General features: G+C 36.4%; 13 protein-coding genes and 2 non-coding genes across 23 annotated transcripts in view; 7 read left to right on the forward strand and 8 right to left on the reverse strand.

Moving 5' to 3' along the window:
* LOC108903343 (putative fatty acyl-CoA reductase CG5065) overlaps positions 1 to 4948 on the forward strand; it is a 55872-nt gene extending 50924 nt beyond the window's left edge. For all 4 annotated transcript variants that reach the window (XM_018705488.2, XM_018705489.2, XM_018705487.2 and 1 more), the window contains exons 5-8: positions 527 to 694; positions 752 to 956; positions 1015 to 1215; positions 4280 to 4948. In XM_018705488.2, coding sequence (XP_018561004.1) covers positions 527 to 694; positions 752 to 956; positions 1015 to 1215; positions 4280 to 4484 — 779 coding nt within the window. In that variant the 3' untranslated portion in view covers positions 4485 to 4948. The remainder of the gene's footprint in view (positions 1 to 526; positions 695 to 751; positions 957 to 1014; positions 1216 to 4279) is intronic.
* Positions 4949 to 13417: 8469 nt separating this feature from the next.
* Positions 13418 to 15862, forward strand: LOC108903342 (protein ABHD11). Of its 2 annotated transcripts, none has more exons than XM_018705484.1 (4): positions 13418 to 13931; positions 14071 to 14300; positions 14352 to 14483; positions 15631 to 15862. In XM_018705484.1, the coding sequence occupies exons 1-4, from the start codon at positions 13500 to 13502 to the stop codon at positions 15779 to 15781; spliced, it is 945 nt and encodes a 314-aa protein (XP_018561000.1). In that variant the 5' UTR covers positions 13418 to 13499; the 3' UTR covers positions 15782 to 15862. The 2 variants fall into 2 exon arrangements, with proteins under 2 accessions (XP_018561000.1, XP_018561001.1); XM_018705485.1 differs by lacking the exons at positions 14071 to 14300; positions 14352 to 14483 and adding exons at positions 15127 to 15356; positions 15412 to 15543.
* Positions 15816 to 22572, reverse strand: LOC108903341 (PHD finger protein 12). The gene is made up of 8 exons (XM_018705483.1): positions 22257 to 22572; positions 21778 to 21968; positions 21448 to 21722; positions 21060 to 21307; positions 20155 to 20758; positions 18236 to 18729; positions 17949 to 18181; positions 15816 to 16117 (listed from the first exon to the last, which is right to left on the reverse strand). The coding sequence occupies exons 1-8, from the start codon at positions 22302 to 22304 to the stop codon at positions 15979 to 15981; spliced, it is 2232 nt and encodes a 743-aa protein (XP_018560999.1). The 5' UTR covers positions 22305 to 22572; the 3' UTR covers positions 15816 to 15978.
* A 183-nt stretch (positions 22573 to 22755) lies between these two features.
* LOC108903303 (ras-related protein Rab-35) lies at positions 22756 to 24638 on the reverse strand. The gene is made up of 4 exons (XM_018705428.1): positions 24421 to 24638; positions 24172 to 24346; positions 23993 to 24117; positions 22756 to 23929 (listed from the first exon to the last, which is right to left on the reverse strand). Exons 1-4 carry the CDS (start codon positions 24470 to 24472, stop codon positions 23676 to 23678), a joined length of 606 nt encoding a protein of 201 aa, XP_018560944.1. The 5' UTR covers positions 24473 to 24638; the 3' UTR covers positions 22756 to 23675.
* Positions 24639 to 25290: 652 nt separating this feature from the next.
* LOC108903312 (transmembrane emp24 domain-containing protein 2) lies at positions 25291 to 26300 on the forward strand. Its single transcript, XM_018705440.1, has 3 exons — positions 25291 to 25484; positions 25565 to 25846; positions 25907 to 26300. The coding sequence occupies exons 1-3, from the start codon at positions 25352 to 25354 to the stop codon at positions 26095 to 26097; spliced, it is 606 nt and encodes a 201-aa protein (XP_018560956.1). The 5' UTR covers positions 25291 to 25351; the 3' UTR covers positions 26098 to 26300.
* A 396-nt stretch (positions 26301 to 26696) lies between these two features.
* Positions 26697 to 27711, reverse strand: LOC108903316 (NADH-ubiquinone oxidoreductase subunit 8). Its single transcript, XM_018705446.1, has 4 exons — positions 27598 to 27711; positions 27341 to 27463; positions 27076 to 27290; positions 26697 to 27025 (listed from the first exon to the last, which is right to left on the reverse strand). Exons 1-4 carry the CDS (start codon positions 27638 to 27640, stop codon positions 26765 to 26767), a joined length of 642 nt encoding a protein of 213 aa, XP_018560962.1. The 5' UTR covers positions 27641 to 27711; the 3' UTR covers positions 26697 to 26764.
* Positions 27712 to 27976: 265 nt separating this feature from the next.
* On the forward strand, positions 27977 to 29257 carry LOC108903308 (vacuolar protein sorting-associated protein 37B). Its single transcript, XM_018705435.1, has 3 exons — positions 27977 to 28162; positions 28212 to 28389; positions 28452 to 29257. The coding sequence occupies exons 1-3, from the start codon at positions 28031 to 28033 to the stop codon at positions 28859 to 28861; spliced, it is 720 nt and encodes a 239-aa protein (XP_018560951.1). The 5' UTR covers positions 27977 to 28030; the 3' UTR covers positions 28862 to 29257.
* Positions 29258 to 30674: 1417 nt separating this feature from the next.
* LOC108903315 (dnaJ homolog subfamily C member 30) lies at positions 30675 to 31865 on the reverse strand. 2 transcript variants are annotated; one of them, XM_018705445.1, is made up of 3 exons: positions 31420 to 31865; positions 30981 to 31367; positions 30675 to 30799 (listed from the first exon to the last, which is right to left on the reverse strand). In XM_018705445.1, exons 1-2 carry the CDS (start codon positions 31676 to 31678, stop codon positions 31006 to 31008), a joined length of 621 nt encoding a protein of 206 aa, XP_018560961.1. In that variant the 5' UTR covers positions 31679 to 31865; the 3' UTR covers positions 30675 to 30799; positions 30981 to 31005. The 2 variants fall into 2 exon arrangements, with proteins under 2 accessions (XP_018560961.1, XP_018560959.1); XM_018705443.1 differs by lacking the exon at positions 30675 to 30799 and having other exon boundaries at positions 30939 to 31367.
* Positions 31866 to 32258: 393 nt separating this feature from the next.
* On the reverse strand, positions 32259 to 34741 carry LOC108903321 (cell division control protein 45 homolog). The gene is made up of 9 exons (XM_018705451.1): positions 34565 to 34741; positions 34057 to 34416; positions 33831 to 34007; positions 33418 to 33773; positions 33165 to 33369; positions 32919 to 33113; positions 32660 to 32859; positions 32529 to 32605; positions 32259 to 32476 (listed from the first exon to the last, which is right to left on the reverse strand). The coding sequence occupies exons 1-9, from the start codon at positions 34613 to 34615 to the stop codon at positions 32412 to 32414; spliced, it is 1686 nt and encodes a 561-aa protein (XP_018560967.1). The 5' UTR covers positions 34616 to 34741; the 3' UTR covers positions 32259 to 32411.
* A 361-nt stretch (positions 34742 to 35102) lies between these two features.
* On the forward strand, positions 35103 to 36912 carry LOC108903318 (probable 18S rRNA (guanine-N(7))-methyltransferase). The gene is made up of 7 exons (XM_018705448.1): positions 35103 to 35230; positions 35284 to 35321; positions 35374 to 35552; positions 35603 to 35677; positions 35732 to 35850; positions 35902 to 36112; positions 36681 to 36912. The coding sequence occupies exons 1-7, from the start codon at positions 35195 to 35197 to the stop codon at positions 36845 to 36847; spliced, it is 825 nt and encodes a 274-aa protein (XP_018560964.1). The 5' UTR covers positions 35103 to 35194; the 3' UTR covers positions 36848 to 36912.
* Positions 36539 to 36622, forward strand: Trnal-uaa. Its single transcript has one exon. It is a non-coding gene; the product is annotated as a tRNA-Leu (tRNA).
* A 254-nt stretch (positions 36913 to 37166) lies between the features above and the next one.
* On the reverse strand, positions 37167 to 37238 carry Trnap-cgg. The gene has a single exon. It is a non-coding gene; the product is annotated as a tRNA-Pro (tRNA).
* Positions 37239 to 37252: 14 nt separating this feature from the next.
* Positions 37253 to 38716, forward strand: LOC108903323 (mitochondrial fission process protein 1). Of its 2 annotated transcripts, XM_018705453.1 has the most exons (3): positions 37253 to 37517; positions 37584 to 37711; positions 37869 to 38716. In XM_018705453.1, the coding sequence occupies exons 1-3, from the start codon at positions 37394 to 37396 to the stop codon at positions 38151 to 38153; spliced, it is 537 nt and encodes a 178-aa protein (XP_018560969.1). In that variant the 5' UTR covers positions 37253 to 37393; the 3' UTR covers positions 38154 to 38716. The 2 variants fall into 2 exon arrangements, with proteins under 2 accessions (XP_018560969.1, XP_018560968.1); XM_018705452.1 differs by having other exon boundaries at positions 37253 to 37711.
* A 2528-nt stretch (positions 38717 to 41244) lies between these two features.
* LOC108903340 (glycogen [starch] synthase) lies at positions 41245 to 49097 on the reverse strand. 3 transcript variants are annotated; one of them, XM_018705480.2, is made up of 13 exons: positions 48979 to 49097; positions 48392 to 48552; positions 47966 to 48339; positions 47716 to 47916; positions 47552 to 47660; positions 47342 to 47495; positions 47170 to 47290; positions 46954 to 47120; positions 46703 to 46895; positions 46476 to 46650; positions 41986 to 42197; positions 41726 to 41926; positions 41245 to 41671 (listed from the first exon to the last, which is right to left on the reverse strand). In XM_018705480.2, exons 2-13 carry the CDS (start codon positions 48528 to 48530, stop codon positions 41648 to 41650), a joined length of 2070 nt encoding a protein of 689 aa, XP_018560996.1. In that variant the 5' UTR covers positions 48531 to 48552; positions 48979 to 49097; the 3' UTR covers positions 41245 to 41647. The 3 variants fall into 3 exon arrangements, with proteins under 3 accessions (XP_018560996.1, XP_018560998.1, XP_023313070.1); XM_018705482.2 differs by having other exon boundaries at positions 48392 to 48567; XM_023457302.1 differs by lacking the exon at positions 48979 to 49097 and having other exon boundaries at positions 48392 to 48882.
* A 2433-nt stretch (positions 49098 to 51530) lies between these two features.
* Positions 51531 to 65109, reverse strand: LOC108903335. The gene is made up of 14 exons (XM_018705473.1): positions 64693 to 65109; positions 64540 to 64639; positions 64156 to 64461; positions 63920 to 64104; positions 63713 to 63866; positions 63199 to 63253; positions 62992 to 63142; positions 62753 to 62938; positions 62547 to 62692; positions 62120 to 62494; positions 56199 to 58633; positions 52380 to 52655; positions 52224 to 52316; positions 51531 to 52047 (listed from the first exon to the last, which is right to left on the reverse strand). The coding sequence occupies exons 1-14, from the start codon at positions 64722 to 64724 to the stop codon at positions 51943 to 51945; spliced, it is 4599 nt and encodes a 1532-aa protein (XP_018560989.1). The 5' UTR covers positions 64725 to 65109; the 3' UTR covers positions 51531 to 51942.
* Between the last annotated feature and the right edge of the window lie 1048 nt (positions 65110 to 66157).

A 66157-nucleotide genomic window follows, 5' to 3' on the forward strand; every position in this document is an offset into this window, starting at 1 on the left:
TTCATTTTATCATGAAAACATCGACTGACTCACGGCTAACTATGCCACTGGCGGCAGATAAAAATTGACTTTATACTAAAAATTCAGCTCTTTACCAACGTACAATAACTGCCAAATTTTAAGAACCTAACACTGACATTCAAATTTATTTCAAATATTAACAATTTTTTTTAATTTCAACCCTGTATCTCAGAATCTCTGCGTTTCCGGCCACATGTTTATAGGAACTTTTTTTTCTTTAAATATCATAAGAAATTGTGCCCTGAAGTTATGGACCGCATCTAGAAAACACCCTGTATAATTTTTACGGGTAGATATAGCGAAAAATTTTTTTTTGAAAAAATAACAGCCGTCATAGCGGTTAACTTACAAACATGAAATTTTCAGTCAAATTGTTATAACATCCCCCCTTAGGTTTCCTATTTGCTCATTTCGTTTGCCCGTAATGACAACCAACTGTCCGTTCCGGGTCACGCCGTACAATACTTGTAAAAACGTAGATTAATTTTCATGGTACTGCTTTCAGGAATCATAGCCGCCGCGGGGAAGGGCGTTTTCCGGAGCATGTTGGGCCACCCGGACAAAGTAGCGGACTTGGTGCCCGTCGATATGGTCATAAACCTAATGATCGCGGCGGCGTGGCGGGTGGGCACCACGAGATCCAGGGAGCTGCAAGTATACAACTGTTGTTCCGGTACGGTAACCCTTAACGCTTGGAAATAACCCAAACTTGAATGAATTTTTGTCGCAGGTCAAAGAAAACCCATCACGTGGAAAAGGTTCGTAGACTTGAGTTTCGTGTATTTCAGGAAATATCCCCTCTCAGAAATGACGTGGTACCCCGACGGTACGATTACCATCTGCAGGCCCTTGAACCTGGTGAATCAGTACCTGCTCCATTGGGTGCCGGCTTATATCTTAGACTCTTTGGTGTGGTTGATGGGAGGTAAACCGATGTAAGGGCAACGATTCGTTGATATCTTATTAAGATTAATACGTTAATTCCGTTTTTAGTCTGTTGAGAATACAGAACAAGCTGAGCAAAGCGGCGGGCTGTCTACAATATTTCACTACGCAAGAATGGAGTTTCGATGACGAGAACGTCAGGAACCTGGCGTTGACGTTAAGGGAGGCGGACAAGAAAGAATTCTGTTTCGATGTGGCCAAAATAGATTGGGAGAGGTACATAGAAAACTACGTCCTAGGTATTAGAAGGTGAGTCACTAAAATCGTAATAATAATTTAACCGTCAAGCTTGGGGATGGTAATACTAGATGGCGGCACTCGCAAAAAATCCCCGTGGCAAACAACGGGGGATTTTAGCGAAGAGTCGCCATTTAGTATTTCAATTCCTATGTTTGACTGGGTGTTTAATTATAAATATACAGGGTGTAATTTTGATTGGGGGTCATATTTATACCTTTAGAAACACTTATAAGTTTGTTGAGCTAGCCGCATAGCCAATTGGAAGCTACGACATGTATTGTTTTTTGTTAAAACTCATTTTCCTTGAATTTAACAATGAAGACACACAAACACCGTACTGAAATAAATAAATTTTAAGGTTATATACTTAGGCTACACACAGTCTCTTTAAATTTGACATAAAGTTAAACGTAATAAAACGCGTACGACTGCCCGCAAAAAAACTGACACTCATTTAAAGTTACATCCTGTACGCGGCATATGTAAACCAGCAAATTCACATGAACGGATATCGCGTAACGTAAAAAATTTACAGTTTGGAAATTGTACCGTTTTTGAAAAAAAATCCAATTGAATTTTCCATATTTCTTTGCGTATTACTAAATTCATTTAAAAAATTAAAAGTTGGCTTTGGAAGTCCAGGTTAAACATCTGAAAATCAATAATTATACCTCGCGGTCGAAATTATAGAGAGTGACTCATCGCTAGCTCTTGGACTAGTAAGGAGGATGAAGCGTGCGAGGATCGAAAATCCATCAGCATGTCTGCGTAAAAGGTAACAAGATATAGAAAATATGGAAAAAAGTCCGAGTCACTTTCTATAATTCCTATCGCAAAGTGTAGTGTATACAATTTGATGTTTTAATTGAAAGCGTTTTGAAGAAAAATTGTATAAACGGCGCCATATTCAAAGAGTTCTTAGCCGCCTTAGGAAGAGTTTTGGTATAAACTGATTTTGCTCAAATCGGCAAAAAATATCCACACGCGCCATTATTCCATGGCTAGAAATTGGCCTCAATGATTTGGGATCGAGGGGGATTATCCCTCTTTATCCTGCCTCATCTCGTGTAGGCCTGGACAGCCTTCGTAGGTGGGCCCCATCCGTCGTCTACCCCGACCGCAAATGCGGCCGGTGTAGGCGCTTTGTGGGACCTCCTTTTGTCCTGGCTGGGCCCCGCCGGCTAGGGCCCTTTCTTCTGGCGCTCTTCTTGCTTCGCCGGCTCATCTGTGAATATTCACAGAGATATTTGAGGTAATCGTTTGTCGGTTGTACATTTATATTTAAAAAAATATGTATACATGATTAAAAAAAAGTTTTACCGATATTGTATACATTGTAATAATGAGATGTTTTCTAACGATTCAGACAATCCATTGTGTAAAATTGTATATATACATAATATATAAAAATAATACAGGGTGCTCCAGTTAAAACTTCCCACGTGGAAAAAATCAGAATTAAAAAAATAAAAAAACTGAAACCACGTCGATTCTCTTTTCAAGGGGCACATGATGGACGCAGAGGTTCAATTGAGTGGCCTCCCAGATCGCCAGATCTAATCCCTTAGACTTTTTTCTGTGATGACACTTAAAGTCGAAAATTTATGCAACGCGACCGAAAGAGTGTCATCAGATAACATCCGAAAAGTTTTGAAAAAATTTTGTATGGAAGCGCAGGGAAACCATAAACGTTTAATAAAATAATATTATTTCATTCATTAATATATTGTCTTATTCTTTGTGATGATTTCATTGTCACATCCAAACCAAAATTTAAAAAGTCGTATGTCGTCGTGAGCAGAATCGAAAAAGCTTTAAAATGAGGTGTCACTCAACATAGGGTGCCACTTAAAGTTTAAAACACCTGCTTAAGGGGTAGCTTCCTAGACACCAAAACGCTATCACGTGTTTAACTGGAACACTGTATTTTCTGCACAAGAGGTTTCGAGTTCAAGGGATTATACAGAGTGATCCCGAGGTAATGGGTCAAAATTCGTGAGTAGATTCCCCAAGTAAAAATATTGCGATTTAGCCAAACTTACCTTAGTCCAAAAGTTGATTGATAGTTAAAGAGATACAGGGTGTTAAATGTAAAACATTATTTCAGTTTTTTTTAATTGATTCCTTATATCCTCACAAAATTTTGGGGCTTGGAGTTCTTTCAGTAGAGGAATTGAAATCTGGTCACATTTTGGTTGAAGTTCATAGAGGGCGCTAGCTGCAGTAGATTGAATGTGTTAAAAACGACATAACTTTTTTGTACTTTAAGGTATCTCATCTTTGGTAACGAATTCTTATTTTTCAACTTTTTTCACACAAAAAAGGTACACTTTATTAAAGTAGCTATCTCGCACCGTGTTCGAGATATTTGGCTTTGAAACTTCCAGTGCTGTTGCATTAAATTACAATTAAGTACCTACATTTTAATTATTTCAACTATTAGCATTGAAAGTTTCAAAGCCAAATATCTTGGAAACGGTGCGAGACAGCTACTTTCATAAAGTCTACCATTTTTGTGTAAAAAAAGTTGGAAAATAAGAATTTGATACGAATGATGAGATACCTTAAAGTACAAAAAAGTTATGTCGTTTCCAACACCTTCAATCTACGGCAGCTGTGAAAGATTGTACATTACAAATATAAAATTCAGTTACAAGTACGAGTGCCAATAAAATTTTAAGGAATGTGATACAAAAATAAATCTCGAGGATTTTGTTACATACATTTTAACATTTTGACGAAAAACGTAATTCCGAGTAGTTCCGAAACTCTATAATTTATGACATAACACTTTGCCACTAACAAATAGCCAATAAACTACCTAAGGCGATTAGAAAAAGATGGCGAAATAATAATAAAACTATTCTTAAATGAATAATTTCAGTATTTTTAAATTATATCCCGATCACGATTATTTGCTTTTACGCTTTCAAGTGCGTGTAAAAAAGACGGCTAAATATGATCGTAGTGCCGACAACGGAGTAAGACTGCTGGTTTACATAGCTGGTATAAACGGAGCTTTCACTTTTAAACCCGTAGCAGCGGAAAAAATTTCTATTACTCTTTCCCCCAGGTTTATCTTCAAAGAAGACCTCTCCTCCATCCCGAAGGCTAGAAAACAAATCTCCCGCCTGTACTGGACGTACAGGGTGATGCAGGTGATATCCGTGATGTGCCTGTGGCACTTCCTCACGCTGCGATACGCCCCCCTGCGGCAGTTGTGGGTCAACGCCCTACGACTCCTAGTACATTTAGCAAAGATGCTGCCATTTTTATAATTGAACTCAAAACTGGCTGGAAGGGGGAGTGTTGCGCTTCTCCTCTCGCGGAGTACGCCACGTTCGAATACGGAATGACGCGTTCAAGCCGTCGTTTGCGGGAGACTCGTGTCTGTACCTCGATTTTCTTTCCCGAATGTGACGTGGTGTTTCGGTATGGTGGTCACGCTAGTGCTTCCAAACGTTTAGCTTCCGTTGTTTGACCTTACGCACAATTTTTTAACGTCCGGTGTGTTCTTTTTAGCTCGCCTTCGGTCGTACAACCGCTTAGACTTAACTTAATCTTAAATTATTATTATTATTGCGGTGAAGCTTCGATATGGATGAAACTTAAATTTAGTGTCTGTCGTTTTTCGTAGGAGAAGAATTAAACTATATCGAAACATGGGTTGTTAGTCCTGTAGCCAGGGGGGTCCCAATTGCCTCCTTCATTTAGATGGAGTTAACCAAGTGTGTTTTGTGTATTTTGAGCTGCAGAACACGAATTTTTTGGGTAGAAGTTTGCCCGGATGTCGATAAGTTTTTTATTAACAAAAAACTTGCAAAATACTGAGAACTTAGTTTTTGGCAAAATAAAAAGTATTTTCTTGTTCTTTGAACCATATTAAGATGAAAATGTCTTGCAATTTTTTCGTTAAACGCATAGTTTCTGAGATAAACGCCGTTAAAAACTCGAAAAATGCGAATTTTGCGATTTTCACTTGTTAGTAACTTTTGATTGAATAGTTATTTTGTAATTCTGCTGATGGCGTTTGAAAGTTCACGTTAAATACTACAAATTGTGAGTAATTGCAGTGTGAAAATTTGTTTTTTCCACTGTTATTTGAGGTTATAAACAAATAGCGATTGAGCGTTCAGAAGGGTGCGCCGCCATGTATGTAAGAGAGTGGTTACCTTCTTACGGGCGTTTAATACACGATCTTGACGCGTACTCTTCATTTCTAGACCAAAGAAACGATGAAAACTGAACGAAACATTAACAATTTATTGAAAATTTGCAATATTACAATAATTAAAATTAAAATTTTTTTGACAAATAATGCAAAGATCTGATTTAATGAAGCTGTTCGTCTTCTTGTAATATGAACGTTAATAATTCTACATCTTCAGTGCAATTTTGAAGCGCGACTACAAACAAGTATTAGAAATAAATGACAATCGTTTAAAATAAAATGCATTAAAAAGACGCGGAAAATTTGAAATATCAAAGATATAATATTTGCATCGTTAATTCTAATTTGCTTTGTAAACATTATTATACGATTTATATGAAAAAAATTAGCTAAATTATTAGTTTTATTTAAAAACGATAGTAAAAAAGTTTATACTTACTTATATTAAAAGGGCAACATCGTATAATTTAGGTGTTTTTATAATTATTATTTTTTAAACTTGTATAATAATTTTAATTATTGTCATATTGCAAATTTTCATTAAATTGTTAATCGTTTCTTTGGTCTAGAAATGAAGAGTACGCGTCAAGATCGTGTATTAAACGGCTGTAAGAAGGCTCTCTTACATACATAGCGGCGACGTTAACGTTTTATCCAAATTATTTGAAACAAATTATTTAAAATAATTAAAACCAACAAAAATAAATTTATATTAAAAGAATTGAACTGAATGTTTTCCATATCNTTAAATTTAGTGTCTGTCGTTTTTCGTAGGAGAAGAATTAAACTATATCGAAACATGGGTTGTTAGTCCTGTAGCCAGGGGGGTCCCAATTGCCTCCTTCATTTAGATGGAGTTACCCAGGTGTGTTTTGTGTATTTTGAGCTGCAGAACACGAATATTTTGGGTAGAAGTTTGCCCGGATGTCGATAAGTTTTTTTTTAACAAGAAACTTGCAAAATACTGAGAACTTAGTTTTTGGCAAAATAAAAAGTATTTTCTTGTTCTTTGAACCATATTAAGATGAAAATGTCTTGCAATTTTTTCGTTAAACGCATAGTTTTCGAGATAAACGCCGTAAATTTGTAAATTCAAGGCGTGTGTGATTGTGAAAAATTGTGTACATTATAATTTTTCAAAGTATTGTCTATCGCTAACCACTACATTTTACTTTTGATTTTAATTAATAAGTTAACGTAAATCGACAACTAAACCTGAACAAGGTTGATGTACAGAAATAATATCAAATATCCAAAAAAAATATGTAGGAAAATCAGAAAACTTATGCTCTATTTCACAAAGAAACTACTTTTTTTTTTCTTATTTAAAAAATTAATAATGGTACCATTTGCAACTTTATGTTGTTTTTGTTAGGAAATATTACCTAAACTACTGGTAGGTCAAATGTGCCGATTGTAGTTTATTTGTTTATTAGGTTGATATAAAAAAAGAGAATTTTTGTTATGATTGAGACTTTTTTATTTTGTCATATAGTGCAAAAATAAGTTTTTCTATGAAAATACTGCATTCTGCTAGGTAGTCCTGTAGCCAGGGGGGTCCCAATTTTCGGGTAGAAGTTTGCCCGGATGTCGATAAGTTTTTTATTAACAAAAAACTTGCAAAATACTGAGAACTTAGTTTTTGGAAAAAATAAGAAGTATTTTCTTGTTCTTTTTCATTTTAAGAAGAAAATGTCTTGCAATTTTTTCGTTAAACGCATAGTTTTTGAGATAAACGCCGTTAAAAACTCGAATAATGCGAATTTTGCAATTTTTAATCGTTAATAACTTTTGACTGAATAGGTATTTTGTAATTCTGCTGACGGCGTTTGAAAGTCCACGTTAAATACTACAAATTGTGAGTAATTGCAGTGTGAAAATTTGTTTTTTCCACTGTTATTTGAGGTTATAAACAAATAGCGATTGAGCGTTCAGAAGGGTGCGCCGCCATGTATGTAAGAGAGTGGTTACCTTCTTACAGGCGTTTAATACACGATCTTGACGCGTACTCTTCATTTCTAGACCAAAGAAACGATGAAAACTGAACGAAACATTAACAATTTAAGAAAAATTGCAATATTACAATAATTAAAATTAAAATTTTTTTGACAAATAATGCAAAGATCTGATTTAATTAAGCTATTCATCTTGTAACATGAACGTTAATAATTCTACATCTTCAGTGCAATTTTGAAGCGCGACTACAAACAAGTTTTAAAAATAAATGACAATCGTTTAAAACAAAATGCATTAAAAAGGCGCGGAAAATTTGAAATATCAAAGATATAATGTTTGCATGGTTAATTCTAATTTGCTTTGTAAACATTATTATACGATTTATATGAAAAAAATTAGCGAAATTATACATATTAGTTTTATTTACCTATAAACGATAATAAAAAAGTTTATGCTTACTTATATTAAAAGCATAACATCGTATAATTTTTATAATTATTATTTTTTAAACTTGTATAATAATTTTAATTATTGTAATATTGCAAATTTTCATTAAATTGTTAATGTTTCGTTCAGTTTTCATCGATTCTTTGGTCTAGAAATGAAGAGTACGTGTCAAGGTCGTGTATTAAACGCCTGTAAGAAGGCAACCGCTCTCCTACATACAAAGCGGCGCACCCTTCTGAACGCTCAATCGCTATTTGTATATAGCTTCAAATAACAGTGGAAAAAACAAATTTTCACACTGCAATTACTCATAATTTGTAGTATTTAACGTGAACTTTCAAACGCCGTCAGCAGAATTACAAAATACTTATTCAGTCAAAAGTTATTAACGATTGAAAATCTCAAAATTCACATTCTTCGAGTTTTTAACGGCGTTTATCTCGAAAACTATGCTTTTAACAAAAAAATTGCAAAGAAAATTTTCTTAAAATGGGTCAAAGAACAAGAAAATACTTTTTATTTTGCCAAAAACTAAGTTCTCAGTGTTTTGCAAGTTTTTTGTTAATAAAACACTTATTATTATTGACATCCGGGCAAACTTCTACCCAGAAAATTCGTGTTCTGCAGCTCAAAATACACAAAAAACACTTGGGTAACTCCATCTAAATGAAGGAGGCAATTGGGCCCCCCCTGGCTACAGGACTATGTGCTGGAAATCATGGAGTTATTACGATTTTCATAGTAATCAATATATTTGGCGAACGAGATCGAGTCGGACTTCGATACGCGTGCGATACAGATCGCAGTTCTTTCCATCTCCACCGTGACATTACGTGTCAAGATCTCTGGTCGTGGCGGACCGCATATTATTTTCCCGTTGCGCGACGGAGGCGCAACTCTCCACCCGACTTTTACTACTTGTAACGTCGTTGCTTTCTTTAGATATTAATTTCATCAGTGAATGTAACTTATCGTAGCATTTCTATTGATATGGAACAGAACGCTCATTCCAGTTTTTCCATAAGGTGCAATCTTGGACGATTTTTTTTATTTTATTTTTTTTTTGTCGATCATAAGCGGTGTAAGTGCTACAGGAGCTTTGAAACTGCATTTAACGTGGCGAGGTGCCCTCGGGAATTGCCGTTGAAGACGTCGCGAGGGTGCCGCGCCGGTGTGTCTAGGATTTTTCTATTCCACCTATGAGATGCTTGTTTATATTATATAGTAAAAAAAAAAAATGATTATTTATACTGAAGTTAATTTTACCAAATATACTAGTCTTAAAAATAGTAATTTTGAAAGGGATATGCTTTTTTATGGTACATATATATATTATATAATTTATTTCGTAGTCTCGTGTCCCTGAAAAACAAAAAACTACCCTGCGGTGATTTTCGTTGAATTGGGAAAATGATACGCAGTTTTTAGGATGTAGCGATGAAATTGTGAACGATAATGTATAGGGTGTATGAATTTTTTATGTACTATCGAGGTAATTGTTACACAAATTATGGTTTTTATTAAAAAAGAATCATGTATGATTTAAGCAAGTTTAATAAAAAAAAATAGGTATTGTTTACGTGAGCATTTGATTTCATTGTTTCCTTAAGTTAATTTTGCTAAAGTGATAAATGTGTTTGAATTAATTTCTTTAATATTGATGGATTTTGAATGACGAGGTAAGTACCTACGAGAGTACATGTATCGTATACGCGGCTGAAAAATCCACATAGTTCATCTGCCTTTATGTGAGAGTGACAAGGTAAGTCATAGAAATCTATACGATAGGAAAGGACGGCTATAATGAAGGCGTCTCATAGTCACCGCCCGTTTCGCCCTTCCACAAATAAGATCCACTTCTACTTGTAATTCAGCGACCGGTGGTCACTTTTGTTTTCGTCGTTTGCCTTTTCTGTAATAGATGTCACTACTTATACAATTCCCACTTCGTATTCCGATATGTTAATACAATCCGTTAACAGAGGGCAGCACAATCTGGCAGCCCTAGAAAGAGTGAAGCCAGATCTACAGATTTTTTTGGAATTGGAGAAAAATTGGGAATCTTGCTTTATTTCTTGGGATTTTTAAGTCATATTAAAAAGTATATTTAAATAACAACTAAATGAACTTCAAATGCAGCTGAGCACTATACTCCATTTGAATAACTTCTCAGTAAGGGAAACAAATTCACTAGATTTACAAACGTATCTACTAACTACTGTAAAAAGTTTTCTTTGTTACGCGTTGTGCTGCCCTCTGTTAACGGATGGTATTAACATATCGGAATACCGAAGTCGAAATTGTACAAGTAGTGACATCTATTAAAGAAAAGCCAAACGACGAAAACAAAAGTGACTACAGGTCGCTGAATTACAAGTGGAAGGGCGGAGACGCCTTCATTATAGCCATTCTTCTCTATCGTACGGATTTCTATGACTTACTTTATCGCTCTCACGTAAATAGAAATAAGTTGCGTTATTTTATACCCAACAATAAGCCGTTTAGAAAGTTTTAAAATTCCGGGTAGTTCCAGAGATATCCGGAAAAATACAAAATTTTGCAAAATCGTTTTATTTTTTTATGGTTTTATTTGAAAACGAATTTTAAAATAAATTGCACATTTACACTGCCACTTTTTTCGCTCTATTGAATGGCGTCAATATTTTTGCAATCCGACGTTTCATCTTCGAGGGGCGATCATCAGGTTAATTTTTTTAAATACGTCACTGCTATTTTTATGACAAAATCTAGTCATTTTTAATTCTGGAGGATATTACTATTGTAATCGCTTAAAAAGTTTTTAGCTTGTTTTAGCTATCATTTAAAATTTTTCCTGAGTACGGCTCTGAACACTTTCAAAATATCTATTGATTAGAGGAAGTCATAACAGTATAAAAGTCAATACCGCATAAAATATCCAACAATTTTTTTACTACTATTAGCAATACTAATTAGATATAATAAAACATTTCATAAATTCGTATTATTTTTTTATTAGATAGATTTGTTAAATTATTGATTAAAAAAAAATTGTTGAATATTTTGTGCTGTATTGATTTTTATACCGTTATGACTTCCTCAAAAATTTTAAATAATAGCTAAAATAAGCTAAAAATCTTTTTAAACGATTACAATAATAATATCATCTAATTCAGAATTAAAAATGACTAGATTTTGTCATAAAAATAGCAGTGACGTATTTAAAGAAATTAACCTGATGATGGCCCCTCGAAGACGAAACTTCAAATTGCAAATATGTTGACACCAGTGGATAGAGCAAAAAAAGTGGCATTGTAAATATGCAGTTTATTTTAGAATTCGTTTTCAAATACAGCCAGAAAAAAATAAAACGATTTTGCCAAATATCTTTTTTTTTTTTTGGATATCTCCGGAACTATCTGGAATTTTAAAACTTTCTAAGCGGCATATTGTTAGGTATTAAAAAAAAACACAACTTTTTTCTAATCTGGGACACCCCATATCTCTTACCGTTTCCTAGATCTTAATACTATCCCATCCTTACCTTGGACACACTGTATAGTAAAAGTAGAATACGTTTGATTTAATAGAAACATGGCAACCAGTAATATACTTGCGGTGTACACTATGCTGCATAGAAATGTATGTAACAGAAAGTTTATATTCTTTTTATTATAATATTTTTATTCTAAAAGTTCTTAGAAAATCAAAACAATAGCGTTCCGCCCTTAGATCGCTTTAAATTTTTGGCAATTTTCATGAATCTATCGATTTTCTCAAAAATTCAGAAAAATCTTTAAAAAATCCAGTGAACTGCATTCAATTCCTTTCTAGCTCCACCAGTTTTTGAGATCCATTTTCGTTCCAAATCTATTTGTCTCTTGGATAGGCAGCACACAATACATACCATACTATGTATACTTGGTTGCATACAAATTTACAAATTTTTCTCACTGGTATTTTTTTATAACTTATTAGGAAAAAAGGCGGCTGTTAATGAGCACAACACGGTGAAAAATTATAGGTAAATGCATTAATAATGAACAACACATTACATTACATTATTATATTACAAGAAAAAAGGGACAAAACAGCCTTTAGATGGGCACTTTAATTTTTTGACAATATTCATGGACTGTTCATCGATTTTTAGCACTCGGTAAGTAATAACAGCTCTAACCAATCTAAAACTGAATTCAGGTCCCCTTTGGCTTTTCTAGTTTGCGAGATTTTTAAGCCTTTTCTCGGTGCAAAAGTTAGGCAACCAAATTTACACTGCTAACAATAACAGATTCTTGGCTATGACAAATGTTAGGCAACCAAACTTACAACAGGATATGTACACACGTCAGTGTATAATATGTAAATGAATTATTATTTATAACTATTAATTTTATTCAATTCAACGGGAAATTTTGGACTTTAGACAATGACTCATCTGAAAATATGTAGTTGTAAACAGTCAACAAATCGATATGGGTTACGTTATTTTGTAACAAAAAGAACGTACAATAATTACAAATTAAAATACTTATATGGATTTTGGATCGTATCAATATCCAATGTAAAAATATATTACAACGAAATACGTAAATCCTTACGCAATTGGAAAAAAAAGCAGAAAGAGTCCGGGTAAATCTGGGGAAAAAGTCCGGGGAAAAAGTCCAGAAAAAAGTCCGGGTAAAAGTCCGGGTGAAGAGTCCGGGAAAAGTCCGGGGAAAATGTCCGGGGAAATTCGGGTGAAAATCCGGGAAACAAATCCTGAGGAAAAGTTCGGGTGAAAGTCCGGGTAAAAATCCGGGGGAAAGTCCGGGTAAAAATCCGGGGAAAAGTCCGGATACAAGTCCGGGGGGGGGAAATCCGGGGGAAAAGTCTGGGAAAAAGTCCGGGGAAAAGNAAAAGTTCGGGTGAAAGTCCAGGTAAAAATCCGGGGGAAAGTCCGGGTGAAAGTCCGGGTAAAAATCCGGGGGAAAAGTCCGGGTGAAAGTCCGGGTAAAAATCCGGGGGAAAAGTCCGGATACAAGTCGGGGGAGGGGGAAATCCGTGGGAAAAGTCTGGGAAAAAGTCCGGGGAAAAGTCCGGGTGAAAGTCCGGGCAAAAATCCGGGGGAAAAGTCCAGGTACAAGTCCGGGGGAAAAATCCGTGGAAAAAGTCCGGGTAAAAATCCGGGTAAAAATCCGGGGGAAAAGTCCGGGTACAAGTCCGGGGGGGGGATATCCGGGGGAAAAGTCCGGGGAAAAGTTATGAATGAATGATTCACTGCATGTATGTGCATTACATTACATTATTTATTTCAAGAAAATGCTGAGACAAAACAGCCTGTAGACGAGCATTTTATTTTTTTGCCAATTTTCATGAACTGTCAATTTTCTCGAAAAATTTTAGCCAACGTAAAAACCAAAAAACCCATCGATTTGACACTGTCAAATTGACAGTATACTATAAAAACCACAAACCATATAAAACAATGAAAAACCTCAAAAATGTTTGTAAATACATTCGTACATGTATTATAAATTTCCTTGGAAACCACATAATTCTACAGTAGAAGTATGTTGGAAAAATCCAAAATCCAAACTTCAATCAACAAACCTACTTGACTTAACAGGGCCTACGAACTACTCAATTCTGAACTACAAATTGGCAGAACTACCCTGCTTTCAAATTTGAAATTTTTCCAACCTAAAAATATTATCTAAAAAAAGTCTGTGTTGTAAGGTAAAAATTAATCTAGGCTAAAATGTTACCTACAAAATTGCGAAGTAGCGTTAGTATATTAAAATGTGTGACGAGCACTTGCCATAAGGTCCATCTGAGACTTGTGTCCAGTACAGGGGCTTTAGAACCTGTACAGCTGTCCTACGCCACTTATGAAAGCACAGTAGGCCTTCCAGGCCAGGCTCCACCGCTAGTGATAATGCACGGTCTATTCGGCTCCAAGGGAAATTGGAATAGCCTTTGTAAAGTTTACCAACAAAAAACTAACCCCGAAAGGAAAATAATTGCTATAGATGCAAGAAATCATGGTGATAGCCCACACAATGATAATCATACATATGCTCACATGGCAGCTGACATAAAAGCTTTGTTAGATCAGCTGCACCTGGAAAAAGTGGCTTTGATGGGGCATTCTATGGGCGGCAGAACTGTTATGCTGTTTGCCTTAAAATACGTAAGTAAATGTTTCATTGAAATTATCAAAGCTTTGCTCTTTCTGTAGCAATAATTCAGTAATATGTATCAAGTGGATTTTGTGTATATATTATGTAGAAAGATACAGCAGTCGAACATAAGGAACTTTGGTGTTTTAGCCAGAACTTGTTGATAGGTTAATAATAGCCGATATATCGCCAGTAAGGACAAGTCCCCAGTTAGACAGCACTCCACCATTATTTCAAGCTATGGAAAACGTTAACTTACCAATCGACGTATCCTTGTCAAAAGCGAGAACTCTGGTAGACACGCAGCTGTCTAAGACCATACCCGACAAGTCCCTTAGAGCTTTTCTGCTGACGAATCTGGTACAAAGGGAAAACAGAAGGTGGGAGTTTAATAAAAAAAACCAATTTGATTCTAAAACGTTCACTTTCAGTTATGATTGGCGGATTAACATACCGGTCCTGGTATCGTGTTTCAACAACATCGCCAATTTTCCTTTGGTGAATGATGTGCAGTGCACCGCACCTGTCCTCTTCTTAGGTGGAGGAAACTCAGATTACATACAGTAAGTGTATCACATCAGGATCAGAATTCCACCGTTCGGTTCCGTTTCTTTTTTACCAGTTGCTGCTGGTAACACTTATATGCCGCTGTCACCAATTGACAATTCACCAAATTCCTGTCATTCCTTTCATAACTAAAATGTTTTCACAACTCCATCTTCAAGAAATCATAAAAAAATTGCCATACGTTCCGATGTCGAGGCCTAAATCCACGCAGCAACGCTATCTGGTACAGTCTGACGATAATCTCGATTTAGCTTACGCCTCGTACGAATTAACAAAGAGTTACTCGAAAAACAACCCGGAACCCGTTCCTTTGGTGATATTACACGGCCTGATGGGTTCTAAAAACAACTGGAACAGCTTCTGCAAGAAATATCACGACAGGAGCACCCGTAAGGTGTTTGCGTTGGACGCGAGGAATCACGGGGATTCGCCCCACTCCAAGGAACATTCGTACGATGATTTAGCCGTTGATGTTAGACGATTCATGTACGGACGGAACATAAACAAAGTTAATTTGCTAGGGCATTCCGAGGGGGGTAGAGCCGCGATGCTGTTTGCATTGAAATATGTAAGGACCCGGATCTTTCATTGATATCGTGACAAAGTCTTATAGGTCTGTGATTTATATTTTTTTTACAGCCGGAGCTTGTGGAAAAACTGATAGTGGCCGATATTTCCCCGATCACGACCAGCACGGATTTGAAACGCGTGCTGAAAATATTGCTTACTTTGAGAAATTTAAAACTTCCCAGAAACATGCCTTTGTCGGCGGCTAAGAAGACCGTCGGCGAGAGCCTGATGCCGTTAGTGAAAAGTAGGGACATTGCGAATTTCTTACTGACGAATTTGGTGCAGAAATCGGACGGGAGGTATTTTTTTAAATAAAACCGTACGATTTTTCGTTAAAAATAAATTTTTCACCAGTTACGGGTGGAGGTGCAACATTAAGGTCCTGTTAGATAACTTCGAGAACATCACCACTTTTCCGGCGATTCACCATATCGTTTTCGATGGCCCCGTCTTGTTCCTTGGAGGTGCTAAATCGGATTATATTCAGTGAGTTCGAGGGAGTTTTTTTGGTGGAATTCTGAATATTTACGGATCGAGAGGATGTGCAATGTTACCATTATCGATTTGTTTCAGGAAAAGCGATTTTCCGAAAATCTTGAAATTCTTTCCCAACGCGGAACTCAAGTTCATCGAAGGGGCGGGTCACTGGCTCCACAGCGAGAAGCCCGCGGAATTCTTGCAGTTAACGTTAGAGTTTTTAAACAGGAAGGTTTCCGTCCACTAACGACCTGTGATCCTTTTAATTCCAAGGGAATTTATTTATACGGGGCGACTTGGGTACCAAATAAAAGATAGTTTAAATATTTGCTGACGTTTATTTAAAAAATTATACTTTAATATTTAATATTATGCCATTTCGAAGAAAAATATACAATCAATTTACAAAAAATAACCTTAACTTATTATTTACAGGGACATAACTTACATATTTGTACATTCAACGATCGAAAACACAAAAGAAACACAACCGAATCTCAGTAACGAACCGTGGTTCAGTATGGCGGATCCCTCCCAACCTTTCTTCAGTTCCTCGGGATTGTTGGAGCAGTAACACTCCATCCTGCAAATAAAACACACCGAAGGTCAATCGGATTTACTCTTGTACAGGGCGTCTGGCTTAAGCTTTAAGTTGACATTTATCGGGTGAAAAGAAGCAAGAAAGTTTATATAAACTTAGCCTTAGTACGGTTTGCGCTGTGTTTAGTTTGTGAATCTCAATTTAGATGACAAAGACTAAGCGTTTATGAGCAACATTGTATATGACTTTTACCTATTAATTTTCATCGTAGAATCTAGTGGTAAAGTTCGGCCATTCATTAACAAACACCCTGTATACAGATCAGAAAAGATTAAACTTGGCAACAATGCATGCACGAATGTTTGACCGGTTGAATAAAGGAAAAAAAATCACGATTGAATTACAACCCCATTCGAAATTTTATCCTGTATATTCTTAGTCCTGTAGCCAGGGGGGGGGGGGCAATTGCCTCCTTCATTTAGATGGAGTTACCCGAGTGTTTTTTGTGTATTTTGATCTGTAGAACACGAATTTTTTGGATAGAAGTCGGTGCCCCGATCTTGATAAGTTTTTTATTAACAAAAAACTTGCAAAATACTGAGAACTTAGTTTTTGGCAAAATAAGAAGTATTTTCTTGTTCTTTGACCCAATTTAAGAAGAAAATGTCTTTTGTTATTGTAATATTGCAAATTTTCATTAAATTGTTAATGTTTCGTTCAGTTTTCCTCGTTTCTTTGGTCTAGAAATAAAGAGTACGCATCAAGATCGTGTATTAAACGCCTGTAAGAAGGCAACCGTTCTCTTACATACATGGCGGCGCACCCTTCTGAACGCACAATTGCTATTTGTATATAGCCTCAAATAACAGTGGAAAAAACAAATTTTCACAATGCAATTTCTCATAATTTGTAGTATTTAACGTGAACTTTCAAACGCCATCAGCAGAATTACAAAATACCTATTCAGTCAAAAGTTATTAACGATTAAAAATTGCAAAATTCGCATTTTTCGAGTTTTTAACGGCGTTTATCTCAAAAACTATGCGTTTAACGAAAAAATTGCAAGACATTTTCTTCTTAAAATGAAAAAGAACAAGAAAATACTTCTTATTTTGCCAAAAACTAAGTTCTCAGTATTTTGCAAGTTTTTTGTTAATAAAAAACTTATCGACATCCGGGCAAACTTCTACCCGAAAATTGGGACCCCCCTGGCTACAGGACTACCTAGCAGAATGCAGTATTTTCATAGAAAAACTTATTTTTGCACTATATGACAAAATAAAAAAGTCTCAATCATAACAAAAATTCTCTTTTTTTATATCAACCTAATAAACAAATAAACTACAATCGGCACATTTGACCTACCAGTAGTTTAGGTAATATTTCCTAACAAAAACAACATAAAGTTGCAAATGGTACCATTATTAATTTTTTAAATAAGAAAAAAAAAGTAGTTTCTTTGTGAAATAGAGCATAAGTTTTCTGTTTTTCCTACATATTTTTTTTTGGAGATTAGATATTATTTCTGTACATCAACCTTGTTCAGGTTTAGTTGTTGATTTACGTTAACTTATTAATTAAAATCAATAGTAAAAAGTAGTGGTTAGCGATAGACTATACTTATATTTCCCAACCCAATTCTGGGACCCTAGAAATTGAGAAATCCGAGATTAACCCCAATTTCCAAAAATTGGACTCCGCAGACACATATTTATAGAAAAATACTTTTTTCGTTGATTCGTAGAATCGTCCATTAAAGTTTCACAAGCATTTTACTTACACCCTGTATTTCGCTAATTGTCACCCGAAATCTCCCTTAAATCTTGCGCTCCCCATAGCAGACGTTTTACATAAACCAAAATCCTGCACTTACTTGTCAATGCAGTCTACGGCCGACATCTTGCTCTCGAACGAGCTCTTCCTGGCCCTGCTGATCTTCCTCTTCTTGTCGATTATCTCCCTCACCTGCATCTCCACGTTGGCACTCTTCTCGTCCGTCGAAACGTTCGCCTCCGAACGTTTCGCCGACACGTTGTTGGAATACAGCACGTTATTGACGTACGTCCCATACGGCGAGTAGTTTATCAGCTCGTAGTGCTTCGTGTACTGAAACAATCAGATTCCAAGACAACTGTAAAGACTTTTAAACGACCACCGTACCTCGTCGTAGAAGATGACGGCGTGCTTGGGAACGATGAAGTTGCAGTAACCGAACTTCTCCAGGTCGACGTCGTTGGCCGAGCCCTTGCCCACGTTCAGCACCCTGTACCGCATGGCGACCGCCTCAGGGAACCTGGCCGACACGGTGGGTCGGAAGCCCATGAAGCTGGCATCGTGCCTCACCTCGGTCGGGTCGACCTCCGTCGTCCTCACGTTGTAGAAGTGCTTAGAGACGACAGGGCAGAGCATGGCACGGGCTCGGATGGTAGATTTCGGCTTGGTTTTCTTTTTGGGGCTGGAGAAGACCCTCGATATCCTGTCGATGTCGGCGGGGGTGAGCAGTTCGCTGGGCAGCGGCATTTGACGGAATTTCTCCTTCAGACTCGCCGAGAAGAGGTTGTTCGGGGACGGGGGGGTGTTGACCAGCTGCTGGATCCGCTGATAAGCCAGAAGCTTGAGGAGTCTGTCGTCCAGTTGCCTCAACTCCAACTCCACTAAAAAAATTAATTCAAAAAGGGTGAAACTGCATTCTGAACACTATTTTTTTTAGTTACTGGAATGATTAAAGTGTAAAGTTTACCAATTAATAAATATCTGGTAAGAAACTGACGACAAGTGCTGTAATTATTGCAGATAATGTCAAAATGCATAAAAAATGTCAAATAATTCAACTGTTTTCCATAACCTACTTCGCAAGTATGTTTTTGCTCTTTTTCGAATACAGGGTGTTATGAAACTATCCGGCATTATTCACCGGCGCATTTTACGATGAGTAAGAAAAAAGTTTGTATTATCATAGATGAGAAAAATCTCAAGAAAATATATAAATTTTAAATACTAATTTTTAAAAATTTATTCAATTAACATGTAATAATTTGTAAATAGAGTTTTTAGAAAAATATAATATATCGTTTCCATCACACATCTTCAACCAACAAATTATAGTTCTCATTTTTTTATTTCCAGATGTTGTAGGTCAGATTTATCAAATTTTGAATTTCTTTGTCTCAATGTCACAATTTAAATGTAATCTCAAATCTTTTTATTAAAATAATTGTCTAATCGTAATAGAAAAGTCTGTTTGTGTATACTTTTATTTATTTCTGTACATTTTTTTTCTTCTGTATATTGTGATTCCTTCAACACAAAATGTTAATTAAATAAGTAAAATGTTAGAAAAATTTGAATTAAATATTTGTTGTTCTTAATAATCTGACCTGTATCGTTATAAATATTTTAAAAAATGGTACCTTTAAAAATACAAAAACAACAAAAATATTATTCGGAACAAGAAATAGAAATAACTTACAAAAAATTACTAAAAGTTGGTGGTATGTAGGATTATGTATTATATGCTTATTACTGTCATCTTAGCCTCCCTTCCCTTAGTTACCCTGTATATTTTCTTCCTTTAAAAAAGTACGAATCAATTACATCCCAATCTCTAGAAGACATAAAGTAAAAAAAAAGTTTGCAAGTTTCTGTATTTATTATTAATTTAATTAAGCTTTAAATAAAACTACCAAATCATAAATGTCTGTCTGTATATTAATTCTTACTCTTCCTAACTTGATGCACTTTTAAGATTTCATGAACTACTACAAGTATAGATAAAAAAATTTGCATAGCTAGCAATAAAATGTTATTAGTCAGAACTGGACAATTTAATCAAAGCCTTGTGGGACAGATAAAAAGAAAAACAATCCAGTAGACAAACAAGTGAGATATAACCTGTAAAATATACGACATGACACTCAAGGCCTACTGGCACAAAGCATTACTTTGTACCTACCTGCCAGTAGGTACAAAGTAATCGCTAGGCAATGTAGCAGCAATGACATTTACAATATGACACATTTGACATATACTTTGCAGGTTATATCTAACACACAAACAAGTGACATCTAAAATGCACTTACTTTCCATGGTCATCCCAGATATCATGTCCGATATAAAACTGTGTTCCTTCTTGATTAACTCCTTCTCGAAGTAGCCGCCGTTCAAGTGTTCGTTTTTCACATAACCGTTAACCGGCGTCCACTCAACACTGTCCGACAAACTATTACTGCTCCCCTCTGAGTTCGAATTTAAATGTTCGTGCCGTTTACTCGTTTTTTGATTACCCTTAACTATATCACAATTAGATTCACTCTCCGTATTGTTCCTGTCACCATCCTGTTCCGATTTCACACTATCTTCTATGCAGTCTTCGATATCCTCCGTTTTCACTTCTTCCACCGCCTCACACTCCTCGTCACGCTTCCTGTTCACGCACTCCAGCCTCAACACGTCCCTCAATCTTGGCAGCAGGTTAACTGGTTTTTTGTAGTGGTACCTCACCATCTCCGGCACAGTAACCGTGTTCTTAGGCGGCAAGGGTACTTTTATCCGGAAGGGGGGGTTCTTCCTGTGGATTTTCCTAAAAAACTCCAACTTCACGGAGTCCTGATCCACGGGACCGGTGAATTTGTCCCATATCTTCACCCTCTCCGTAGCGGAAATCGATGTGAGGAGTTTCATGTCCTGGAATCACAAATAAAAATTAAATATCACATGACAAAATGGGCTATTACATTTTAACTGATTACATCGTTGGAGACAACTACTCTGCGAACTAAACACCCTCTTCAGCATTGAATATCTCCCAATAACTAGCAGACATTGAAATTTCAACTAGCACTTACATTAGTAGTTCATTCTGTCAGTAGGTCCAAAATAACACTTTGTGAGAGTAGGCTTTGAGTAGCAATGACATTTAAGATTTGACATACATTTTGTAGGTTATATTTTACAAATAACAATTTACAAGTTTGATATTACTCACCAGGCAATGTTCCACATGCTTAGGGCACATCCACCTACCAGAAGGGGGCGACGTTAAGGGAGGATCCAGACAATCCAAGTGATAGAAAAGTTCACAAAAGTCGCAAGATATCAACGGCGCTATCCTGCACGATTTCCTACATTCGCTGCACTTTTTTGCCGGTAACGGTATTATACCGCTGGGTCCTTTCACGTGGTCCTTCTTAATTTTCCCGTTTTTTCGGCCTGTCTTAGAATAAGGTATCTCCACTAAAAAAATACGATTAATAGGTACTTAAAACTATCAACAGTTCCTATAGAGATTAAATATGGCAATTTCACATAAATATAAGGTAACTTCATAGTATTCCCTTTATTGAGAACACCAACAACTTAATTTTAAGTAATACCTTTGTCGGTTCCTGGAAATATACAAGGGAAACTCATGCTTCTAGGCAGTTCAAACTGCCTGGGGTTCATCGAATTAGCTGCTTCAATCAGCATGTCAATAGCACTAAGCTTTAGCTTTTTTGCCGGTTTTAACCCAGAGGTACTAGCCGGAGTAGGAGTACTGTTAGATCTTTTACTTCTCAACTCAGGTACCGAAATGTGATTCTTAGCGTATTTACAAGAGTGACAAAGCCAATCGCCGCGAGGTATGTCTTGTTGGTCCAGGGGTGGATCACTGAAAAATGAAATACATGTTACAAATATCCTTGGGTTGTACAGTTCGAACGTACTGGCAGCCCAAGTGGAAGCTAGACGGGCATTTGTCACAACATATTAATGCTCCTCCCTCGCTACAAGCGTCACAACTGTCATGGTTATGACCCTTACCGGGTCTCTTATAGTACGGGTGTTCGGCCGAAGGTTTTTTGCATTTCTCCTTGGGCTCATCGCTTTGTGGAGGAGCTATCAGCATTTGAATTTGCTAAAATAATAACTACTTAGTAGTGGAAATGTTTTATTGTAACGGGCGTAGCAGTTTTTTAGTTTTATATATAAAGCAAAATTCATGCCGTGCATGACAAAAGCTGGCAATGACCTTCGCTACACGTACACAAAAACAAATGGAAATTAAGCAGGAATGTCATACATTTATGTATATATTAAGTAGAAGCGTTTTATGAGACGTTCTGTGTGAAATACCCTCCAATCACCATTTCCGCCATTTTCTAGCCTTAATTTTTCATGCAAATACAAAAGACAGTCTACTCACGTCCATCAGACCCCCAGAGGTGTCTAGATCGTACTCAATGGTAGTCATTTTTACTTTGAGATTATTTGTACTGTCTTTCCTCTGGTTTTGTACGGATCGCAGTAGCAAATGCTATGGTAATTTTTAATTTTTTTATTGGTTAGTCAACGATTGGCTCCATATTTTATTCTAAAATTACTACCACACATTAAAATAAGTTAATTAAACACCAGCGAGATTTGCTAGGTTAAGTTCCTTGAGTATTTTCTCTTTATTTTCAACGGTTTTTCCCCATTTATTTACAAAAAATACTGCTTTGACATTTCACATAGTTGGCGCCGTTGTTGACGCTGCCATTTTGATTCTTCGGAACGGCGCATGCGCCCCGCACGTAAAGACGGGAACTATTTTGTCGATGGAGAACCGCGAAATACAATTCGATTTAAACCGTTTGAAAATACCAAACAGAACAAAAATTTTTAGGAAGATTATAAATAAAAGGCGAAATTTTCTCTTTAGTCTTTTATTTCTGATGTTAAGAGATATTGAAATGGAACAAAATAAACACTTTCGTTAACTTAAAAGAAGCCGTATTACCGATTGTGTAATGAAAAGCAACGTTTTCACAACAAATATTCATTTTATTTAATAATAAACAAATTACACATTAACACTTGCGGTAAATAAAATAGTAAATGCACCATTTAATAAATATATTTTTTAAATATTGTCATTAATTATACCATCTATAAAATTATGATATGCGTTATAAAATGTATGGAAAAATATCATTTATTGAATATCTCTTGTACAAGTAAAAGGAATATAATTAAATAGACAACGGATCCGAGTCTAGATTTGATTCAGGACGAAGACTGCACGAATCTATTTACAGCTCGAAGCGAATCTGTTCCCGCGGAATGAGGACAAGCCGACATGGATGAACACTCACTAGAAAACTGTAAAATTTTTACTAACACCAAATTACTTTCTTTTTTTTTATTTATATTTTGTACAAAATACATTTATACCGGCTATCTTCCAAATCACGCTAAAAATGCTGGACTACAAATTGAGGAATCACTAAAACTGGTCTTGGGGGACGGCGCCCCGTGAATGGAAATTACATTTTATCAACTAATCTCCTCGTCGCACCCTCCAATAAATTTACAAGTTAACGATTTGGGTAACCACTCTCTACAAGTAAGAATTGGCAGAAGGCGAAACAATCTCCCTTTAATCTAAACTAAAAATATCATATTTACATATCTCGGTTATATACAAGCACTTAACGAATCCAAATAAAAATTACAGGCCTCCGTCTGAAGAGGCGTACTTCACAATGCGGGTAAGAACAGAAGACGAGAGGTACGCTATCCCTAAATTAAAAACACTCGCGTCCACAGACACTCGAATCGATCTTTCAACATTTACTACGGGTTAACAGCATTTGCTCTTCTTCCCGGACTTATTCGACTTCCTTAGATTAACCGTTTCGTTCTGTGTCACGTTTTGCCGCTTCAGTTCTAATTTGGAATCCAGGACCAGCCGCGTGATCGACATGAACATTTCTTCCACGTTTATATTGTCTTTGGCAGACGTCTCGAACAGCTGGATGTTCATCGTGGCGGCGAAACGCTGGGCATCCTCCGTCAGCACCACTTTACGTTCCGGGGTGTCATTCTTGTTGCCGACTGTAATAAATTCCAAGATAAGTTCATTTATACGCTTATTTTTAACGAGCACCTTTTACTTACCCAGTACTTTATTTACTAGATCGCAATTTTGCTCGATTTCGTGCAGCCATCGCTTCACGTTGGCGAAACTCTCCCCATTCGTAACGTCATAGACAACGATGACTCCGTGTGTCCCCCTATAGTATCTGCAAAGTATAATTCACTAGGCAATTTGTTCAAATATAAGATAATCGTCTTACGTGCTGGTAATAGTCCTAAATCTTTCCTGTCCCGCGGTATCCCATATCTGTAACTTAACCTTTTGCCCATTCAAAGTGACAGTCTTTATCTTGAAATCCACCCCTATGGTGGTGATGTAGCTCCCGGAAAAGGTGTTGTCGGCGAACCTCAACAGCAAAGAGCTCTTCCCGACTCCTGCGGGACGAAAACGTTAATAAAAAAATTACAAAGTACCACATTATTTAAACCCCGCCCACAACCGTGCTTACCACTGTCACCTATTATGAGCAGTTTAAATAAATGGTCATAATCCCTGGCCATTTTCTTTCGTTGGTCTGTTTCCTAGGTTCTCCGACTACTTTTCCGAAGCATTAATAGGTTTTTCTATTATAAAATGTCAACTAGTTTTTTAAAAACAAGACTTTCAACAGATCGCCTTGTCAAACTTCACTCTCGATTAATAACACAAGTAATGACGTAAACATTTCATTCTCGCCATTGCACTCAATCGGGAGCTGCACTCTCCTACATTTGACATGTCCCTTGGTAAGGGAACGCGTCGTAAGGTGCGCGTGTGATTTACATTTTTAATAAAATACAAAATGCAATTGGGTGTAGTTCACTCGGTGCAATGATATTCTATAAAAGAATCAAAATTATTGTACTCGATATACATGATCGTATTATATTATGTAATCTAACAGCTAAAGAAAGGATTGGCGTTTGAAATTAATGGACTAAAATTTAAGAAATAAACAGTACAGGCTTAAAATGATTGTCCGCACAGAAATTTAAATGAAAAAAAAAATATCTATCGTCATTTATTTTTTTTATCTATTCTCCTGTAAATCGGAACAACGTGCATAATTCAATTAAAATTAAATCACATAAATCTTAAGGAACACAATTAGTGAATTTCCTTCTCTTACGGTAACGCTTCAAAAGAGGCGCTTTTATAACGCGAGTTGTCGAGAAGTAGAGAATTATCATCCTATACCAAGATCAGTAAAAGTTGTATAAAGATCTTGATCCTATACAACTTTTTCTGTGCATTCAATACAAATTAGTTTGCTAAGTTCACTCAATAAAGTTGTCGTCAAACTGGTCTAGATGTCGCTAACTATTTTTTTTACTTTTAGAAATATAGGTTACGTGGCTGTCTCCGTCATTTCTTAGTGCAGTTTTAAAGCAGAGACGAAAATGTGGGATAAAATCATTACCTTATTTATGTTATTCACAATATGTGTCCACCAAAGCCTGGCATATTTCATTACAGTAGACGCACACGCCGAAGAATGTTTTTTTGACAAAGTAGAAGCAGGAACCAAAATGGGTAAACAAGCATGTCAATACTTACATTTGAACTTTCTCCATACGCAAAGAGCCCTTACTAAATACCTTACCACTCTTCAGGTCTGACCTTTGAAATAGCAGAAGGCGGTTTCTTGGATATCGACGTACGCATAATTGGACCTGATGGTAAAACCATATACCAAGGCGAGAGAGAGACTTCGGGCAAGTACACCTTTGCAGCACACGCGCAAGGTGTGTACACATACTGCTTCTCGAACAAAATGTCCACGATGACTCCTAAGGTAGTCATGTTCAATATGGCTATTGGAGAATCGCCCAAAGCTGAACACCAAGAGGGAGAAACAACGAATAAGTTAGAGGACATGATCAGAGAGCTAAGTGGTTAGTTGTAATTAATTTCTTTAGAATATAACATGCGTTTTACGAATAATTACTTTCTAGCTTCCCTTACGGGTGTAAAACAAGAGCAAGAGTACATGCAAGTGCGTGATAGGATCCATCGTAGTATAAACGAAAGCACGAATTCGAGGGTTGTGATGTGGTCTTTCTTTGAGGCTCTTATTCTAGTGGCTATGACCATGGGGCAAGTGTACTACCTTAAAAGGTTCTTTGAAGTCAGGAGAGTGGTGTAAAGTTATGTACATTTCATTTTATTCCGAATAAAATTCAAAACATTAGGCCAGGGTATAAAAATATGGACTCGATGATTTGTACATATTTGTGTTCCATGTGTAGAGTTGTATGCAAAGCGGGGTTCCAAATTGTCTTGAAATATTTATTTTTTGTTTGTAAAGTTTCTTAAAAATAATATTTAATAAAGGTTTTTTTATATAAATAAGCATTTTTTTCAACCCATTCATGGTCTATTTTAAAGAAATATCCTCTTTTCTATGTACTGTGGGCATTTTCCTTTAAAAAATCACCTAATCAAAATGATCTAATGGGTTTAGGTCAGGTGACCGTAGTGGTCAAGTTGTAGGGCATACACCTGGTGCTCTGGAAATCGGCCTATTCAATGCTCGGGATAATTATTATCTGCTCGTACCAATATTAGAGCATCGTAGTGAGCAGAAACGTCCATTTAAATGAGTGAATTCCTCAATTGAACATTATCTAAACCTTCTGTTCTTTTTACAAGGCTTAAAATCGCTCAAAAAATCATCAAGTAAAGTTTGTCGATGTATTAAGCAACACCCAGAACACTGCGAGTAGCAAATAAATAAAATAGCACTAAATTACAACATTTTAATTTAAAATACTCATACAATTTCTATACAACTTGCTACTACGCCACTCAATTTAACGGTAGAGATGATCGGCATGGATATTTGCCGCAATCTCGCTCTCCCACTTGTCTCCATTGTTCAACAACTTCTCTTTGTTGTACAGTAACTCCTCATGGGTCTCCGTAGAGAATTCAAAGTTGGGACCTTCCACGATCGCGTCTACCGGGCACGCCTCTTGACAAAATCCGCAGTAGATACATTTCGTCATATCGATATCGTACCTCGTGGTCCGTCTCGATCCGTCGGCACGCTCTTCGGCTTCAATCGTGATGGCCTGGAACCGTTTTATGGTAGCGATAGTTTTTAACTGCCATGTATACTTACTTGGGCGGGACAAATGGCTTCGCAAAGTTTGCAAGCGATGCACCTCTCCTCTCCCGATGGATACCTCCTTAAGGCATGTTCGCCTCTAAATCTGGGGCTCAAAGGACCTTTTTCAAAAGGGTAGTTTATGGTAGCTGGCTCTTTGAAAATGTGAGCCAAGGTAACTCCGAAACCTCTTACTAATTCAGTGAAGAAGATTGTCTGGGCGGCACGGTCTGAAATAGGTGTTTTGAAGGAATGTGTAGTACGACGAAAAAATATTTACCCGTGATGGAACTCATATCCATGCCTGGTTCTTTATCGTTTACGTATATGTATCCATCTTTCGGGGGGCTGCCGATATATCTCTGGTTTACTAATTGTACACATGGCCTTGCAATCCTCGACCCTAGAAAATTTGATAGCATTGAAGTATTGTGATTATGAAACAGTTTTGAGGTTAACCCCAAAATTATACGGGACTTTTAGCAGATGTTACGTTAAATACACATCGCATTTAACACTTGGGTTGTGACTTTTTACCTGTTTTGGCCATGGTGAATATTTTGCAGACTGCAGAAGACATTTTCTTTATGAAAAATTAAAAATGATCAGTACAGAGTACAGTACGATAACTCTACCCTACAACAATTAGAATTTAGGCGTCTACGTCTACTCTACGACCGAGTAGTAGTTCTGTTTTTGAGTAGTGTTCGATTGGTATTTATATTTAAATTAACCAAAAATAAAAAAAATGACATATGTTGATAAAATAAAGATGAGTTGGTGTTATTGCTTCATAATTTATTACAGAATCTTTAAACAAATATTTATTAATTTAAGGAATTCAAGAAATTGAGTAGTAGGTAATTTGACTTTTTCGTAATTGTTATGTTGTACTCTTTAGTAGTAGTTCAAATGTCAACTGTCAATTAATTTCCATTTTGTTTTTGGGTCTTTTGTTTACGATAGAAAAATGTCTATAGAAATATTACAAGCGGACTGTAAACGGGCCGTTTCCCAACTGTCGTCTCTAACTAACGACGAATTAGATGAAATTATGAATAACGATGAAAAAATCGAAGAAATCTTGGCTCAACTCGATCAGGTTAGTTCTATTTTGATACTGTGACTCAGACCTAATCTATTAATTTCAGTCGTACTTGAAAGAGATCGAACAGGAGAAGGAGACCCTAATGGCCAGCAACAATTCTATGGCCGAATTTAATTTATCAAAAGAGCCAGAGTTAGTCGAAGGTAGAGAAAAATTGCGACAGTCGACCGAGGAAGGCGAACAACTCACAAAAACTGTAGAGGAGAAAACCAACGAGCTAAGTGAGTTTTGGTTACTTTGGAGTTATAATCTTGTGCTAAAATGATGTACGTTGCATTTATAGGAGAAAAAGGGGGTGACATGTCGTTAGAAACTGCCTTGGCGTTGCTTCAAACAGCCGCTAGTGAGATGGAAGAAGAATCGGACAGCATCGCCAAAAAGTTCTTAGATAAAGAAATCGAATTGGATGATTTTTTAGATGAATTCTTAACAAAACGAGAATTGATGCACATGAGGTTGATAAAAGCAGAAAAACTGTCAAAAATTCTGCAGAGAGACCCGTCACTTAATAATATCTCCAATTATATAAACTCACCCCCTGTTAACATCAATTCCAGCTATTTCCCGGGGGTACCTAATAACATCCCCAGCTCCGTGCCTTACCCCATTGGACCTTCCGCTGTCCCCTACCCTACCGGCCCATTAGGTATGCCCATGCCGCCAACCATGAACTATTTCCAGAATCATTATTAGGGTTAAAATCCTCTGTTACGTTCAGTTACAATATATATTTTCATAAAACATTGAATTTGTTGAATTTCTAGGTTGTCCGAACCTACACAGACCTCAAATTAGATTTAATATATCTTTAATTGTAAGGATTTATGAGAATATGTAACTCGAACAGCTGGTAAACGATTCCACGATTTTTTTACTATAATTTGTTAGCTTTTTGTACATATATTTTCATATTACAAATTTATGTATAGTTATAAAGATAGTTTTCGTGTAACTTTGCATTATCTTGTGATATACAGTGGATAAATTACGGTAAATATTGTTTAAGACATATTATACGTATAATAGTAATAAAACTTGTTGATTTTAATGTAGAGATTAAAAAAAGATAAATATATGTATGCGATATTAGTCTTTTTATAACAGGGTGTTAAATAAGTACATCGGCAAACTTTAAATGATTTTTTGAGTAATTTTCTATGAAAAAAGGTTATATTAATGTCGGACCACTGGTATACGTATTTATACAGTCGGTTGGTTGATAATAGAGTGGTTCAAGGTGTCAATACATAAATTGATGAATGCCAGTCACGGGTTCGATCCCCACCACACATAAGGTCTACTGAATAATAATATGTGGCCCCCTCTCCCGCACAAGTGTACGACTTCTGGGTTTAGCCTATGTTTCATTATTCCGCATTAAGCATCTATAGAGACATTCTAGAGAATGTCAAATTGGTTTTAAATTTCAACACTATTTCGAAAATTATTATAACTTTTCTTTTTCAAGCGCGAGCTCCGCTCTTATATGCAACAGTAAATTTAATCAATTGTTTACTTAAAGTTAAAGGTTTACCCCACACGTACGTTTTTGTTTTATGTTGATATGTTGAATAATGTACGACTACGGCTAATGGGCGCAAAATGTTAAGTAGCTTAGGATCTAAACGATGAAAATTATTATTTTTTTTAAATTGTAGGTAATTGTGCTGGCTAATCTACCGTAATGGAATATTTTATAAATATACGTCTAAAAATTAAAACAACGGTGACATATAAAACTAGAATGACATATAAAATCTTACCAAAACTGCAAAAATGAAGATACTTGAATTTTGCAAATTGCTTTTGGTTTCTGCATATTTACACTATGTGTATACCAAATTTCAAGTGTCAGCAAAGCTTCGAACAAATTTGGCAAAGTTTTGAGTTTCAGATACCGATGAATGTAGAGAAAATAGAAAAAAGTTTTGCTCTCCTGATTTTCGGCTTTAGCGTCATTATTGTATATATATTGAACCATAGTTTTCAAAAGTTTTATCACTTTTTGTTTATAATTAACGTTTTTACAGCAACTTTAAAAAATTGACGTTTTATACCGTTTTTTCAATCTCACGGCTTTGTTATTAAAAATTTCATAAACGGACCACCGCCATTTTGTAGCTCTTTTTATTACGAACAAAATCATGTCCTAAGCATTTTTTGGTACAAAGTCATCCCGCTGTTATTTAAAGAAAACCACTAAAAAAAAAATTTTTCACTATTAAATTGTTAATAACTTTTTTTTCCGATAAAATACTTTGTCAGCAAATTAGCCTGTTATTCTACTCATCATTTAAAGTAGACCTGTGTAGTTATTACTGGGTTATCAAGGTTTGACACTTTGACACAGGCCGAACCTCTACTAACTGGACTATTAAGGTTTACGCTTCGAGTTTGAAAAAAAAAAAAAACAAAATACAAAAAGCGCAACATACATAAATTATTTTGGTGCGCCTCTATAATTAAAAATGTAGCAAATAACACCTCAAAATACACTTGTAATTTTTTATTGCACATTCGTAAGTAACAATGTATTTATAGGTTGCAGTCGCTACTCAATCTTCTACTTTTCCTTGTTGTCAAGATTTCGGAAAGCAGATTTTATTAAATATATAGCGGCAATATCGTAACCTGCAAAGTTCAACTGTAAGTTGCCACAAAACTTAAACGTATTCAGTATATTCTGTATATACACATTTTTATTTAAAAAAATAAATAATCTGTACAAATAGAAATAAAAGTAAAGGAAAACTACAAACAAAACAAAACGTAAAAACAGTATGTAATTTAATTGTCTAAGTTTCAAATTCACCTAATAAACACGACAAAACGTCACGTCAATCCTGGGTTTTCGGTTTTGACGGCCGTAAAGAGAAATAAGAAACCTCGTCGTAATCGGTTTTATCACGGAAAAGATACATACATATAGCAAGTACAAGCCCAAGCACGAAGAGTAATTTTTCCAGCTTGACGTCGTTGAGGTCCTGCTCTCGTTTTTGATTGTGCATTCGCATTCTCCTTTTATACGCCATTTGGCGTTGAAAAGTAGCGCCATAGTGGCTTCTAGACCACTCGTCGTAATCGTATATCGGTGTCCTGCCTGTAGGCGGTGGTGGTCGAGAACGGGTTTCTCTCGACTTGTGAAACTTGTTGGTGCTGTCATCTGTAGTAACGGAGGCAGCCCCGCCAAAGTACAAACCTTAAAGATCAAACAAATCAACTACCAGTAAAGGCTACGGGACTCTTATTACCTTTGTCGTAAAGCTTCCTGGTTTTTGCGTTTCCTAACACCTTGTAAGCTTCTGTTATATCTCTGAATTTCTGCGAGGACTCGGTACTCTGACTTTTGTCCGGGTGATACTGCATTGACAGTTTATAGTAAGCGGTCTTTACTTCACTCTGTGTCGAACTCGAGGGTATACCCAGAGATTCGTAATGGTTCTTTGATTTGCTAGACAAGAAACGGATCTGTTTTTGGGTAAATCGAAAATATGACATCTTGAAATTCATTTTGAGCGTTTTATGTTGCTGTTTAGACCGAGGACGATATGTGATGCGATTAAAAGATAGTTCCGATTACATTGTACGACTTCAGAACTGGAAAATTTTGGAAAATGTAATATTTACTTCTATTATTACATCACATCACACCGTCATATGTTTAATATTCGGTTTTAATATTTTCAGTACTTCAAAAATTGAGGTTAAGTTTTAGTAGTAGATACCATGTCAGTAGTTCAAACGTCTCAAGTCAATACAATTAAATGTAAATCGGACGAAGTATAAAAACATATACTGGGCGATTCTCTTTAAAATATGAAAAAAGTTCGATTCCACTTAATAGAAAATGACATCACTATTGAGTGCGATAGATTACTAATCACCCATTTTGGCAAATAAAAAAAGAATACTTGCAACAACAGATTTACATTTGTATTATTTTCCTTCGCTGGTTGGTGTAAAATATCATAAGAAATGTCAAACATTTTCCACAAGGATTTGGATCATAATCACAACTGATTTATTTTTAGTTATTCCTATTCAGTGGTAATTAACTAAAAAATTTGTCCGTAGTAAAAGCCAGTTAAAAAGTGTTAAAATTTATTAAGGAAAAATAAATTCAATCGTACAATTACGCGTTTTACACAGTAAAAATATATATTTACAAGGGAATGAATAAATAATTGGAAACCATAATTATATACAAATCGATCTGTAGAATTATTTGTACTACTAATAGATATCAACTTAATAAGGCCGTTAGGGCATCGAAAAATCTTGTTCTGTCCTTTACGTGTATCTCGAAATCTAAACAAAAAACTGTTAGTTAAAAAAAGATTAAAATTAAGTAAGTTCTTACAAGACGTATCGAAAAAATCACAACTGGCATCACAGTTTATTCTCTCTGCTGCCTGTGCAAACGCCTTTCCGAAAAAACTGCAACAAAAGTTATATGAGGCGATACAAAAAGATGCAATAATATTTTCTTACTTTTTGGGGGAATTTTCGCAGAGAGGCGGTATTCCAAGTAATATACAAGTGCCTCCATCGATATTCTTGGGTGCTGACAAGACGAGCGGCAAAGTCGAAGCTTTCGACTTCCTGGACATCGCCACGTACGCCTTTAATACAAAATGCGCCAAAAGTAACAAAATATGCGGGTGAGAAAACATATACCAATCCAGACAACCCTGCAGCAAAAAATAACGTACCTGGTGATTTATCGAACACGATAAAGCGTAACACCTACCTCTTGGATGATGTAATAGATGAAGGGTCCCGCTATGATAATCTGCTTCATGTCCAAGGCACTTTGGACCGTTTTAAACAGGGTTTTCATTATTAATTTGGCCCTTTCTATCGCGTTGTCGATCACTTCCTTTTTGTTCCTCGAAAGGCAGTCCAGGGCCAAGTTGAACAGTTCATCGGGGTTTTTACCCCTAGGCTGAAAGAACGCTAATGAGTTACATTAAAAATTCGATAAACGAATACCTACTGATGCTTCCAGAATTGCCAAGAGAGCAAAGACGATATCCGACGCACAATATTTGTTCCTGTAACCGTACTGTAACGTGAACGACACGTATGAGATGTCCTGCAGTCCGTATTTCTCAGACAGCCTCTCGAGTGTACTGTGAAATTCTTTCCTGAGTTGCAAGTCCATCGTTCTGAATGCTTGACGGCTCTGAACTAACGGGAATCTGAAATACGATAAGTTAAATTTTGTATTGTTTCAGTATAAAACCTACCCCATATCCGCCAACAGCTCGTGTAGCCGCTTGTCGCCTTTTAGTGACCACAGTTTTAACTTGACAGCTGTAAACATGGAATATTTAAGGCTAGATTCCACCGTCCAGTGCCTGTAGAGGCACAGCCTCAAGTCTCTCTCGAAAGTAATTTTAAGTGATGTCAAAACGTCAGTATCGCTCGTTTTATTGTGTAACCTAGTAGCGTGGCTCTGTAACGTGCCCATTTCTAGGGTGTATTGGGTGTTTTCAATTTTTCCTAGAAGCATTTGCTCCGTGAGAGCTACGATTGTCAGCCATAGCGACTCTTTATCGTCCCTGTTTAGCTTCCAAGCCAAATCGAACATGTATATTGCACTCTAAAAGAATATTGTATATTAAAATAAAATTCACCTCAATTAAACGTAACAGCTTACGGCTCTCGTATAATAAGTGAACTGAGAATAATCAAACATTAATTTTTTCTTATTGTCTTCCCACAGTCTTTTTTCTCGTCTTTTGTTTATTGCCGCTTCATCCATCCTTCTACGTTTAGCAACTTGGCTCTCTCCATCCTCACTGTCTTCGTCGTCTCCTTCAGTGTCCTCATCGGACTACAAAGCTATCATTTATTAAGCGTCTTAACACATAAATTTACTTTACCTCTTCTCTAAACACGTCATGAAAATCGGGTACCAAAGAATCATCTTCTGGAGACATCAATAATCGAACTTGTGTAATACTGTATATATTGCACAAGTCTGTGGGTTTGTGACTATCCAGAATAAAAAAGATCACGTCGTCTTCCGCTTCCAATTCCTCTACTATGTCTATGGTCCCGCCACAATTTATTAGTATAAAGTACTTCACATCATTGCAATTCTCCCGATAGGCTGTTTTCAAGTCTTCGATACCTCGTATAACGGCTAATGTGTATAGTATGTGCTTGTATTTCAGTAGCGATTGTAAAATTTTACACGTACAGATGCTGTCTATATCATAGTGGATCATAAGAAAAATCCTCTAAAAGGAGAGATTAATAAAATTTTCAAGTGTACACCAATAACTGCATATTGTAATAAAAAAACATCCCCACTTTGTAATAGACCCCCTGCCAATAAACTGTTATGGATTATATAAGAAAAAATATAAAGAATAATTTTTTACGCACCTTTCCTGTTAGAAACTCATAGAAATCAGTTTTTAAATCCTCTATGTACATGTTAAAAATAAATAAAATACTACAACGACATTCTAACCTCTTTTTCGGAACCGCCAAAACCAAAAACCTCAAAACAGCTGAAAAATAAAAACGGTTGTTTGAACTGAAGAAATGTCATACCAATAGAGTAAGATTAATGTCCCTAACTGTGTACTTTCTTCAAGCATTGTGATAAAAGAACCAAAAAGATGAAAATAAAATCTCATTGAAATTATTAAGCTCTCTTTAATAAAAGTATTTTGCAATGAAACAATTATTCCGTCCAAATAAATAATCAGTAACCAAAAACACTCCACATAACACGGTTACACAATACAAAATCCAATCCAAAGCACTATTCAAGTGCTATTAACAATGATTCTTGTAAATTAAACTTTAAACACTGAATAATTAGCTAATATATTAATAAAGTCATTTTTAATTTGAATTATATAAATTCAATGTCGCCAACGTTTAGTTGTAAAGTAAAAATTCCTAGACACACGTGTTTGTTTTGTATTTATTAATTTTTAAGGCTAAGGTCTATTTGCATGTTAAATATTTTTTAATAATAAATAAATGCAATAAACTCTATTAGACATGTCACGACCTGAATATTTAGCTCCACCTGAGATAGTGAGTAACAGGGTGGTGTTTACTATTAACTTTTAAAAATATTTTCTTTCCAGTTCTACAATGAAAATGAGGCGAGAAAATACACCCAGAAGTAAGTAGTGACCATAGTTTTATGTGAGCAGTTATTAAATTTGTGGTCTCAGTTCCAGAATCATTGATATTCAAGTGCAGATGTCGGAACGTGCTATAGAACTACTCGTTTTACCTGAAGATGCTCCTTGTTTCTTATTGGATGTAGGTTGTGGTTCAGGATTAAGCGGTAGCGTTCTGGAAGACCAGGGTCATTTCTGGGTCGGGATGGATATATCCACAGCGATGTTAGGTAACGAGTAACATACCGACAACATTAGTTTATTTAACATTATTTTGCAGACATAGCCGTTGAACGAGAGGTGGAAGGTGACCTTTTGCTGTCAGATATGGGGCAAGGCTGCCCGTTTAGAGCAGGTTAGCCTTTTCCATACCAGTACACGGTTACAACTAAATTCATTTTTTATTCAGGAACTTTTGACGGAGCGATTAGCATATCGGCACTACAATGGCTGTGCAACGCCGACAAATCCTCTCACAAGCCCGTACAGAGGTTGTATAAATTCTTCAGCATGTTGTACGCTTGTTTGGTAAGGCCGGTAGCGTTAAACGGTTGGATGGATTGAAAATTTTTGTTTTAGAGCCGTTCCGCCAGGGCGGTTTTGCAATTTTATCCGGAGAATGGCGATCAGATGGAGTTGTTAACCACCCAGGCCATGAAGGCCGGTTTTTATGGCGGCGTGGTGGTAGACTACCCCAATAGTACCAAAGCTAAAAAATTTTTCCTTGTATTGATGACGGGCGGCAACTTACCGTTGCCTAAAGCTCTGGGAACCGATGAGGATTCTCATGGTAGGTCGTTTTTTTTTTTCAGAGAACACATAAGAAAAACTTATATTTAGTGTTTCCATTTAATATTAATGTTATTTTGGGTTATGACAAATTTTCTGTGTACATTTTTATAGCTACATTAGGAAACCATTACCGCCAAAATTTAAACAGTAAAAATTTCTGTTAATACCTAACAGATGGCGATAGCAAACGCATTAAGTTTCTGGTAATATCTACTAGATGGCAGCAGTTACAAGCGCAAAATAAATAGATTGCGTAGTGTAATATTACTTTATTTCAGAAGTTTTCTTACTTAAAATCTCTATTTAATAATTGCTAATCACGTTCAATAATGATAAAATTTAAATTTTAACATTTTTATTTATTGCGTAAACTAATGCAATATCCAGGGTTGAAATACTGTGCGCTCGAAGTATTCAATTGTAAGTCAGGTTGGCCGAGCGGTCTAAGGCGCCAGATTTAAGCTCTGGTTCTCGAAAGAGAGCGTGGGTTCGAACCCCACACCTGACAAATCTTTTTCCTATTTTTTTTTTGTTTTATTTGCAACCAATTGACGTGCTATTAATAGGTGTGACGTATACCGCAAAAAGGGAGCGTTTGAAGCAGCAAAGGGGGAAATCCTTGAAAAGGGGCAGGAATTGGATTTTGGAGAAGAAAGAAAGGAGGCGGCGACAAGGGAAGGACGTCAGGGCCGACTCGAAATATACGGGGAGGAAAAGAAGCGGCAAGTTCTAAACTTGCCATTTTCCCCGACAAAATTATTTATATGTTTTAAAAATAAAATTCTATGTTTTATGCGACACCTTTATTTTTACGAATAAAGTGGCAAATTGCACACAAGAATAATAAAATTTATTTAACGTAATCGAATTTTTCAAGATTTTCAACATAAGTTGTAGGAAATTCAATATTTTAAAGTTTTAAGATGTGATAGTTTACGAAATCCTGCATGAAATACCATGAAATAAATTTTTTTACTTAAAAAATCTTCAATATTGTTATTACTATATCTGTTTTACAAAAAAATATAGTAATACTAAAAAAAAAATGGGTCGGGCCTGTCCGGGATTTGAACCCGGGACCTCTCGCACCCGAAGCGAGAATCATACCCCTAGACCAACAGGCCAACTGTCTGATGGTTATCAAAGACATCCTAAAAAGTGAGACTATTTATTAACCAATTACCATTTTATACAAATCTACTTTATTATACATTATACAATATTATTAATGCATTCGCACTTCCAGTTGTCATTGGGACGTAAATAAAAGTCGGAATATATGTGCCACACTCCATTTATTGCTTTCTTGGGCAGTTTGAGGTTAACCGTGAAGGGAAGGTTACGTTTTGCCATGGAAGGGAAAGAATTGGATCTGTACAGACAAACACCGGTGAGATATTTAGGTGAGTCTACCTTTAAAAGTAATTGCCAGCCCGCGACGGTGCAAAGACACTTAAATTTGCTTGCAGGATACTCGAATGAAGTTGGTGAGGCATTTAGATCAATAATAGGGAGCAAATGGGTCAATTTTACGTACGCAGTAGCCACTGTTTACGTCCTGGCTGATACCACAGACAAAAGTATTAAATCTTACAAGGTACGGTTACAATGTCTGTTGCATTTGATCATAAACAGTTTAATTTAAATAATAAAACATTTAGTTTTTTTTATGTTTGAAGTTATGTGACTAGTTTCACACCGCCCTATAATACGGGTTGCCTACATTGAGGCGCTGTCATAATTTTCCGTTACAGGTTAATTTGAACGAGAAAAATCATTTAAGGAAAGTTATTTACACCACGACAGATACCCTCGTCTGGCAGATGCTTGCTTCAGTAGCCTTACCTGGATTTACTATAAACAGAGTGTGTGCTTTGTCGAATTTTATACTTAAAACTACCGATAAGCTGCCGAAGAATACGAGAAGGTGGGTGGTTACGGGTATAGGACTTGCTACCATTCCTTTTATCATCAAACCTATAGACGAGTTAGTCGACTATGTGTTAGATAAAAGTATTAGAAAGCTGCAGCCTAAATAGAAATTAGTTCAGGTTTAGGTGCTCTGATTTTGCAGATAAGGTAGGCCTGTGAGATTTAGAAAACGTAAAATTTTTATTTTGCTAATAAGACTATCGGAGTATTATATATTTGTAATAATGAAAAAAAGTGCGATAATAAAATAACTTCTACTGCCAGTCGATGACGTTATGTATTTTTAGCCGCAGTAGTCAGTAGTGATAGAATAGATTCAAAGAATTTATTGTAATATTAGTAGCCTCGTTGAAATAGCGTAATTTTATTGTTGTTATACATATAAATAGTTGAATTTATAATATTGTTACTTATATAAACTTTTAATTTTTTCCTTCCTCAATGACCTTTATGAAAATGTGTTCTTTCGAATAGTTCTAGTTTGATGGAGCGTTGTTTGTCAGTCTGGATATTAGAAATAATATATTTTATAGTCATATTTGTTTTATAATTTTTTATTAATCAATCTTTTTTTTATAACTACAGAATAAAGAACAATGGGTCGAAATTAATTCATCCTGGTAATAGTTCAGAAATGAACGAACATATTTTTTATTTATGTAATACAATTATTAAACTACCTACTTTTTCTGATAAAAGATTGTGATTTCTAACCTGTATCAACCTGTAACTCTTATGCAAGTGAAAATAATTCCAATTTGACAACAATGCATGATGTAATTCCCAATGGGATCTGCACTAAGTATGCCGTTCTACGACTAGTATGCTATGATATCATGTGTCAATTTTGACGTTTACAAAAAAGTATCAAGAAAAAAACAATTTCATTATTTTGTTTTTATATATTAAAAAAAGAAGAACCTTACAAACAAAACATTAGCAACTCCACTTTAATCGCATGAACTACTGAAATCGTTAAATAAGCCCTACAATAACTGTTGAAAATGTCCACAATTTTCTCTAATACATAAATTTACCCTCCGCCAAAAATTAAAGTCTATTCTGCGCAAAAACTGGATCATTTTTTATGACATTGCATTTATTATTTATGCGATTCCATAAATCTGCTTCAGATACAACGGGTGTAAAATAAACAAATTCTTTTAAAGCCCTCTAGAGAAAGAAATCACACTTATTTAGATCTGGTGATCTTGGTGGTCATTTTCTTGACAATTGTGTCTTCGTCCTATCTATCTATTCGGGAACTGCTGGTTCAACGTACATTAGCACTAAAATGCGGTGGAGCATCATCGTGCATGAACCACATTGGACGTCTTAATTTCAAAGGTAAATTCTCGTGTATCTCAGGGAGAATATTTTGTAAAACAAATAAATAATTTTCGCCATTCAGTCGATTTGGTAGAATAATTAGCCCAACTAATGAACGTCCAATTTGAATTTTGAAAATCGCGAGGAATTATTGCTTGCGGATTTTCATCCAAATATTCATGGAAATTATCCAAACTTGTGATTCCTCTTCGAGTGAAACAGGCCTCGTCCATAAAAAAAATCTCATGAAACCTAATACGTTGACGCAAAATGAAATTACAAAAAGTTATGTTATATATTGTTGAATATTTCGGATATGATAAAGTTGAAACAGGTTACGTCTTATAATTCAATGGACCGCGGCATGTGGTATATAAAATTGTGTAGATAATCACCTAGTACTGAAATGAGTGTTATTTTCAATACTTCTTAAAAATTGTACCTCGTTTCGTGCGTTTACTGCATGATTAACACGTTCTCATTGATTGCTCACTAGAAATGATCCAGTCTCTCGAGCTCTCCTCTCAGTAACAGCAAAGCCCGGTGTGTAATCAAACGATCAGGAAATCTTCGGTACTCCTGTACATTTCGTCGACACAAAATTTTACAAAATGATGGAATAGTACGTGCATTGATTGAAATAATCTCAACGGTACATGGTAGTGTGCATCTTTGTAAATGTCTAAAATGACTCAACTTTTAATTATATTAATTAATTTTAAAAATAATAACTTACAAAAAATGTAATGAATTATAAATAGTAAGTTGTTAAACAAAAAAATTGCAAAACATTAATCTAAATTAAGTTTTAGTTTTCTCCACCAAACCTTCCAGTCGAACACATTTTTCCAATCCTCTTCTTAAATTTAAAAATAAATTTACGTAGCCGTTGTGGAGCAAGCTTGTCTTAGCAATAATTCATTAGATCATTCAAATTCTTCGGTCTGTTTTTATAAACTTTTTGTTTTATAAAACCCCAAAAGTCCATAGTTCGAGAAAACTAAAATTTAATTTAGATTGTTTTGCAATTTTTTGTTTAACAACTTATTTATTCAAAATTCATTACCTACATTTTTTGTACATTATTTTTTTTACTATGTCTGCAATTAAGTGTTAAATTTAGTGTATGTAATTTTTCTTTGCGCGATTGGTACTTGTTTTCACTTTCATGGCAATCTTTGACCTGCTTATTATAATTTTTAGTTGTCTGATTTTTCGGAGTTTGGCACCACATAAAAAAACACTCAATAGACATTTGTTGTTCAAATTTGGTATGTGGGTATTTTGATGGGCGTTGAATAGCCTGGTAATATTATATTTTTTATAAAAAAATGCCTAATACCACTTTCTGTAAAAACGACCCTTTTAAAAAAAAAGGCCAGGCTTTTGTTACATCAATAAAATGATTAGTAGAATATAACCTCCCGCCAGGGTACTACTTGTAAAAATTTGGCTTGCGGAAAGTCCACAGCCTTCTCACATTTCCAGAGGTGTTAACCTGAAAAACGGGACACACTGTATATGATGAGACATCGATAAATAAATATTGTTTTTCTTGGAATTTTACTTTATTTTCCCCATTATTAATTTTATGTAATAAATATCCCTATAACCGCACCGCTTGTTGTACTGTTATAATATTTTGCCTACAAAATTCTAAACATTCAAAATTTGGAATAAAATTCAAATTATCTTTTTTAAATTCGACATTGCATATAACTTCTCAACTGTTAACAATCGGATTGGATTCGTAAGGCATATTTGCAACATTTGTTAAGGTGCGCCTTCCCCCAAATTTTTTTACGCTTTCTGTGGGACGTCATTTCGACCGACACACATTCACAGAGATTCGAACAATAAAAATACGGATTTAAAAAGAAAAAAATCTATTTTATGTATACTCTCATACAATTTAACACTATAAGGTGCTCCAAATAAAATAAATGTTAAAGAAATTCGATGTACTCGCCTAAGGATATTTACAATAATAACTTGAGTATCGCTCGTACTTCTAACCTTCATCGACGCGAATGGCAAGAATAACTAGCTCCAGACGTGGATCTAACTTAAATTTAGCAGTCATGGAAGTTTTCACGGAACCACGAGGAATAGTACGAGCGATACTTAAATCGTACACAAATATGGCCCTATCTTTCCACAACAACCTAATAAAATTGAAGATTTCCAACAATTTACATAAACCAATTTTCATTATTGCAATTAAAAGGAGTATTTTTCGGGTATATCAAAACTTGGCCTCTAGGAATTCTCGCTATTGTCTTCTCAATTCTTCCAACTGAAACGTAAACGAAAAAAGTGCAATTGAGTTTTTCGTTTTTCCGAGTCTTACCTCTCCTTCCTCGTCTACCGAGTCGCTCTCGTCGTCGGACCCGTGAACCGAAGCCGCAGGGGTAGTGACCCTACTCGAGCTGGGGGAAGGCGGCTCCGACAAAGGCCTGGGGTACCTCAGGGTGCCTATGCCGTTCTCCATCTCCTCCTTGTAGTCGGGGTAGACCTTGTGCAAGGCTTTCATCCGCGCTTGTCGATAATACTGGAAAAAAACAATTCGAAGTCCGGTTCTGTGCGTGACCAATAGTTATTTCTACTTACAACTCCCAAGTTTCTCCAGTCCAACATGTCGCTCAATCTCTCGGTCCTATTCCTCTGGATGATTCGTTGTCTGCGGTTCAGCCTGGCAAAGTCGTACATGTACTGGGCGAGCTGTTTTATGCTGTCTTCTAGGGATATGTATCTGCGGTCGACGATGTAGATGCCGTACGACATGGGGTCGGATATGTGTTCCTGCATGAAACAGCCGAAACCTAGGAAGGAAATAGGCGCTAAGCACTAATATTTTATACGGGGCAAATAATACCTTAAAAAATTTCTGGCAGCGTTTTCCATGTATATTTTTTGTAATATCTTCGTTATGCATTAGCCGATTTTAACCAAATTTGGTGTGAAGTTAATACATCGGCAACTGCATAATTTGACGATACTTTAGTAGTTTTTCGCTCTAACATTTACACAAACGTAGAAGTGGAAGCGGATTTTTGGATGATTTTGATGATCGAGTTTCAGGAGAATTGCACGTTGATGACAAAAGTACAAACCACACAAGGAAAACGTTTGTTATTAAATTTTAACATTGATTATTTCTGCATGTTAGAAACATTTAAAAAAATTTAAACAGTGCCGTTTGCTGATATCTTACATGAAATTAAAAACAAAGTATCCAAAAGTCACCCTTACCACTAGTTCATTTTCAATGATTGTCCATACTGGTATTTGTTAAAATCTAACAGCAAAAGTTCTTCTCATATGAATTTTTGCGCAAAAATGTTCAAGGAAATTACAAATAGACGTTAAATACAGTTTCCCCTGCAATAACACTACATCAAATTTTATTTAAATCGGCTTAAGCACCACAACTATGTTTAAAAAAATATATCACATCGGAAACGAACTGTGACAGAAAATGATACAAAATATGAGTGTGGTTTATTAACAAAACCTCTAGATTCTTTTTTTTTTTTTCATTCTATTCAGTTTAAAGTTTGAAATACCCAGACTGGAGCCCTCTGTATTTCAAAATGTTTTGGCATAGAGAATCAAAACTGTTACGATAAACCAGATTTGATGACGAGCCTCTTTCTTTTATGGACATTTTTTAAAATTAATATTAGTTATTTTTGTATCTAGAACGCGAAATGGTACTTTGGCGTTCAAGAATTGAAGTTATATCAATTCGGGAACACAAAAGCATTTATATTTGAAATCGTTTGAACCGTGTTTGAATCAAAACGGTTTAGGCGTGGTGACTATCATAACGATAGCAAACTATTAAACAATAAAAATCAGTTGTTTGAAAAAGTAGTGTCAGAATTATTGTAATTCATGTTCTAAGAGTGTTTAATTCAAAACGAGCCCAGGAAGTGAAGACGAGCATTTACCAGGGGAAGATTTGGAAGCGGCACAAACTGCTGTTTCACAATTAATCCTCAAAAAATCATCAAGACAGTACGAGATTGCCTATAACGAATTCAAAGGGTGGTATAGTTCGAAGAAAATTCAAAAAGTGCCAAAGTGGTATTACTGGCATATTTCGTGCATAAAATTAATAAAATTAAACCTTCGACGTTATAATCACTATATTTCATGTTCGAAAGTACACTGAATGCAAAAAAAATTTAAATGTCAGAAAATTTCTGAAACTAATACCATATTTGAAAAGCAAATCAGTTGGATAAAGTTCGAAAAAGTCCAGAATTCAAACGAAAGAGGAAGTTGAGAGATTTTTACAAGAAGCACCTGATAATAGATTTCTGCTAGAAAAGGTAATTCAAATAAATCAATCGATTTAACTAATTTTGTACAACTTTTCAGGTGATTTTAATAACTGGTGTTTGTAGAGCATTGAGAAGAGATGAGCTATTAAAGATAATGATCGTAGACATAGAAGACAAAGAATCAATTATTATTATAAGAATTTCCGATTCCAAAACTCATATTTCGAGCTATTTTGTAATTTCAAATCCAGAATAAATGAAGATATACCATAACTAATGTGCTGTGGCGTTCTAGTCCAGTAGCGGAGACATATACAGGGTGTCCGGAAATTCATGCAACAAAATTTGGTCATAGATTCTTAAGACAAATTCAAGGGACCCGTATTTTTTCTTTTTGCCAACTGGCCCCCTCTTTCGGAGTTACAGCCCCCTGAAGCCCGCCCCCTAAGAATAATCTTTTTTTTATATCTCAGAATCCTGTTGTACGAGAATCACTAAATTTGGTATACAGGGGTTTTATGACATGTGGAATCTGATGGTGCTACGTTTGACGAGAAACCCCCTTAAGACACTTTTTCGTGGCCCCCCTTGTCTTTGGAACCAGAAAAATTTGGTTGTAAATTTGATTTTTTTAAAATTATTAGTTAGCTAGAAAGAAACTTTTTTGTCTCTTAATATTTGTTTCGAAAAACGCAATGGTTTTGAGGAAAATGGCGAATCACGATATGCATTCGATCACATTTTGACATTTTTTTCGAAAACATTGCGTTTTACGAAGAAAGTATAAAGAGACAAAAAATTTCAAAATTTAATGGTTTTCTAGTGGACTGATAATTTTTAAGAAATTTAAATATGTGACCAAATTTTTTTGGCTCGAAAGACAAGGGGGCCCATGAAAAATTGTCTTAAGGGGGTTCCCCACCAAAAAACGTAGCATCTTGAGATTCCACATGTAATAAAACCCCTGTGTACCAAATTTGGTGATTCTCGTACAACAGGGTTCTGAGATATAAAAAAAAAGATTATTCTTAGGGGCGGACTTCAGGGGGCTGTAACTCCGGAAGACGGCAAAAATAAAAAATACGGGTCCCCTAAATTTGTCTTAAGAATCTGTGACCAAATTTTGTTGCATGAATTTCGGGACACCCTGTATAGGCCAACTAATAAAGCGAAAAAGAGGCCGTTTTTGCACTTAAATATTACAGTAAATTTCATGTATTTCCTTTTGAAAAATACTTAGTTAATAAAAACCCAAGTGATTTCTCCAGCAAAATTGTGAACAATTTTTTTAAACAATAAAAACTGCAAAAAAATGAATTTTTTTGGTTTTTATCTCAAAAAATGATGGAATCGTCTCACTCTCAATAGGACTTTTGTAGAGAATAAAGAAACATATAAAATGGTGTTTTGTGCGACTCGATTGGTTCATTTTTGACAGAGAAAATCCGAAAAAACCTCTAAAATAGACCTTTTTTCAAAAATTCATAACTTCGTCAAGTTTGAAGCTGGAAAAACAATATTGCGGAAAATAACAGATATGTGGTTTAATTGTGCGCAAGATGGTGTTTGTCCGATGCATAGTTTTTGCACAATTGCATTATAAACAAATTAGGGTCTTTTTTTGCACAGCGTGGCGAATTATCAAAAATGGTCCGATTTAAATTCTGAAAACGGCATCTGAAAGTAGACAACAAAATCTCCAAATTGTATATCTCGGACTTTCGCTTGGGTGATGGGAAATATGCTAAAAATACCCTTGAAAGTCGCTCGAAACAATCGAAAGTACGCTCGAGTCAGAGTCCTTCGTTCGCTGCTTCCCCCGCTACCGCTACCCGACTCTTCAAGAGAAACCATCTTGCGGACGATTAAACTACATACTATTATGTCATTTTCTGCAAGATTGTTTTTCCAGCTTCAAACTTGACGGAGTTATGAATTTTTGAAAAAAGGTCTATTTTAGAGGTTTTTCCGGATTTTCTCTGTAAAAAATGAAAAACCAAAAAAAATTCCAATTTTTTTTGTAGTTTTTAATGTTTAAAAAAAAATTGTTCACGACTTTGCTGGGGAAATCACTAGGGTTTTCATTTACTAAGTATTTTTCAAAAAGTAATACAGGAAATTTGCTGTAATATTTAAGTGTGCCAAAAAGTCTCTATTGGTTGGCCTAATATTTGTGTGGTAAGTTTATTTTAGACACAAAAAAATTGTGACTCAAAAACTGCCTGTTCTTTTAATAAAGTTGAAGAATCTATAAAACTTTTAAGTAATTATTAATTTGTAGGATTTTATTTTCCTTGTAATGACCCACAGAACGACCACCTGTTTTACGGTTAACACTTAAGAACCACTCTGTAGAAATCTCGCTTTCATTCGTAAAAACGAGCCCAAAACTAAACCTACTTAAAAACTTATTACCGCAAACTTTACGTCCCACACATTTCTATTCCTGCACTAATGCTTTTTGTGACTCAGAAATTCACATGACGCGTCGGGCCAACAATTTTTTTTATGTAATTACCAAAAATAAATATGCATCTATTGTTTCTAGGTGCAGATTTCGGATTTCCTTAATATTCCTGCGGTATTTTAACTTTTACAGTTCGACATTAAAAAAAATTTACATATTATTAGTTTCCCCACAAGTGGGTCACATAACTTTTGCAGGTCACCGAATTCTAGTTCGGCGATTGTGAAAGTCACCTTAAACTTTAAATATTTGCGTAACTTTGACCTTTCTGAAAACATAAATATAAAAATAGTTTTATCTGATTTATACGTTCGCAAAAAAAAAAATGAGTAAGAGTTTAGTACCTGAAAGGTTGGTCGTGACGCTGGGAATACCCATGACGGTGCATTCCGCGGGCGTGTAGCCCCACGGTTCGTAGTAGCTGGGGAAAACGCCCAAATGGCAACCCCTGACGAATTCCTCGTAATCCAACGAGAACAGGGGGTTCGTCGTGCTCAAAAATTCTGGATGGAACACGATCTGAAAAAATTGTCGTTTTGATACGTTCGACGCGTATAAACGAGCGACCTACCTTCACTCTATCGTGGGTGGTGTTAAACAAGTTGCACCTCCGTATCGAGTTTAATACTGGATCGTTCCAATCGTCGACGACGTTGTGCGTCGTTACAGGCGGCAGAGAATCCCTTTGCAGAGAATAGATACACCGTTTGAGACGGATCAACTCTTCCTTCTGCATCAACTCGTTCCCGTCGGGCAGTCGCCCGCTACGACACGTAAAACGATGAATTTCAAGCGACTTTTCACATTTTTTAAACAATTTACCTCAAGCAAATCTCGTACATCCGTTTCCCGATCTTACTCTGGATGTCCCCGATGTTGTCCCGGAGCGACTTCGTTACGGCGTGTCCCCTGAGCGACTCCACGTTGAAATTGTTGGTCTTCGCAGGGAAAATCATGAACGCCACCACCGTTACGTCGGGATGAGTGGACTAAAAACAAAGAATGGAAAAATGTGTCCTCGTGACTCGATTTTCGTACCTTCAAGTAGTGGTTGAGTCTGGCCAAGGCCTCGATGAATACGTCCGCGCCCTTGTTGCCAAACTCGTACCTGCCGGCCGTGAAAAAGTACAACGTCTTGTCCAAGTCGAAGTCGTAATGGCTGGAATTCGAAACGTTTAGCCCGTTACGGTAATGTGTCACACCCGCTTACCCGTAGAAATGCCCCCGTACGAACTCGTGAATTTTTTCCTTGGAAACGGCGTGGAGGTTCTGGAATTCGTGCAATGCGGAGAATTTCTTGACGTTGAGACCGTTCGGCGTAATCACGTCCGGTTTTCGCTTCAGTAAATGCTCTGCCTCGTAACCTGAGAAATTTCAAAGCTCGCGTCTTTAAACAAAACGATTCCTATGCTTATCTTACCTGTAATGTCGGAGACAGTGGTGAAACAGTGGCATAAATGACTGGCTGCCCGTTCCATGCAATATCTGTGGTAGATCTGACGTTTTCCCGCCTCTTCATCTACGTTAAACTAGTAAAAACATACATGTACATCGACGACTAGCAAATAAAATTGTTTCTCGTACCTTATCGAGGTTATTGTAGAAATCCGTGCTGCCCGCGCACAGATATCTCCCCAGCAAAGTAGCGTGTGTCGTGAACACGGTAGCTATGTTAACGTGACGCATACGCAGCACAATCAACCCCACTCCGGCCTGCCACTCGTGGAAATGAGCCAGAACCCTGGCCGGCACGCCGTCTCCAAGTTCTTCCGCTATATTCCTAAACTGAAAACATATTTTTTTGAGCTTGTTGGTACTCGGACGTTCCTCATACCTCTCCTAAGAAATCGGCAACCATGTAACCCAAGATAATGGCGTCGTTTGCCTCGATATCCAAGTGGGGCACGCCGATGTTTGTTTTGTTCCACAGCTCGGACTTGTATTCGTCGAGCTTCCACGCGGCAGAGCCGATATCCATGAGGATTATCTGGGGATTGCCGTCGACCAACCACCTGCCTGTGTGGACTTTGAACCCCTTTTGCCGCAGACAATCCACGGCTTTGTTTAAATTGTCTGAAGACAACGGACATTCTTCCACTTCAGTTCTCGCGTGGTGCTCCTTGTATGGACCTATCAAGCAGTACTGGTCGCCGAGTTCTTCAGTCGACACGAAGGTTTTCGACCGCACCACGGTATAGATTCCCCCCACTAAAAATGTATTTTTAATCATACACGTGAGGAAAAGAATGTTTTATCGTACCTTTGTTGGCGGCTTCCCATGCCACTTCGAAATTCCACCGGTTCTCTTCCTCGGCTGCCATGCCGCGGTCCATGCATGCCGACATGTTACTGTAAGATTCTCCACGGTAGAACCTTCGAGAAGCCCTGTCTCTCGACATACTTAGGCTTTACTGCTGCTGCCTGTGTAAAAATGGACTAAAAAACTAGACGTGTTTAACTAGCACACTATTATCTAAGTTTTTTTTTAGCTAGGCGCACAAACTAATATCTAAATCTATGTCGTAAACACCGAACAGATAAGCCTCTATAAATTATAAACAAATTCTCGATAGAAAACTCGTACGGTCGACGTTGAGGTCACAAAATCCGTATTACGTTGGTAGGATTATTTTTAGTGGTTGTAGTGAATAGAAAAAACAGTATAAATAGAAGCATGTTCGTGAATGAATTTAATTCAGAAAAAATACGAGTCGGCCAGGCAAAATGCCAGTTAGCCGCTGATAACTCGACAGATACGAAAAGGTAGATAAGCGGTTGTAAGAGAAATCGACGGATCCATAGATTTGGTATTAAATGAAAGAATGAGTACGAAAATGTTGCGCTTACCGTATATTTTCAGTCAACTTTTTAAAAAATAAAATACAACTTTCGTCCACTTGAACCTGAACCCAATCCAGAAACTATTCAAAATAATCTAGAACCGATAGAGAAAAAGATGGTAAACATAACGCGTATCTCTCGTAATGAGAAAATAGCGATAAATATATGTTCCGTGTTAGAAAAAAAATGTGGAATTACCTCGTGAAGGTCACCTTCAGTAGACCAGTGGCTTTAAACATTTTTATGTCATGTCAATCTTAATTTTTAAATACTCCAAATATACATTCTCTTGTACTATCTGGCCACATAGATATCATATTTTTAAATAAATAATTCTTTCTTAATTAGTTCCACACAGTCAATTGGATATTTTTGTTAAATTCAAAAACCATTTAACAATTTTTAGGATCACTGGAACAGCCACATCAACTGAACTTTATCGGTTACGATTCTTGTAATACCTGGTGTATTTCTGGTTGCCTACGCTTAGTTTTTGGTCACACTATTTGAATTTGAGATTATAATATACCATACATTCATCGACTTTAAAAATATGTACGTATAATAGAAAGAACCTACATTAATCTCTTAATTCGGAAATGGTCAATTTTTTATAATCATTTGTAGAAAAATAGAGACTATTTTTTATAATAAAGCCAAAATGCGACTAACAGTGCCATCTACTGTCTTGCAATGGAACTATGTTTAAACTCCGCAAATCTTTAATAAATGGCTACAATTATGCGGTAAATTTAAAATGAATAATGAATTATTTATACTGCATTTGTTTTACTTACCTGCGGTCTCGTTTAATTTTATTTAATTGAACGATCGGTATTCAAAATAGTCGAAATGAACTTGGAATAACAAGGCATACACCCTTGTTTTTCACAGCATTCTGTCGATTCAATGTAACAAGGGCTTTTTGTTATATTAACAATAATTACAAATATGGCAGTTTCCCTCTTGGCAAAATGTACTTAAAAATAAGGTGTTAATCAGAGTGCTAATGTATGAGACTTATTTTGAACCAGCAGTTCCCGAATAGATAGATAGGACGAAGAAACAATTGTCCAGAAAATTGGCCGCCAAGATCACCAGATCTGAATAAATGTGATTTCTTTCTCTGGAAGGCTTTAAAAGAATTTGTTTATTTTACACCAGTTGTATCTGAAGCAGATTTATGGAATCGTATAAATAAATGCAATGTCATAAAAAATGATCCTTGCGTAAAGTAGACTTTAATTTGCGGCAAGGATAAAGAGTGACCGCAAAAAACCTATGAGTTTCGCCCGCTTTTTCACAATTCGCATAGAATTAAAAAAATACATAATATTTTTTTGCTCGCAAATTATTTGTCGTAAAAAACTGAAATGAGCATAACTTTTAGTATTTTGAAAATTAAAAAAATCACCCCTATTTAGGCTTGAAAAAATGGCAAAAATGAAGAATTTGAATATTCATATTCAATTCTTCATTTTCATCTTAATTTTTTTACTAGTAATTTCAGACCAAAAACATATTTTTATCTATTTTCTTTAGTTCTCTGCGAATTGTGAAAAAACGGGCAATTTTTACGGTCACTCTTTATGTATTAGAGAAAATGGGAGGCCATTTTCAAGTTATTGTAGCATTGTTTAACGATATCAGTAGTTTTGTTTGTAGGGGTCTTTTTTTTTCAATATGTTAAAAACAAAATAAAGAATCTAACTAATTTAATGAATTGCTTTTTCTTGATACTTTTTTGTCGTCAAAAATGACTCCTGAAATCATAGCCTACTAGTCGTGAAACCGCATACTTTTTTGTCCAATTCAGTTTGTAATGACGCCGTTTCACAAAATCCCGATTTTCTCAAAAAGCGTTATTTTTTCGAACAATTTGTAAGATTTTTTATATTAAAATTCGTGTAATACTGGTAAAACTATTCAATAATTAGCATACTGATAATAAAAGCGATATCATTGGTCTTATATTTTTACCAATTAAAGATAACAATAAACGTAAATCGTGTACCAAATTTGGATGCTCTATTGCTAGGCATCGCTGAAATATTATTTTTTAAAATTTAATACTTACCTTCAGAGGCCAATATCTCTTCGACGGTACATCCAAGAATAAAAAAAAAGTTACACAACAAATCGGCATATTTTAAGATCTTCCACACGTACCTGATCTATTTCAGTAGTTCTGTTATGAAACACCCTGTATATAGGAATCCAGAAAAAATTGCCTATCTTTCTAAACCATAGCCAACTACGATTCGCAATAAAAAAACACTAATTTCGTCAAACGATTTCAGGCCGAAAAGAATACTGCACTTTTTTTTTTATTTAATCCCGTCCACATACAGAGATGGTTGAAAATGTCAAGAAAATTAATATCACCCTGTAGTTTGAAAACTAAAAACTAATATCAAATATCGATTCCGACATTCACTGGAATTTATTTCAAAAATTGATCTTGCGTAGTCGGCTGTTTCTTCTATTTCCTTCAAATTTAACTCACCCTGTACATTAGGGAACGTGTCCCCGCCGCACCGCATTAAAACTCGTTTTCTGTGAACATTATTTAATTTATTTGTATTTTATCAATACTTTAGACATAATTGCGCTATTTTACATCTTCTTTTATACAGAAACCTAAGGGAACGTAATCATAAACTTGTGGTATTTACATTAAAACAAAAATAAATACAACTTTTTATCACACACACTTAAAAAACTACTACAGCTAAAGATAAAAATACGGTGATCAAAATTCCTATCGAAAAAATGATACGGGAATACTAATCAAAGTCGATCACAAATATAATTTCCTTCGTCGAGAACAAATCGAAAAAATCTACGGACAAAGAGAATCCGACCGGAACCCGATCAATTCCATACAAAAAAAAAAAACAAGAGCCTGTAAAAAACTATTTTGGAATTCAGTCTTCAAAAAAGAAATTCAATTAAACTATTCAGCCTAAACTATTCGTCTTCCTCGTACATTTTCCGTTTCACCGGCCGCTTCTCCGGCAGCGGGCTCTCCAGGTCGTACAGGTGATCCCGATTCTTCATATCGGTGGCGTAAGACTGAAAAATAAAAAAGAAACCCTCAGAACGCTGACGGGCAAACGTTCGACGTTAAAGATGGCCATGACAAGTGAAACAAAACAAAACGTTTTAGCTTGGACTTAAATCAGGGCGGTATACCCGCCACTTCAAGGAACAACAACAAAACAAAACTATAAAAACAAAGAAAAACATACCAATTTTGAAACTATACGCTTTGGAATATACTCGTTTAGAGCGTATATGTATTCTCTGTGTAAGTGACTCGTCGTCTCGTCCTCAAATAATACCTTAAAAATGAAACAACGATAAAGAAATCCAAGGTCCCATCGTACGTTCAAGTTGGTACTTACGGTAAAGACGGGATAATCCACCTTGCCGATGTAATCCGCGTCGTACACCTTGCCGTCGATCCACCGTATCTGAAGTCTCTGCCCGATGATGGGCGTCTGGATCTTCTCCCAGTTCACGATATCGCTAAGTATTATGTCCTTGGAGAAGCTCTGGTCCTCGGGGAAGAAGACGCACATCTGCGACTCCATCTTTACGTCCATCACGATCGCCTTGTAATACCTGCCGTTCTTGTGTTTCGCCCACACTACGTCGCCTTGCGCGATCGGGTTTCCGTTCTGCAACGACAATTAATTTACGTCTAAAAGTGTTAACGTACGTAGGATACGTACAGGGTGTAAATGTAAGTAGGGGGCCCGTTTTTTTAGGTTTTTTTACATATAATTTCTTTTTAATCAAATAAAGGGTCGAGTTATAACTTATTACACTTTTGTCTACGACGTCATAGGGCAGCGCCCGAATTCGGTTGCATGAGGCGGACAAGTCAGAACTTTTGATGTTTGATAATTTATTTCTCTGTGAAATGTGCGGTAACCTATTTTTTTTCTTTCTCTCATCTATTAATTAGTGATTCCAGTAAATGTCTATATTTTTTCGTCACCATTTGCATTTTTTCACCCGTAATTCAATTGTACGGGTGTGCATCATAGCATTTTTCATAAGGACCTATATCAAATATTCAAATTTTTGGTGTTAATTAAAAACAAAAACAAATTGATAAATAATTCGAGAATAATTCACAGAATTTGATTTCACATTGTAAAAATAATACATCTCAATAATACGAAATTGCCTGCATTTTTTCTTAGTACCTGATCCTCCTTAAACGGAAAATAATTTCATAAAAATATACTGCTTTCGTATGACTGCAATATGTTACTTTAAAGTCGCCATATTTTGTTTTATTTCAATACGAATGAAATTATGAAAGAGTGACCGCAAAAATCGCCCGTTTTTTCACAATTCGCAGAGAACTAAAGAAAATAGATAAAAATATGTTTTTGGTCTCAAATTACTCGTCTTAAAAAATTGAGATGAGCATTGATTTAGTTTTTTGAAAATTTTCAAAAATCGCCCCTATTTAGGGGTTGAAAAGACGCCCAAAATGAAGAATTGAACATTACCAATAAATATAAAAACTATTAGCATGTGAATTTTTCTATCGAATGATTCTTGATATAAAAAAAGATTTATTTTCCTGACTCAAATAAGTATGTTGAACTAGAAAACCCACCCTTAAGCACACTCAGGGAGTGGAATCATCCCCAAAAATAGAGAATATCAGAAATAATTGTAAAAATTCAAAAAAAAATATATTAAGATAATTCACATGCTAATAGTTTTTGTATCAATTGGTAATATTCAAATTCTTCATTTTTAGCATTTTTTCAACCCCTAAATAGAGGTAATTTTTTTAATTTTCAAAATACTAAAAGCTGTGCTCATTTCAGTTTTTTTACGTAATAGTATAGTTTTAAGTAATTTGCGACCAAAAATATATTTTTATGTATTTTTTTTAATTCTCTGCGAATTGTGAAAAAACCGGCGAAAATCACAGGTTTTTTGGGGTCACTCTTTGTTTTAAAATAATTATTTTGCCGCTACTATTACAATAAATAGTTAATTGTTTAATGTTTTCTTTATTTACATTATAACTGCTTCACTAGTGACAAAAAAATCAGTCACTAGTGACTGAAATCTGATTTTAGTCACTAAAATCTATAAAACACTTGCAAAACGGCAACTGTTAGACAAAAATATTCACTACAGTGCAACTTCTTTAATCCGAACACCATATTGCCAGGCATTGTTCGTATTATCGATCATTCGGATTATCGAACATACTATAAAGATTTGTACATATGTATATTATGTAAGTACATATACATTTTATTGTAACAATATAAATAGAAATCATTTATAAGATATATAAAACTTATATAAGGTAAAACATAAACGTGTAGTTACATATACATAATGTATTATTTTACGCTTTTCACATTTTTAATTTTTCTTACTTCCAAAAAGACTCCAAAATTGTTACACAAAACACGACACGCAACAGGTTCTTCGGTATCGGCAAACAAATGACTGTCTGTGATCTAGTGTTTTCTTGTCATCGTTCAGATTTGGCCGTTCGGATTAACGTGTGATCGGATTAACGTGTGATCGGATTAACGTGTGTTCGGATTAAAGAGGTTGCACTGCGTTTAGATTAAAAAAAAAAATTTAAAATCATTTTCAAATTTTCAATAAAAACTATCCGTTACTACTTTTTTAAAGCACTGTGTTTAGTATGTGAGTTTTGGTATCAATGACATCCGAAGTCAGTTGAACATAAACATAAAATCATAATATCAATATAATTTAATGAGTTTCATAGTCGTCCCAAAAAAGTTTTCTGCTAAAGGTAAGTAAAAAATAACAATAATTTGTATGTAATGTGTAGAAAATTTCGATTATATTTTAATCGGACATTTTGGTTGACATATCAAAAATTTTCATTAAAATATATTACTACTCGGAAAGAACCTACGGGTACGGTTAAAGTCGGTACTTTATTTTCTTTTTACAAATTATAAAATGTCTGTCAAATTACGTCTCTCTTACGTCTCATGTCGATATTTTTAAATTTTTGTCTTCGCTTCCCCTTTACGCAATGATTTATAACACATTGTTCAATAACACGAAAAATTGTGGACACTGAAACTTTAGTTAATAGCTTTGTTCACGGAGCCATTCAAATTAGTTCGGGATCAATCAGAAGCGGTCGTCCAGCTACTTTCTGTGCCATTTCCCACAAGCATAGCATAAAAGTAGCTAAACGAGTGCTTCCGACTGATCCCGGACTAGTTTGAACGGCTCCGCGAACAAAGCTAATATGTGAACTCTATTTATAATTTCATTATCAGATTTTTCATTTTCTTCCTTTTTTAAACAATCGTAAATATGTAAAATGATATGCTGACATTGAACATGTAAATCTTTATTTTTAAATTCTAAATCTGTTTCATTAACAACCGATTCTACTAATTCAATATTATCTGGCGGTATTTCGATTTGTTCCGTTCCAAAAGGTCTCCAAAGTGCCATGTTGTAATAAAATATCCCTCTTATTCTCCCTTTTGCAATTGTCATATGAATGATTAATAGAAGGTGCCTATAATAAATTAAAATTACCTGAATCACACCAAATTCCGCATTGCTGCACTGCACTGCTGGGCAATTTGTTAACAAATGAAATTTATGGCCCAGTCGCCCAGTGCGGCTGTGTTTGTGTCGCGTTTGTCCGCGCGCTCATTCTTCAACTAGGCGACCAGAAAAATGGGAACAAGTTTTTCAAATATTTCAATAGTTTTTAGTCAAGTCAATTCCCGATACAAAATATTAGTTTTTACGGGAATCGAAATAGAATTTGAATAGTGCGATATTACGTCTTAAGTTTAATTTTGTAGTAAAATTTAAAGAAGTATGTATTTAGTGAAGGGTATAACCTTACAGTCATTTATTTTAGTGTTTAGTGACAGTCTGGTGTGTTTGTCTCATCGTTAAATTTCTGTCACATGAAAAAATATGAGTCGACAAAAAAAGATGAGATTTGACAACTTTGCATGCTGCGTGCTCATTGTTGTTTGAGGCTGACTGGTCTGTTCAGAGACGGTGTATGAAATTTACGAAGAAAAGGTTAGAAAAAAATTTCACGGAATTTGAAAAAAAAAAAAAACAAATACGTAGCATCTAAAGGTCAAAAAATGTAGTCACCGTTATAAGTATGACCCCCGTTACACTTAAGAGTTCTTTTATTTATTTACGTTACTTACCGCTTTGTTGGGTGTTCTCTTTTGGTCCTTGGAACTGCCGTCCCTGATATTCTCTTCCTTCGGGACGTCAGAAGCGGGATGGGTCTGGGCTATGGGAATAGAACTGACATTGAATAGGGTAAGGCCGGATTTGAGGTATTCCTGGAAGTCGCGACTGAAACGGCTCAAGACGTCCGGTACCTCTACGCAACAATCCAGGGGAGTCAGGCTGGCCTTCTTGTAGGCCAGGTATTTGCTCAGGGGCGCGTCGGGATCGCAGGGTTGGGGACCCCTTTTGGGTTTGAAATTGAAGCGGTCCTTGAAATTGTTGATTATGCTCTTAATGGCGGTGAACTTGTGCTGGACGTTTTTGTTGGGACGGCCCTTTTTCCTGACCCCCAGGATTATTTCGGACAGGTACGGTCGGATCCGCGCGCGGCTCTCCGACTTTTTGGCCGGTTTTCGACCTTTTTTACCTTTCTGACACGTTTCCGGGGCTTTGCTCCTGAAACCCGGTTTCTTGAGGTGCTTCGGCTTCCTCCCCCTCCTGCCGGCCGGTCGTTTCAAGCCCGGCTCCTTCAGGTTGTTGTCGACGTTCTCCTTCTCATCTGCAACACATCGATTAAAATTTTCAGAGGAGTTTGATTCTTCTTTAATATCGACGGTACTTTTTCGGATTTCTTGGAAACACCTTTCGAATTTCGTCTCTGGTTGCACCACGTTAAACTTTCGATCGTCCTCGTCCGAAGAAGTGTCCGAGAGATCCGTACCATCCGGGGAGTAGCAGGACGTTTCCTCGGAGCTCAACTGCAATTTGCAGTCTTCCGTGTCGGAATCGGACTCGCTGTCGCTCGAACTGGACGAGGAGGAAGACGAGCTGTCTTTTTTGTATTCCCTCTCCTCTCTTTCTGTCCTGTTTTGGAACTCTTGGTTTCTCAAGGCGGTGATGGCCTCGTTTACGTCCTCTGGAATAGACTCCACCACGACTTTTCTGTCGGGGTCGTCTTCGAGCTTTATCGGAGCCTGCGTCATGGGATAGAACCTGTCGTTATTGATGTATGTAGTCTCCGGACACTGATTCACAGTGTAATATTTGTGATTGTTCCAGATCAAGTTGGGTTTGTGCTGTTTAACGGGCATAGCCGACGTAATGTTCTGTGGATCGGTCACACACTGTTCGATCTTCTCCAACCCGTTAGCGGGCTCAAGGGTTTTAATGCTGTACACGTTCAACAGTCCCTGATCCGCGACCACTGGTGCGGGATTCGCTATGGGAACGGTTGCAGTCGCCGTCGAGGGCTGCCCCACGGCACTCGTAGAGGAAACGTGCGGTGCCACCCCCTGCCGAATAAGGGGCGAATGAGGGTCCAACATCGGCATTTGTTCGTGCTCTATGTGCGGGTCTTTGGGTTCTGGAATGCTCAGCTGCGGCATTTGCTTCGTTACGCTGACGCTGTCGGGACTTCTCTCGACGTTCGTGATGGTGTGCATGCTGTCGAACGCTGCCGCGAACGGTGCGCTGAACTGCGGCTGCTTGCCGGGGTACACTTTGACGTCTTTCGGAGGCGTCTGCGAGAAGTTCGGGGAAAACCTGGGTTCCCTCAGAATCGGGTGTGACAATTTGACGTTTCTGGGTGGGGCGGATGAAATTACGTTACCATGCATCTCACCCCCGTCTCTTGACGGGAACGTTACGCCCTTCGACATATTCGCTGCCCCCTGCGGGCTGGTCGACGTTATTTTAACGTCTTTGGGGAGACTCGCCGTGAAAGCGTTTGGTAAAGAGGAAATATTTCCTTTAGCGTACGGTGATGCTGTGGTATTGACCGTCGGGGCATTATTTGGAGTCGTGGGTTTATTTTTAATATCTGCGGAGACGGTCGACGTTGGTTTCGACAAGTCCGTCGGAGTTGTGGCGGTTCTAGGTGGAACGGAGATGACTTCCACCCTTGGAAGCGGTTTGATGGGGTTCACGCTCTTGCCTTTCGGCTTCACGTCCTTCTTTGTGGGGTCCTCTTTCAGCTGACTGGACAAGAAGCTCAGGAAAGCGTTCTCGTACAAGCTCGGACCCTTTTTCGCGGCAGAAGTTGTAACGGGCGGAGGTTCTTTGGGTTTGCTTATTATCGGATTGGCCTCCAGCACGGTTATGATGCCCTTGGAGGTTTTTATCGTCTGCACCTTACTCTTCAGGAGCTTCTTGGTCTCTTTGGGTCTCCTGAACAGCTTCAGGTCGGACGTGGTGGACTTAGGGAGGAAGGAAGGACTAGGCTGGTCGGACAATATATCGAAACCGGTGGACTGATTGGCGGGGGAAGACTCGAGCAGGGACTGCTCGTGCTCCTCGGCGGCAGCCCTGATGATGCTGTCGATCTCCTCTTTGACCTCGGGATTGGATTTTTCCGTCTTGATCGAGTCCGAGTCGGACACCGAGGAGGCGTTCGAGCTGTGATGCTTGCCTGCCAGTTCAAGTTATCGTATTACACAGTGCATTCAATAATTTAATAATCTCGTTACACCGGCGGGCTTCTGTTAATATGTACAAGCGGGTTGTTAGCTATTTAATAGGGGGTACGCTGTAAAGCATCAAGGGTCTTCGCTGCGGGAGATCGTAAACATATTAAGCTCAAAAATCTTTATTATCATTTTTTAAAAGTTAAATACTAAAATTTAGTGCCGCAAATACGGGTAAAGAATGTATTTTTTCAAATATATTTTATTGTGAGGATAATAAAGATTTTCTTAAAAAAAAAGCGTGTTTAAAAGCACATACAGGGTGCCCGGAAACTACGTACAAAAAATTAAAGGGGACATTTTAAAAAAATCACCGAAAAACAGCAAATATACTAATGCAAAAAATTAAAGGGTCAAAAGAATTTCCGAAATTTTTACCTGATTTTCGACACTGTATTTAGGTGAAAAATGGTCGTATCAGGAATTAAAATTTTTTCATCCTTTGCACAAATTTTAAAAAACGGGGAAATAACAGGGTAATATAATATGGTGGAAATATTCATGAAATGACTAACGTCAAGCATAAAAAAATTAAAGGGTCACAATTTTTGAGCTTAAGCACTATAATCATTATTAAAATGGGAAAACAAAATTTTGAGATTTTTTTCACATTTTTACCACAATAATTGAATTAAAATTGATGAAAAAAGAAACATTTTGCAAATTTTTTTCAGAAAAGAAAGTATGTAGTTTTGAAAAAACTTTTTTAAATCAATAGACTGCACAAAAATTAATTCAAAATTTGTCTCAAAAAACGGTACGAATCGAAATCGAAATCTAGTTTGGGTCAACTTTAATTTTAATTTATTTAAAAGTTGATGAACAGAAGCATAGAACGAAAAAGCCGAATCATGCTGGAAAAAATTGAATTTTGTTTTCTTCAATGTCTGGAAAACTTTCCAAAAAGAAAAAAACTTAAAAAAATTGCAAAAATTTATCAATTTTTTTTTCCATCAATTTAAACGTTATTTACGGTAAAAACGTGAGAAAACCTCAAAAAAATTGTTTTTCCAATTTTAATCATGATTATGAAGGGTTTACCCAAAAAACGTGACCCTTTAATTTTTTTCAAAAGTTTGAAACAAAGAAACGGTTCGCTAGATCGCAATGAAACTTCACACGGTTCTTCTGGGAATATCAAAATGTAAAAATCATGCTTAACACTAGTCATTTTGTGAATATTTCTAATTTAGCCGTCAATTTTCTAAAAAACCATAAATTACCCTTTTTTCCTGTTTTTTAAAATCCCTGTAAAAGATCAAAAAAATTTCTTTCCGAAAAGTTGCAGCAGCACGTTATAGGAAATTTATTCCAGTTTTCGAAACTGCCCTTCAATTCTCTGTACGGACATTTGTCGCCGAGATATCGATGATTGAAGACAAAAGGATAACTTTCCATTAAAAGTCCGACATTTCGATGAATAATGGTCGTATTGAAATTAAAAAAAAAGGAAATTGAAGTTCAATAAACAAGCTATCTGGTCCATGCAATGGCTTAGCTGAAAAAATTATTTCCAAGTCCGTGGACATTGAAAAAAAAAATTGCAAAAATTTTTTGTCGTGCTATTTCTTAGAATTGCATGATAACCGTCATTCCTAAAAAATTTCGATTAAAAGATCTAAAAACTAGAATCTTAAGAGTTTCAAATTCTCGATACAACTATTTTTCACCCAAATAGTCTTGTCAAAAATCACGTAAAAATTTCGGAAATGCTTTTGACCCTTTAATTTTTTGCATTTAAGCTTTACATTTCTTTTAACTATAAAAAACTTTTATTAACATTTTGAGGAATTTTTTAAAATACAACTAATTTTACGTAATTTCCTAAAAATTGTTTGGTCTGCCTTGTATATTGTTTGATTTGGAGCCATTCTGAATGCACCTAGAATAGTTACCGAACATGCACCAACTTTCGGCCGGCGTTCAAAATTTTTTACACTTACCGTCACGCTCTACATAGTGTGCCATTTAACGTTCCCGCTGAAAATATCTCCGAAATGAAGAAATTTATTTTAGTTCCGGAAACAGGGGTTGTTAGTTCCCTGGAATAGCTTCAAATTGCAATTATAATTTTTAGTCCAAATCTTTCTGTATAGATGGCGTGGCGATGCTAACAAATTGTTTGATTCCTGGAACGTGGAAATCCATCTCAAAGATCGTTAAATTTTGAGTAATTTTTGTAATATAAAGTTATTCCCTATATTTACTTGTTTTCAAGACATGTGGACTTCAATATGCAATGGAAAATCTATTATTTTATCTAAATCACACCGAGACAAAATATTCTTTTAAAATATTGTTATAATGACTTTATTCACACCACATACTAATTAACAAACAATAGATTATAAAAAAAAAACAAATGATCAACTAGTATAGTTAAATTGAAAGACGCAAACTGACAAAACTGTAATTATTGGAAAACTAATATGTGTCATCTGTCATACATGTTTTATTTTAAACAAATGACATGAGCCACCTATGACTACATTTTTTAATAACATTTGATAAAATACGGTTCGTCTCTGCCCCTTACAAGATTTACCATTGTACAATTTTTTTTTCTGTAGCTGATCATCATATAATTTATTGTTTGTTTGTTAGTATGTGGTGTGAATAAAGCCATTATAACAATATTTTAAAAGAGTATTTTGCCTGGGCGTGATTTAGATAAAATAATAGATCTTCCTTTTACATAATACATTGCGTATTGAAGTCGATAATCTCGAAAACAAGTAAAAGTAGGGAAAAACTTTATATTACGAAAATTACTCAAAATTTAACGATCTTTCGGACGGACTGCATTTCCATGTTCCAGAGATCAAAAAATTTGTTAATATCGCCACGCCATCTATACAAAAAGATTTGAACTAGCAGTTCTAAGTACAATTTGAAGCTATTCGAGGGACATAACAACCCAGTTTCCGGAAATAAAATAAATTTCTTCATTTCAGAGATATTGGAAGCGGGAGTGTTAAATGGCACACCCTGTATACATGCAACACTCGGAGAACACGGAATAAATAAAACCATCGCCGTATACAGATTAATATGAAGTTAAAAATTATATTTCTACCATGGAATGGAATATACAGGGTATAAATTTTAATCTTCGCCTCAATATTATCAAAAATCTGCAACTGAGACATTTGAACTACTCCACCAGATTTTTAACAACCCGCTAAAATTATGTATTATAATTTATAGGGTAATTTTTTTTTTTTCAACCAGCAATTATTTAAAGAGTAGAATCACCCCCTAAATTTTTCGTTCACAGTTTCCAAACACCGTCGATAATAATAACAATAAAAAAAAAACTAAAAACAAGTCAGATATACACAAATTTTCAAAGCGTGAACAAGTTAGTTTGAAGGAAGAACAAACAAAGCAAACAACCAGAAAAAATACCAAGCGTTCGGAATACAACTTACGTTTCTTATGCTTCTTGTGCTCGTGGTCCTTGTCCTTGTGCTTGTGCTTCTTCTTGTGGCTGAGCAGCATGCTCGTCTCCTGCGCCACCAACGACTTGACCAGCTCGGCCGTGTCGAGGTTCTGCTTGTCCAGCTCGATCGGAGCCACGATCTTCCCGCAAACCTTCTTGCTCTTACTGTCGCAGGTGGTGTACAGCCCCGTCAGGTCGTCCGTGCCGCTATCCTCCTTCCTCGACTTGTTCCGGTCGTCGTCACGCTTCTTCCTCTCCTTCCGCGGCTTGTTGGGATCCCGCGGCCCCCTCTTCTTCTTCTGGAAGTACTTACGGCTCTTCTTCACGTTGTATCCGGCGTCGCATATCATCGCGTCTTCCGCCTCTGAAATTCCACAGTTTTAACGGAGTTTTCGACGTAACGGACGGCGTCTTACCTATTTCGCCGGCCTTGAGCCAGATGTCCTCCAGGACTTCCAGCTGCTGCTCGTCGGGGGGCAGATCCTCCGCCCCGTACGCCATGTTGTCCTCCTCCATGAGTTCCAGTTGCAGGGCGGCGGGGAACTCGGACATCGAAAAGCTCCTGATGCAAAATTAAGTCAAAATCAAATAAAAAAAAACGTGAAGACGTCCGAACACTTACTGGCTGTACGCCGCCATGCGGCCCCTCCTCGAGGCCTTCTTGGGCGCCTCCAGGAAGCTCTGCGGCAACGTGGGGTTGTTCTTGTTGCAGAGAATGTCCTGGGGCAGAGGGAGGGGCGCCGCAACCTTGCGATCGGGCTCCTCCGGGTGCGGACCGATATCCTCACCCTTCAGCCACATCTCGTACCTGAAATACTACGATATAGAAAAAGTTTCACTCGCTTCCGGAGGGTCCTTCACCTGTCGGGCTGAAACCGCTTCACAAACGTATCCATGGATATCTTCACCATGTCTTTGCTGCAGGTGCACTGGGATGCCCTCTTGCCGTATTCTATCCAACGCTCCTGGGCAAAGTTGGTGGATTCGGCGCAGTTGAAGCCGTGATTGAAACCTGTCGGGGGGAAAACGTGTCACAAACGGGAGAAAAGTGATTGAAAGTGTACGTACCTGCGTGGTAGCCATATGGAAACGTTATCATTATCTCGCCCGCTTCCTGCGTTATCTAAAAAAAGACACCGATAAGGCACGTCTAAAATATCTCTTTATTTATGATCGTTAATAGTAGATACGTCTCAAACTGTATCGTGTTATATTAATAGGGAAAAAATAACCTCCGTATAATGGTTGATTGGGAAAATTTAGGAAATTATTCTATTTATGAAAATATTGAAAAGAAAATTGACGTCACAGGTTTTTTTTCTATATTTCCCAGGCGGGAAGTTTTAATTCGAACACCCTGTATATTTTGTGCATTATTTTCGGCCAAAACAGAGATTTCAATGTCTTGTAATATTTACAAAGAATAATATATCAATGAGTATTGTTCGTTGACTTTATCTTATCACGACATTTAATGGATTATTTAATAACTGTAAATTATGAAGAACGGCACAAACATTAGTCACAACGTTACAAAACAAATAAAATCGTAACACCCTGAAAAAAAAGCAAGAAAACCTACCTTGTTGTACGGTATAGAATACTGTTTCAGGATCTGCGGCGAAATGAGGGTCATCTTGTGCCTCAAAAACGCCTGGCAAGTTTTATAAGAACCCGGAAAGAAACCGTTCGCCAGCCTCTCCAATCTCCTTCCGTGTTCCGGAGGAATCGAATACCTACAAAAAGAATTAATGCACACCCACAAATCGTTTAAAAAACTCGCACTTACCAAGTCTTGGGCGCACCGAAGTGCAAGTAGTTTATCGAGTAGAGATCCATGTCCTCGGTATGCCAAGCGAAAGTGGTTTTCCACATCCCGAAATACAAATAAGCCGTGTTCACACCCTCGATGGATATTCCGTAATCTTCGTTCACAAAGTCCAAGATGGTTCCCAGCCGGTTGATGTTCCACTCCTAAAAATCGTGCGTCGTGAAAACACCTAATTTACTACAACGACTACTCACATTAACGTCATTGTCTGTTAAACTTCCCGAAACGTCGGCTCCGTAAATAGGAGCGACGTAAGTGATATTCTTCCAATATTTTCTCTCCAAATCCTCGTAATCAAAGTGTCTAGGCGTGGCATACCTTTCCGAATTGGCTAGATCGCGGTACTGCTTCACCGTCATCGACTTCTTTTGGATGTTGATCTGTTGGTACAAGCCCTGTTTGCCGGTGACGACTTGACAGATCGGGGCGGGGATCGAGATGTCGAGGTTTTGTACGTCGTAGCCAGATTTTCGGGGAACCCACTCAGGAGGCGGTATAACCTGCGTAATACACAAAAATGTATCGAGGGGGACATAAAGGGTGACCGTGATCGTTTGTTTCAAATATATGTAAATTACCTTTGCCAAACCGGCTTTGTGTGCTCCTTTCGACTCCATGTGCTTTACGTAGTTGGAGAAATCCTTGAATTCCTCCCATGTCGGTCGGAAAACCATGATTCTGCAGCAAAACATTGTAAATTTCACGATGTTTCATAATGGTAAATAACTTACTTTGGGATCCTGGGAACGTTCGCCTCCGCCATTTTGATAGAAGTCTAGTAAAAATACGTCCTAAATCACAACTATTCAGCGGTGAAACGTGAACCGGACCACTCTTTATTCAGTTTTTACATGTTTCTTTAAATTACTACTTTATTAAATTTGTTGATCGTCAAATTTTTCAGGCGGCCATGATTGACACACTAAACCTCACGTATGCAAAACAAACATTGCCGTTAAATATCACTGATTTTACCATTCGGAAAACCCCTTAAAACTAACCATTCACTTCACTATGCACGGACGCGTACGTGGATGAAAATTTTCATTTGATTTTACCATATTTTTAGTGAGAAATTATAAACAACCCGTCCGCACTTCCCGTTGCATTTACCAACGCTAGTACGCGCACGCGCCGCAACTCCGAATCTTCCAAGTTCCAAGTCAAGTCAGAGTTGGTCGAAGGGTCAAAATTCCTAAACTAAAGCAGGCCGCACACGTTACCTGTCCTAAAGTAAATACTACACGCGGCGTAAGTAAACAGAGATTATGACAACAAATGTTATACTAATCCGGCTCTAAACAATCGTGATGTTTGGATTTTTTTTTACTTTACGTTAAAATCTCAACATTTATAAATATTTTTAGGCGTGGATGATTTATTGTTACCTTCAGCTCATGTTTTTTCATTTATTTCAAGATGATCGCCATAACGAACTAATGTTTTGCATAGCTATTTTTTTGTACTTGATTTTATTAAAAATAAGAGCAGTAGAAATCAAATTCTCAATAAAAGTTCCAAAGTTTCAAGGATTGACAACTGTTTTGGCAATTAAAGCGCTACCTATGTGCCAGTGTTGGTGGTAACATTTACAGCGCAAAATTGAAGCTCTGTGGCGGTTTACAAAACTAAAATGTGTTTCTCCTTCCTAAAGAAAGCAGCGGAAGCAGTTTTTTTAGGACACCATATATATACAATAGTATGAAACATTTAATTATATTTATTTTCCACGCCACATCCATTGTTTCGGAAATATGTCAAAATTGTATATAATTATTTGGAAACTATTGTGTCATTGGAAGTTTTGATCAAAGCAGAAATTTTTGGTATTTTATTCTTCCATGGTGCGGAATTAGTTTTATTAATTCGTGCTCAACTGAAATTGTTCTAATTCTTCGTTGTAGTCCTTTGCGATACTTATTTTTCACTTTTATGTAGTTTGGAATAGATTCTCTCGGGTTATGTTAGGTTAGGAAAGGTTAAGTGAGGTTATGATAGATTAAATTAGGATAAGTAGGTGATTTTTTAATTTTTATATTACAAATTCTTATTTGTCTTTATATTTTTACTTTTACAACGAACTTCTGTTTTGTTTTTATATTTTTTCAATTGAAAAACTAACGAGCATTTTATCACAACTACACTAATTTTTTTTTTTGGAAAATGTGTCAAAGTGAGAAAAAACATTTTATTAGC

The sequence above is a fragment of the Anoplophora glabripennis genome, unplaced genomic scaffold (genome assembly GCF_000390285.2).
Source record: "Anoplophora glabripennis isolate ALB-LARVAE unplaced genomic scaffold, Agla_2.0 scaffold103, whole genome shotgun sequence".
In the NCBI taxonomy this organism is placed as follows: domain Eukaryota; kingdom Metazoa; phylum Arthropoda; class Insecta; order Coleoptera; family Cerambycidae; genus Anoplophora; species Anoplophora glabripennis.

Bases quoted from the DNA above. Each gene is read 5' to 3' on its own strand.
- LOC108903308 (XM_018705435.1), top strand. From the start codon at position 28,031: ATGTCTATAGAAATATTACAAGCGGACTGTAAACGGGCCGTTTCCCAA. The intron at 28,163-28,211 runs GTTAGTTCTATT...TATTAATTTCAG, and splicing joins TCTTGGCTCAACTCGATCAG to TCGTACTTGAAAGAGATCGA. The intron at 28,390-28,451 runs GTGAGTTTTGGT...TTGCATTTATAG, and splicing joins GGAGAAAACCAACGAGCTAA to GAGAAAAAGGGGGTGACATG.
- LOC108903312 (XM_018705440.1), top strand. From the start codon at position 25,352: ATGTGGGATAAAATCATTACCTTATTTATGTTATTCACAATATGTGTC. The intron at 25,485-25,564 runs GTAAACAAGCAT...ACCACTCTTCAG, and splicing joins AGAAGCAGGAACCAAAATGG to GTCTGACCTTTGAAATAGCA. The intron at 25,847-25,906 runs GTTAGTTGTAAT...ATTACTTTCTAG, and splicing joins CATGATCAGAGAGCTAAGTG to CTTCCCTTACGGGTGTAAAA.
- LOC108903315 (XM_018705445.1), bottom strand. From the start codon at position 31,678: ATGAATTTCAAGATGTCATATTTTCGATTTACCCAAAAACAGATCCGT. The intron at 31,368-31,419 runs GTAATAAGAGTC...TTGATCTTTAAG, and splicing joins CAGGAAGCTTTACGACAAAG to GTTTGTACTTTGGCGGGGCT.
- LOC108903340 (XM_018705480.2), bottom strand. From the start codon at position 48,530: ATGTCGAGAGACAGGGCTTCTCGAAGGTTCTACCGTGGAGAATCTTAC. The intron at 47,917-47,965 runs GTATGAGGAACG...ATATGTTTTCAG, and splicing joins TTGCCGATTTCTTAGGAGAG to TTTAGGAATATAGCGGAAGA. The intron at 46,896-46,953 runs GTAAATTGTTTA...TACGTGTCGTAG, and splicing joins ATGTACGAGATTTGCTTGAG to CGGGCGACTGCCCGACGGGA.
- LOC108903323 (XM_018705452.1), top strand. From the start codon at position 37,394: ATGTGCCACACTCCATTTATTGCTTTCTTGGGCAGTTTGAGGTTAACC. The intron at 37,712-37,868 runs GTACGGTTACAA...TTTCCGTTACAG, and splicing joins AAAGTATTAAATCTTACAAG to GTTAATTTGAACGAGAAAAA.
- LOC108903316 (XM_018705446.1), bottom strand. From the start codon at position 27,640: ATGTCTTCTGCAGTCTGCAAAATATTCACCATGGCCAAAACAG. The intron at 27,464-27,597 runs GTAAAAAGTCAC...CAAATTTTCTAG, and splicing joins ATTCACCATGGCCAAAACAG to GGTCGAGGATTGCAAGGCCA. The intron at 27,026-27,075 runs GTAAGTATACAT...AAACGGTTCCAG, and splicing joins AAGCCATTTGTCCCGCCCAA to GCCATCACGATTGAAGCCGA.
- LOC108903335 (XM_018705473.1), bottom strand. From the start codon at position 64,724: ATGGCGGAGGCGAACGTTCCCAGGATCCCAAA. The intron at 64,640-64,692 runs GTAAGTTATTTA...GTTTTGCTGCAG, and splicing joins AACGTTCCCAGGATCCCAAA to AATCATGGTTTTCCGACCGA. The intron at 63,254-63,712 runs GTAGGTTTTCTT...GTCTTTTTTTAG, and splicing joins ATTCTATACCGTACAACAAG to ATAACGCAGGAAGCGGGCGA.
- LOC108903321 (XM_018705451.1), bottom strand. From the start codon at position 34,615: ATGTACATAGAGGATTTAAAAACTGATTTCTATGAGTTTCTAACAGGA. The intron at 33,774-33,830 runs GTAAGCTGTTAC...ATATTCTTTTAG, and splicing joins TCACTTATTATACGAGAGCC to AGTGCAATATACATGTTCGA. The intron at 33,370-33,417 runs GTAGGTTTTATA...ATCGTATTTCAG, and splicing joins GAGCTGTTGGCGGATATGGG to ATTCCCGTTAGTTCAGAGCC.
- LOC108903342 (XM_018705484.1), top strand. From the start codon at position 13,500: ATGTTACCTACAAAATTGCGAAGTAGCGTTAGTATATTAAAATGTGTG. The intron at 13,932-14,070 runs GTAAGTAAATGT...TTGGTGTTTTAG, and splicing joins TGCTGTTTGCCTTAAAATAC to CCAGAACTTGTTGATAGGTT. The intron at 14,301-14,351 runs GTGGGAGTTTAA...GTTCACTTTCAG, and splicing joins GTACAAAGGGAAAACAGAAG to TTATGATTGGCGGATTAACA.
- LOC108903341 (XM_018705483.1), bottom strand. From the start codon at position 22,304: ATGACTACCATTGAGTACGATCTAGACACCTCTGGGGGTCTGATGGAC. The intron at 20,759-21,059 runs GTGAGTAATATC...TTGTGATTCCAG, and splicing joins AGCATGTGGAACATTGCCTG to GACATGAAACTCCTCACATC. The intron at 18,730-20,154 runs GTAAGTGCATTT...TAATTTTTTTAG, and splicing joins ATCTGGGATGACCATGGAAA to TGGAGTTGGAGTTGAGGCAA.
- LOC108903318 (XM_018705448.1), top strand. From the start codon at position 35,195: ATGTCACGACCTGAATATTTAGCTCCACCTGAGATA. The intron at 35,553-35,602 runs GTAACGAGTAAC...ATTATTTTGCAG, and splicing joins TATATCCACAGCGATGTTAG to ACATAGCCGTTGAACGAGAG. The intron at 35,678-35,731 runs GTTAGCCTTTTC...TTTTTTATTCAG, and splicing joins AGGCTGCCCGTTTAGAGCAG to GAACTTTTGACGGAGCGATT.
- LOC108903303 (XM_018705428.1), bottom strand. From the start codon at position 24,472: ATGGCCAGGGATTATGACCATTTATTTAAACTGCTCATAATAGGTGAC. The intron at 24,347-24,420 runs GTAAGCACGGTT...TTCGTCCCGCAG, and splicing joins GCTCATAATAGGTGACAGTG to GAGTCGGGAAGAGCTCTTTG. The intron at 23,930-23,992 runs GTAAGTAAAAGG...AATTTATTACAG, and splicing joins TCTAGTAAATAAAGTACTGG to TCGGCAACAAGAATGACACC.